Genomic DNA, 72,089 nt, shown 5'->3' on the forward strand with positions numbered 1-72,089 from the left:
AAGTGAGAAAACAATAATAATAAATATATAACCAATCAATATCAACAGCATGAGATGAGGAGTCTTTAAATGTGTCCATAGGCTGTGGGAGTTCAGTGATGGGGCGAGTGAAGTTATTCTCACTGGTTCAAGAGCCTGATGGTTGATGGGATCCTGACCCTGCTGGTGTAAGTCCTGAGGCACCTGTACCTTCTTCCTGAGGTGTCCATACCTTCTTGAAACTGTACAAGAACAAAATACAACAGCATTGTCATTGGCCGAATCAAAGGTGTTGATGAACATACGGGAGGGAGACTGAAAACTTGGCTGAGTGGTGCCACAACACCAACCTCTCACTCAATGTCAGGAAGACCAAGAGCTAATTATTGACTATGGGAGGAAGAAACCAGAGGTCCATGAGTCAGTCAGCATCGGGGGATCAGAGGTGAAGAGGGTCAGCAACTATAAATCCCAAAGTGTTATCAATTCAGAGGATCTGCCCAGGGCCCAGCACATGGGTACCATTATGAAGAAGACACAGCAATGCCAACATTTCTTGGGAGTTTGCATAGATTTAGTATGGCATCTAAAACTTTGACAAACTTCTATCGGTGTGTGGTGGAGAGTTAATTGACTGGTTGCATCACGGCCTGGTATGGAAACACAAATGCCCCTGTACAGAAAATCCTACATAATGTAGTGGATGCGGCCCCGTCCTTCATGGGTAAACCCTCCCCACCTTTGAGCTCATCTACATGGAGCGCTGTCACAGAAACACAACATCCTTCATCAAGGACTGCCATCATTCAGGCCATGCTCTCTTACCATTGCTGCTATCAGAAAGAAGGTACAGGAGCTTCAGGACCCACACCACCAGCTTCAGGAACGCTTCCATCCTACACGGCCTGCTTCTACCACCACTTCTGACAACATGTTCCACATGCCCACCACTCTCTGTATAAAAAACATACCCCTGCCATACCCCCCTCCCATACTTTCCTCGTGTCACCTTAAAATTATGCCCCCTCAGATTAGTTGTTTCCACCCTGGGATAAAAGTCTGTAGCTGTACGTTCGATCTATTCTTCTATCAGGTCACCTCTCATCCTCCTTCACTTCAGAGAGAAAAGGCCTAGCTCGCTAAAAGTTTTTCCAACAATGTGCCAGAAAGCCTGGCACCAGCTAAACAAATTATTCTGTCAACAGCATATCTTAGAGTAAGAATTCTCCTTTTCAAAAATGCTGAGATGAAAACTTTCAATAGACATGCAATCTCCCATGGACACATACAGACATGTATATCACATGATATAGCAAATTGTTTTGATTTGCTCCAGTATCTGGATTTATGTTGTCTGAACCATAAACTTTCATTGTACGGTATTTAAAACTGCAATGCTTATGTTATACTAAATAATTAATAATAGTAATGATAGGAAGTTATTTGCCTGATGTTCAGTAAGTCTTACTTTTTATGCTTCATAAAGCAAAATTCCTCATACTGAACTGTTTACCAAAAAAGCCTGGGAGTAAAGGGGTAAAGCTGTTTTATATTTAGACCAAATTCCTTTTCTGAATTTGTTTTCCTTTAAAACATACCTCCAATGTACCAATGCCTAGAGACATCACCAACACACTAAGTGAAAGTGTAGGAGTTGAGTCACTTTGCTCCCTTCCAGTCATAAGATAAACCTAAACAAAGATTGGGACACAGATATTATTTATTTTACTTAAGATACCATCATCATGGGGAAATTTGCATCATTTATGGCATGACTTGTTCTTTAGCTGCACCCTCTGCCTTTTGGTTTGAACTGCTGCAGGCTACGGTAAAGCAGAGGGGAAGCCTTCTGCTGATGACATCAGAGGCTCTGGGGTGAGTTCCACTGCACTTCCAAACCCTTTACAGTGGGTGCTCATGTGATGATCACACTGGTTATGCTGCATAAGTTGTACCAAGACAGGAAACAGAGCTGGTAAGAAGGCACAACAGCTCATTTGCAAAGATTTGGCCTATTATCTAAAACTGACAAATTTCTGTAGATGCACAGTAGAGAGTACATTGACTGGTTACATCACAGCTTGGTATGGAAACATTAATGCCCTTGAATGGAAAATCCTAAAATAAAAACTGTTGGATACAGCCCAGTCCATCACAGGTAAAGTCCTCCCACCACTGAGCACATCGGCAAGGAGTGCTGTCACAGGAAAGCACCATCCATCATCAAGGACCTCCACCATCCAGGCCATACAGTACTTACTTCTTGCTTCTCCCACAATGCCTAACAGCACATTCCAGGTAATTACCACACTCAGTATAAAAAATTTGCCTCTGACATCCCCCTATATTTTCCTCCAATCACCTCAAAATTAGCCCTTTCATATTAACCATTTCCTCGCCCCTCCCTCCCTCAGGAAAAACGGTGCTGGCTGTCCACTCAGTCTATGCTACTTATAATCTTTTACACTCCTATCAAATCACCTCTCATCCTCCTTCACTTCAAAAAGAAAGGCCCAAGTTTGCTCAACCTTTCCTCGTAAGATATGGTCTCTAATCCAGATAGCATCCTGGTTAATCTGCTCTGCACCCTCTCTAAAGCTTCTACAACTTTCGTATAATGAGGTGACCAAAACCGAATACAATATTCAAGAAGAAAATACTTAATTTCAAATCATTTCAATGGGGGTTGTTCATTGCTTACCATAGCATTATGGAGCTGGCTTATGCTCCAGAAGAAGAGAGAACATCAGATCAGGAGCCTGGTATCTGCACAAATTTGCCGACATTACATGATGCTATCCTTTTGGCATCATACGAATGAAAATCCAAATGCAACGATGACCTTTTCTGAGCTGTTTTCGCTGGAAAGCAATTCAAATCCTTCTGGGATCTTCAACGCAAGACACTCGGTCTTAAGGCATGTCAGAGGAAGAGATCATCGAGCAGCTAGAGAACAAGATTCAAAGATATTCTCAAAGTTGCTGTAAAAACATGTAACCTTCAGTTGGCAGTGTTAGTCTAGGGAAGACAGCCTCTAGCCCCGCCAAATGTGTGAAATCTGAGGTGTAAAACCTGTCGTTTGTGTGGATGCTGTGTGATCTGTTCCTCTGTTACAAATCAGTACCGCAAAATAACAGACAGTACACCATATGCAATTAAACAATTTAACTTTATAATTCTTAATTTGAATAAAGGGTTAGTAAAGTAAAACAAAAAGAAAAGGACCCATTTTAATGAAACAGTTTAATGTTTTAACTTTTAATGTGCAAGTTGGAGTTACGGTTTCCCTTCCGCTGGTCCTCCATCGATTTCCCTGGGCTTCATCGACTCCCGGCCCCACTCCAAGTCCACTCCTTTCTCATGTCTATGACCTCTCTTTTCTGACATCTTCTCTCCCCATCGTCCACCAAACAAAAGACCTCGGTCTCAGGCACACAAGGAAAAAAAGCATTCCATTGGACGGCGCATATTCCGAAGCTCCCGTTATCTCTACCCATAACCCAAACACTGCTGCTACAGTAAAACCATTTCATTAGCAGTGAAACCTTTCCCAGGGTGTTACAAATGTATATCATCCCTCCTGACCTGGAAATCCCTGGTCCATGATGTCTGAAAGTTGAGAAGGAGAATTCCAGATGGAATTGAAATCCTTGGGTCTATTCTTCAGCACAGAGAAGTTCTGTGGAAATGGTTGAAAGATCACATCCACCTCATAAGCTCTCCTCCCACCAGAACAACTGCTTCTTCTTGCTTCCTATGTGATAGATCTGCGGATCCCAAAGTGGCCTCATCAGTCACTTCTAAACCCACAAGATCAGAGTGGAAGTAAGTCATCCTTAACCACAAGGGAATGCCCAAGAAGAAGAAAGAAAGGGGGAAGAAGCAAGAATAAAAAGATGGGAGGAGGGGAACATCCACAGACTGTCGTCCTCACCTTTTTCAACTATTGCCTGCCAGTTTGCACTCCTTCAACCACACTCGCACTGTCTTAATCTAGCTTCTCCCCCCCCCCCCCTTTCTTTCCACCCCTGGTGAAGGATCAAACTTCGACTGTTTGTTCCTCTCCATCTGACCTGCTGAGTTCCTCCAGCATTTGGTATGTTTTGCCCTGGTTTTTGAGCATCAGCAGAATCTTTTTATTCATAATTAAATCAACTTTTCTTCCTCTTGTACTTTAATATCATGGAAAGAAAGTCACACTGTTATGCAATTAGTTTTCCTACTGATTTTGTCATACCTGCATGTTACTTTGGTGGCATGGGCAGAAAGTATTATCACATTGGCTCAGAAATGGTACAGGAATAATCGTATTAACATGAAAGTCCAAAGCATAATTACTCAAACATTTTGTTCATTTAACCCAGTTGCCTGATCTAAATTCCACTCCTCACAATGGATTCTCCAGCTTCAGAAATTGCTGAATGTACAGGATTGCAAGTAATAATTACAGGAGGTATACATCAACAATAGCAACAAGGAGGACATAAATAGCATATTTCTTCAGCATTTTTGATGCTTCTTTCTGTGATCTTCTGAAATTAAATGGGGCCTTGGGTCATGACAAGGCTTTCAGCTGGAACAGCAAAAGAAAGGCGAGCAAATTAATAGCAGAGAATTCTATTTTGCTCTATTTGCTTCCAGCTTTCCTTGTCATCTTAGCTAAAAGCAATGCATTATGGCAAGGCATTAATGACATTACTTGTCTGAAGACATCAGTGTGTGGTTTGTGTTCTTTTAGATTGACTAAATGAAAAGTCAACAGAATTTCCTTTCAATCCGCATGGCTTTACAATGGGAATCAGGCAGCATGCCACTGTTGTTGATTTTGTTGCTTTTTGGAATTTTTGTGAACAGGTGTTCTGCAGGAACTGTGGAGGTTCTGCTGTTTTAGTCAAATCTGAAAGGGTCTCAATAGGAAAACAACCTTGGCCATGGCTGAATTACCTCTCTAATTTATCCAGACAATTGGGAGGAAAACCATCTATTTCAGACTTTATTTTTTGCTATAAAATCAAGTGGGTCAAATACATACTGAACAAAGAGTGCATTCTCTTGTCTACTTGTCATTCACTGCCAATTTATGGAATTCTACACTCAATGGCCAGATTATTAGGTACCTCTTGCTCGTGGTCTTCTGCTGCTGTAGCCCATCCACTTCATGGTTCAATGTGTTGAGCAGTCAGAGACGCTCCTCTACACACCACTGTTGTGACGCATGATTATTTGAGTTCCTGTCGACTTGAACCACTCTGGCAACTCTCCTCTGACCTCTCTCATTAACAAGGTGCTTTCGCCTACAGAACTGCCACTCACTGGATGCTTCTTTGTTTGTTTCTCACTCCACTCTCTCAAAACATTAGTAACTGTTTTGTATGAAAATCCCAGGAGATCAGCAGTTTCAGAGATACTCAAACCACCCTGTCTCGCACCAACAATCCTTCCACGCTCACAGTCACTTAGATCACATTTCTTCCCCATTCTGATTTTTTGGTCTGAGCAACAACTGAACCTCTTGACCATGTCTCCATGCTCTTATGCATTGAGTTGCTTACACATGATTTGATGATTAGATATTTGCATTAATGAACAGGTGTACAGGTGTCCAATCACAAACAAGAGATAACATGCAGATCACCTTGTTTTTCTCTGCCCCTCCCCCCACCTTTTAAATCTACTCCTCAGCTTATTTTTCTCCAGTCCTGCCGAAGGGTTTCTGCCTGAAACATCAACTGTATGCTTTGGCAGACATCAATGCTGCCCTCAACCGCATCTCTTCCATTTTCTTCATGTCTGCCCTCACCCCATACTCCCATCACCCCAACAGGGATAGGGCTCCTCTTGTCCTCACCTACCACTCCACCATCCTCTGTGTCCAGCACAGAATTCTCTATAACTTCCGCCATCCTCACTGGGATCCCGCCACCAAGCACCTCTTTCTCTCCTCCCTCTCTCCCCCTCCCCCCCCACATTTTCTGCTTTCTGCAGGGATCACTCCCTATGTGACTTCCTTGTCCATTTGTCCCTCCCCACTGATGTCCCTCCCGGCACTTATCCTTGCCAGCAGAACAAGTGCCCCTACACCTCCTCTCTCACTACCATTCAGGGCCCCAACCAGTCCTTCCAGGTGAGGCAACACTTTACCTGTGGGTCTGTTGGGGTCATATACTGTATCTGGTGCTCCCGATGTAGCCTCCTGTATATCAGTGAGACCTGATATAGATTGCTTCGCAAAGTCCCTATGCTCCATCCACCAGATAAAGTGATATCTCCCAGGGGCCGCCTATTTTAATTCCACTTCCCATTCCCATTCTGACGTCAGTCCGTGGCCTCCATTACTGCTGCGATGAGTCCACACTCAGATTGGAGGAGCAGCAACTTACATTCCATCTGGGTAGTCTCCAACCTGATGGCATGAACATCGATTTCTCAAACTTCCGGTAATTCCCTCCCCCCCCACCTTCACTATTCCCATTCCCATTTTTCTTCTCCCACCTTATCTGTTTACCTGTCCATCACATCCTTCTGATCCTCTCCCCCTTTTCTTTCTTCCATGGCCTTCGGTCCTCTCCTATTAGGTTCTCACTTCTTGAGCCCTGTGTCTCTTTCACCTATCAACTTTCCAGCTCTTTACTTCACCCCTCCCCCCCCCCAAATAAAGGGTCTCGGCCTGAAACGTTGACTGTCTACTATTTTCCATAGGTGCGGCCTGGCCTGCTGAGCTCCTCCAGCATTTTGTGTGTGTTGCTCTCCTTCAAGTCCACTCACTTTCTCCAGCTGCTACAGTGGGGGTAGTTAATGAGAATGCAGGGTCAGAGATTGGCCTCACCAATGAGCAGGAGTTAGTGGTCTGATCGTCACCAAAGAACTTCAGGCATTTACTCACCTTTAACTGGAGACATAGATAAATGCCAGCAGTTAATCACAACTGATGTTTGGCAGGTCAGATTAAAGAATTGAAATAACATTAACAAAGTTAAAATTTTTGCACCAGAGTTGATGACTATACATGTAGACAAACAAGGACTTTATGAACAACTAAAATATTTAGCAAATATATTAAATAGAAAAGCTTCACACATAAAACGCTGGGGGAACTCAGCAGACCAGGAAGCATCTATGGACGAGATTAAACAGTTGATGTTTTGGGCTGAGACCTCTAATGCCGCCTGCCTTCATAGACCTCCAATGCTGTGCTCTGCCGAGCCGGAGGAATTCACTGACCTGTGGGACAGTCAGCCCTCATCCTCGCTGGTCTTTGTCCACAATGCTTGTTGGCCCAACATTTATCCATGGACGTCCTTCATTGCACATCCACTTCTCTGAGCTTCGAGCATGGGGTGGAGGCCGAGACTCTAGCCTGACCTTGAAACCTCACATCCCTTCCTCTATACTCCAACATGACCCCTAACTCCCCTCTCTGCCTCCAAAGCAATCCCTAGAGACCTAAAAAAACAACCAGGTCTGAACCATAACCTCGATGGAGACTGCATCTCGGTGTCATTTATCTGGTGACACTTGCAAGCTGACCCCAGCAAATCCTTAGGTTGTGTTATTGTTAATGCAAATGACACATTTCACTAAACGTTTCAATGTACATCTGATAAATAAATTAATTTGAATCTGATCGGCTTATCTGAAGATAACTGCAGAATGCCTGCCTGCTTTAATGCATGTTCCATCCGCTTTATTGACTGGGACAATTTGCTCTTGTTCTGAAGCTATTGATCACAAGTGAAGTGGACAGGTGAGAACTAATGGGTTTGTTTGCTATCAGTAATTAACTTTGGCTTACAATGAATGCCAAGTTCATGTATTCTCAACAAATTATCCTTTAAGCATTGTTGAGCCCTCAGTAATTTACATTTTAATAACTGCTTCTTAAACTATGCCAAATTATAAATCAACACCTGAAGCAGGTATTTTTCCTGTGCAAGGATCTTGCATGCTTTATTTTATGCTTTATAATAGCACAAATAAAGTAAGGCTGTTACTGTCATGAACCACTTTTTAGTATCTATTAACATGCCAATGATAATTTTTGGATCTGTTTTCAATGGGTATAGAAAGCAGAAAGTTGTTGCTGGCATTGGAACTTTCCCAATTTAAAATTTATGTATTGACTTTCAAATACTGGTAAGTTGTCAAACTTTTCGGCTACATTCTGTTGTTAAATATGCCTGACTCCCAAAGTTACCTAATAGTCTGTATAACTATATTGAATGGGAAAAGTTCACAGCAAGTTGTTGTGGTAACTAACAAGGTAAAAGATTCTCAAATGCAGTATATTTATATATACTTATGCTACGTTTGATATTCCTTTACCAGGTATGATGCATATACATATATTTTTTAATTTGTTAATTTATTTATTTCCATAATGCTAATATTAGAGGCAACATTCAAAGTTCAAAGTAAATTTATTATAAAAGTGTGCATATGAAACATTGCAGGCATTCACGGGAAATACATAACATAGAATTATTGAAAAACTACACACAAAGATGGACAAACAGCCAATGTAAAAAGATTACAAACTGAGAAAATTTGGTATTGACGGGACTAGGTAGACTAACAGTTTGACATAGGCTAGATGGGCCAAAGGGTCTGTTCCTGTGCTGTAGCATTCTCTGATTATGATTCTGTTGGAGACGTATCTGAAAATGGTAGGGTTAACAGGAAGGGACAGAACTACTTCAAACACCCACCTGTAACAAGATGCTTGAACCATCGCTGAATTTATAAATTAATCCAATGTTTTAAAATTAAAATAGCATATTTGGTTTTGACAAATTGAGACTTACTTAAAATTTTAACTTGGTAATTCATTGATTATTCCTTTGCAGAGATGTTTAGAAGACTGAGAGGGAACTCAAATGAAACACATAAAATTCTGATGGAGCTTAAATATCTTTATTTAGATTCCATTCAAACTAAGTCTTTAGAGCATGAAAGGTATCTATCATTCCAGTACGCTGGGTTTATCTGATAGCCAGCTGAGGGCTGTTTAATTACTCTTCTTAATTTGGCTAAAATTGCTCTATAAACAATGATGGTTTAGATCCTCAGAAAATGACATGACCCTTTAGTTCAACGTCACGTGTTGTCATTTCACAAACTACATAGTCATCAATCATTTCTGGCATGTGGCAGCTCTAATAACAAAGTGGGTTCCTCCAGTCTGAAGATAAATCTATGAAACAATATACTCTGCAGCTTTCGAAGTTTTAGAAGTCAGCTCTTTATTTATTAAGTCTGAATAAAAGATTCAGATCTAAGCTGTATTATCTGGATCCTAGTAAGTTTTCAGATTAGTAGTTCATTTATTTTTCTTAATGGACTTTCATAAACCCACAAACCTCAGTTGAAAAGATGTAATGAAACTCCAGTTGCAGTCTTTCCCTCACTGTTGTTCTATGACTCAAGCCTATTAGAATTATACAGAAAATAGATGAATTTTACACATGGTCTCTCTCAGTTTTACATGGCGAACTGACTTGAAAACATTGACAGATGGATATAGAATTGTGCATCTGTACTGGGTAGCTTTAAAGATATCTGAATGTAGAGTGATAGACCACTTCAGTCCAACTCACAAAAACACTTGTAAATTTCTACAGATGTACTGTGGAGAGCATTCCAACTGGCTGCAACACCATCTGGTATTAGGGGTGGGGGTGGAGGGATGGCATTGAACAGGATAAAAATAAGCTGCCAAGAGTTCTATGCTTAGTCAGCTCCACCATGGGCACTAGCCTCTGTGGTAACCAGGATATCTTCAAGGAGTGATGCCTCAAAAAGACAGTCCATCATTAAGGACCCCATCACTCAGGTCATTCCTTGTTTTCATTGTTACCATCAGGTAGGAGATACAGAAGCCTGAAGGCACACACTCAATGATTCAGGAACAGCTTCTTCCTCTCTGCCATCAGATTTCTGAATGGACATTGAACACATGAACACTACTTCACCACTTTTTTATTTCTATTTTTGCACTACTTATTTAGTTTAACTATTTAGTATACAGTATATATACTTACTGTAATTCACAGCTTTTTTATTATTATGTATTGCATTTTACTGCTGCTGCAAAGACAACAAATTTCACAACATATTAGATTTTGATTCTAGTCCATGATGAACTATTTTTCTCCCTAGTCTCATCAAATTGCTACCAAACCCAGCCCTGCATACCCCTCCCATCCATGTACTTACTCAAATTTCTCTTAAATATTGGAATCAAACCCACATGCACCACATCCGCTGGCAGCTCGCTCCGTACTCACACCTTCCTCTGAGTGAAGAAATTACCCCTCAGGTTCACTTAAATATCTCACCTTTCACCTTTATTCCTTGACCTCTAGTTCTCGTCTCACCCAGCCTCAGCGGAAATTGCTTGCTTTCATTTCTCCTATCTATGCCCCTCATAAAGGTCTAATTTACCACTTCATCCCAAATGCCAAGCGATTGAACCTTCTGGATGGGCATCCCATGCAGAACTTCTTCAAAAGCCTCACTGAAGTCCATGTAGACAATGACGACTGCCTTCCCTTCAATAGCTTTCCTGATAATCTCCTCAAAAAAAACTCAGTAAGATTGGCTAAACACATTCTACCATGCGCAAAGCCATATTGACTATCTCTAATCAGCTCCTGCTTATCCAACTACTTTTATATCCTGCCGTTAAGAATATCTTCCAGTTATTTACCCAGTACTGATGTCAGACTCACTGGTATAATTTCCAGGCTTATTTTTAGAGCCTATCTTGAACAAGAGAACACCATTACCTCTCCTGCAGTCCTCTGGCATCTTACTTGTGGCTAAGGCCATTTTAAATATAACCTCAATTTAGTAATAAAAATTATTATTAGGGAAATCAAGAATTCCTCTTCCTCCATAGATGCTGCCTAACCAATTGAATTCCTCCAGTAGTTTGTCTTTTGCCCCAGTATTATTTACATCTGGAGTCTCTTTGCCTTAGATCAATAATACTGTACTAACTTTAGCTAGAAAATTATACCATAAACATTCAAACTTAAAGGTGAATGCTGATGATTATCAGTTGTCAAAAATTATGATTCTAAAAGCAGTGTGGAGTCAAGTCAATGTCAATTTTGTAAGTTAATATATTCACCTATCTGGATATTAATTTTTCCTAAATGACCTACAGAGTGGGTTTACAATACCCGTACATGTTGACCTGCCTGAATTTGATCCCCAGATTTGAAAAAAACTATTTTTTATATTCATTTTTGAGATCCTGGTTTCTCGCCATTCCTTATTTTGCCTTGACAAAGTGGTGGTATTCCATCTTCTTAAACCACAACAGGCCTTCTGCTGTAGTTGCTCTCACAGCAGTGGCTTCGATCAGCAGTTCCAGGATATAGACCCGATGACAAAGAAGGAGTAATAATATATTTCCAAGTCAGGAAGGTATCCAATGTGGAGGGTAAGTTTCAGGCTGTTAATACTTGGTAGAGTAAAAGAAACAAGTCACAAAGGGGACTGACAAACATAGTACATCGAACATTACAGCACAGTGCAGGCCTTTCAGTCCACAATGTTGTGCCAATCTTTTAACTTTCTCTAAGATCAATCTAACCCTTCAATCCCACACAGTCCCTCGTTTTTGTATCATTCATGTTTCTATCTAAGAGTCCCTTTCTGCCTCCACCACCATCCCTGGCACACATTCCAGGCACCTACAACTCTAGGAGTTGAGAATGCACCTCTGACATCCCCTCATACTTTCTTCCAATCACATTAAAACTATGTATTATTCTTGTTACTAAAAAGAAGATGAATTACTAATACATTGAGCCAACAAATGTGCAAAAAGCCTAAAGTCCTGCTTCTATCGCATGAAGCGCTATTCTAGAGTACAGGCAGTCCCCGGGTTATGAATGAGTTCTGTTCCTAAGTCCATCTTTAAGTTGGATTTGTACGTAAGTCGGAACAAGTACGTTCGGTATTATTTAGCGTCAGTTAGTCAAGCGTTTATCTTAGTATATAGTATATATTTAACCTTTCTATCCACATAAAACACTTAAGAAACGTATCTATTCCAATAATTAAATCACTGTGTTGCTTAGTAATAGTTGTAGCTTTCATCGGGGCAGGGCTTTTCACATGCTCCATTATTCTCACTTTATCCTTTATCCTTTAAAATTGTTCTGATCATTGGCCGACTGTAGCCTAACGCTTTTCCAATGACTGAAGACATTTCACCTCTTTCCAAATGCTTTATTATTTCCACTTTAGTTTTATTTTCAATCGTGATCGCATCCCGTCAACAGAACAGAAACACTGCATGCAGCAGGTCCCGAGCTCCACCGGGTCCTAAGGACCACCGCACTGAATTCCCCAGGTCCTAAAGTCCACTGCACTAAGACAGGTTAAATGGGACAAGTGGGGGCTGTGCTGGGATTGGGTATTTGATTCTCCTCAATATTCCGCTGGGAATTTAAACTGGAGGTGGCAGTGTTGTTTTTTACGGGGTTGAGTTGCGAGCTCGACATCAACCCGGTCTGTCACTGGATCGAACTCGGGAACCTCTGTTCTTGAGCCTGGCGCTGATCCCACTGCGCCACCAGCCGACCGGAAAAGTGTGGGGTGGTCAGGGTGAATCTTGCTAAGAAAAATTTAAGCCAAATACAAAGTTACACACTCAACACAGTGTCAATGGCAATGACTTAAAATGGTGTAAGACGTCGCGATCTGGCTTAAAATGGCGGACAGTGTTCCCCTTCCTCAGTTTGTAAGTACGAGTTGTTCGTAACTCGGGGACTACCTATACACTCAGATGACCACCCTGGTGGGGTTCTGCATCTTTCTGAAGGGCCTTGCTGGGAAAGCCTGTCAAAAAATTCTAGTTTCAATTTGTCATGGTTTGGAAGTTATCAAACTTCAAAGTAAACTTATCATCTAAGTATGTACTGTAAATGTCATTGCATACTACCTTGAGATTCATTTTCTTGCAGGGAAATGAAGAAATACAATAGAATTTATGAAAGACTATAAATAACTGAACCCTGACAACCAATGTTCAGAACAAGGCAAACTGACACTGTAGGTTGTGGATCACACTCAGGTTGGAGGAACAACACCTTATATTCCGTCTGGGTAGCCTCCAACCTGATGGCATGAACATCGATTTCCTGAATTTCCAGTAATCCCCCTCCCCCCACCCTCTCCTTCACCATTCCCCATTCCTGTTTCCCTCTCTCACCTTATCTCCTTACCAGCCCATCACCTCCTTCTAGTGCTTCTCCTCTTTCCCTGTCGAGCATGGTCTTTTGTCCGCTCCTATCATATTCCCCTTTCACCAGCCCTTTAGCTCTCTCACCAACCAACTTCCTAGCTCTTTAGTTCATGCCCTCCCCCCTCTCCCGATTTCACCTATCCCCTGCCACTTTGTACTTCTTCCCCCCTCCCCCCACCATCTTGGTCTGACTCCTTCCCCCTTCCTTTCCAGTCCTGATGAATGGTCTCGACTGGAAATGTCGACTGTTTATTCATTTTCATAGATGCTGCCTGGCCTGCTGAGTTCCTCCACCATTTTGTGTGTGTTGCTGTAGGTTGTCGAATTGGTTCAGAGATGTAGATGATTCAAATTATCCGCACTGTTTCAAGAGCGTGATACTTGTAGGGTCTTAACTGATGGACTAGGAGCTGAGGTTCTTGCACCTCCTGCACAATGGTAGTAGTGAGTAGAGGGAAGAGAGCTACAGTGTATGGTGAGCAAATAGTGAACATGTGGCTGTCTAAAATGGGAGGAGGGAAAATTAATAAGAGAAATAAATCCATATCACATATAATTTCCTGAGGTCAAACCTATTGACATCTAGGAAGAGATTCTATTTGCTTTCAAATTGACAGAGCTGATTAAGTCTTCAATATTCAAAGTTCAAAGTAAATTTATTATCAAAGTACATATATGTCACCTTTTACTACCTTGAAATTCATTTTCTTGCAACAATTCACAGAAGAACAAAGAAATACTATGGAATTAATGAAAAAGTACACACAAAGACTGACAAACAACCAAAAGAAGACAATCTGTGCAAATGAAAATGAATAGACAGATAATTAATCGTGAGAACGTATGTTATTGAGTCCTTGAAGTGAGCCCATAGGTTATGCAATCAGTTCAAAGTTGAGCTGAGTGAATTCATCCATACTGGTTGATTAGCCTGATGGTCAAAGGGAAATGTCTTAAAAATATAAATGATTGAACATTTACATTTATATATGTGCTTAGAAAGGACCAAATTTCTTCTTTATGATTAGCAATACAATATGAACTGATTACTGAAGGCAGCAATTACACAGAATTGATCTTTGCATTTCCCTCGCAACATTTCACACTTTGTACCGCGTTCCCAGCATAAAATAGACACAGTCTCTCTTGAGCTTATGCTCTCAGCGTGCTGGTAGCCACTCTTTATTAGCCGTGTTTACCGAACAGATCATCCATTCTTTGCACTGCCTATTGAGATGTTCTTCTGGAAATCTGGATCCCAGCTGCCACTTTTACAAGTCCCGGCTATTTGCTCAAAGTCTGGCACCACGTGACCCTGAGTGTATTTCCATAAAAGAAAATGCAAATTCATTCTTCGTGGATAATAGCAGATGTTGAATTCCAGGAGAAGGCAGACTGCTCGGATGCCATCAAGTCTGAAACCAAAGAATGATTTCCTATTTGAAGGGAAGGCTTAAACTTGACCTAGGGATTACAGAGTCTCACTGCACTATAGATGATGTAAGTAAATTTTCAGAGAATTGGAAACTATGTTAAAACAATAACTTTATGGCTTCTCCGGGTATTTTTGTAACCCAGCAAAATGTAATATTTGAGTCCCACAACTGAATGGAAAATTCCACATTTTCAGTCAAGTAAGCTATAGGGAAAATGGACAATTACTTCTAACTTTACATACAGTAATTAATGTACTCCAGCATGTCCCATCACCTTGTTTGATTCCACATCCCATGATTATTAATGCTCTTGGTATCACTGATCTACCCCTGTTAATTCTAATTCTCCAACTTCACAAGAGGAATAGTTTACACATAACGTACAGTATATGGCATTATGTTTACTTTTCAGTTACAAGTCACACAATTCAAAGCAGCGGGCTTTATAGACACAGACGAGGTCCCCAGCCTCCCCGGAGCATTCCATCAGCCTCACACAGGCATGGAGCAAGCATTTTAATGGAATGTCATCTTTAACCCTGCACATTTACACCAGAAAAATCTATTAATGGCAAAAATGGTGTGAGTAAACGACTACGTCGTTATTTAATAAACAATTATACCATTTAGCTGCCATGCAGTGTATGGCCATATTGCAGCAAATTAGATATTTGATTTATGTTCCACCACTGTACTTTTTGTAGAAGATTTCACAATCGGTTTATGCACAGTACGATCCCACAAAGCAAGTTATATCAATGGCCAGAATATCCTCTCTGCTTTTTTCCAATGTTGACCTGCCTGCAGATCTGCTTAGTTCCAGCTCATCTAAAAAAAGCATGTGCACGTACACTAACTACAGGATGAGGCAGTTTTCCCATTACACCCACATTTCTTCACGTCCTTGACTCAGAAGGTGCCATGGCATTGTAATTCTAAGGTTTCTTTTGGATTATGTTGCATGAGATAGGTTTAAGCGGAATGGGTAGATGAATCAGTCCAGTGACAGCTGCCAAACACGGGTGACATTTGAACCTCACTCTCAAAATACTGTTTCAATGGAAACGCCATCCAACAATGCTGGAGAATTACACCCGACTCAAGTGACAGTCGATGCAGGTTCATGCGATATGTTTTCAATATTTAAGAGAAATTCGGATCAGTACATGGATGAGAGGGGTACAGATGGTGGGTGCAGGTCAATGAAACAAGGCAGAATAATAGTTCGACATACACTAGATGGGCCTGTTTCTATATGTAGTGTTCTATGACTATGATTCTATGTCTACAGCCCACAGTTAAAAATCTGTAGAAAAATCCAGAAACAGTTCGAGGCATAATGGTGAGATCCTTTCAGTCAGATGCTTTCATTGCAATGCCTCAGTTGATGTTATTTTATATTGTTTTATTTATTTTAATTTTTATTTAGAGATACAGCACCATTACAGGCCCTTTATTAGAGTAATTTCCCAGACCAAATACCCAAACTTACATTGTCTATGTATTTACATTATTAAGGAAAGGCAAATGCATTGCGAAGAAACATTTAGTCAAATCTTGCTGGCTTTTTATTATTGAGCAATATACACACAAAATGCTGGAGGAACTCAGCCAGTCAGGCAGAATCTATGGAATGGAATAAAGAGTGGATGTTTCAAGCCAAGAACCTAATGCAGTCCTGGTGAAAGGTCTCAGCCTGAAGCTTCTCCTCCATAGGTGCTACCTGACTCACTGAGCATTTTGTCTGTGCTGTCAAGATTTTCAGCATCTGCAGAATCTCTTGTGTTTATGATAATCTTTTTCATTATTTACTCTTTTGGGACTGGAAAGTCCATTGCCTCATTTACTCTGTGAATTCTCCCATTTAATTTTTATCCCCATGGTCACCCTTGTTTTACCTTATCACAGATAACTATCCTCTCTTCATCTATATGATCTTCCTTTTCTCTCCTATCCCATTTTGATGAAGGGTATTTGACCTGAAAAGTTAATTAGTTCTCTTCTCACAGTGCAGCTTGACCTATTGAGTTTTTCCAGCTTTTTCTGTTTTTATTCATTGCCAAAATCAAATTATCCTTGAGAAGGTGGTAGCTTACTCCCATGTGAATTATAACCGTTACTTTCATGAAAGTATTATTGTACTGCTATTGGTTTGGGAACTCAAGGGTTTAAACCCAGTGACATGGAAGAAACAGCATTATATTTCCACAATTGGATAGTGTATTACCAGGAGATAAACGTTCAGAAAGTGTGGATCCCAGATGTCTGAAACCACTGTACCTTCTAAGCTACATGGGTGCACAGCCTCACAGTAACTGAAAAGTTCCCACGCACATAGCCTTTATTGCCGTGCAGCTGGAGTTTTCTTTTGTATATTGTTAATATAATTTTCGTTATGCTAAAATAATTTTGAAATCTATATTAATATAATTGTGAAATATTCTGTAATTATTTGTGTTAATAAATATAATACATTAATTTTCTAAAATATAAACATGCCAAAACCGTTATCTTGAAATATTTTAAACCATCAATGTATTTACATTGTTAGTGTTTCAAATTACAACACTGTTACAAATTGTAACACTAAACACAGAATGGAAGTCAGCTCATCTTTAATAAATTACCAGCCCACTGAATGCCAATTGAGATTCAGATTCAGATTCAGATTCAGTTTATTGTCATTTAGAAACCACAAATGCAATGCAGTTAAAAAATGAGACAACGTTCCTCCAGAATGATATCACAAAAGCATATGACAAAACAGACTACACCAGAAAATCCACGCAATGTTTGGCAATCCCCAATCCAGAGTCCGGAGAGGCTGCTGCTAATTATTATCACGCTACCATCTAGCGCATTCCCTAGAAAGGAACTCCAAATCCACCAGACAAAAACAAGACCAAAAACTAAAGCTACAAGACCTGCACAAAACCACATAATTACAACATAGTTACAACAGTGCAAACAATACCATAATTGATTAAAAAAAAACAGACTATGGGCACAGTAAAAATAGTCCAAGATGTTAAAGGACTGTAAGTTCAAAAGAAATCACCACAGTTTCCACAAGTCCCCAGGGTCCCGACAGATTCGCCATCCCATGCCAGCGGCAGAAGGGAGTACTCCAGCTATGGACTTCCAAGGCGCCGCCTGACTCAGCCTCGCAGACGCAGCACACAGTGGAAGCTCCATCGAAACCAGCCTCGCAGACACAGCACACACCGAAAGTGACCTGATCGCAGCAGACTCTTGAGTCCGTCGAACCTCTGAGCCATCGACCATCCCCTTCTCTGAGCACCATCTTCTGCCGAGAGTATTAAGACGGCCCCGTCAACGGCCATCGGCAACGCGACCCCGAGGACTGAGGGCCTGTTCTTCCCAGCAGAGTCCCGGTCCTCACAACAGCAGCAGCAAAGAAGAAGGTCTTCCTGGAATTTCCCAATGTTTCTCCATGCTTCCACGTCCGTTTTCAATCGATTATGATTGCGCACGGCTCTACCACTTCACAAATGACGGATAATCAGTTCTGGAGTGATGCCATTTAAAATGCAGTTTTCGGGCCTTGTAAAAATTTCCTGCTCAGTGCAATGGTTTGTCCATGCAGCTGTAAAAAAAATGAGAGGGAGTGGTGTTTAAATTTTCTTAATGATGAAGTTGCTGGTTAAGGAGGTGAGTTGATACAGCCCAGATGAGATTAACTGCAGTGGGTTTTGTACACAAAGACCATTGTTCAACACCTTCTACATAATTGCATGTTAATAAAATCTGATGATGATGATGATGATTGATTGAAGGCTGATTAGATTATAATAGGATAGGATATCCACTGTTTTTTGTTAAGAGAGCATATTGTTGAGTAGATACCATCATCATAACATTACTTGAGCAGCTCGACTAGAAACATGCCTACTCCTGAAGTGTAGCTCTTCAATACTACAGCCACAATGATTTTAATTTTTTTTTAATTTAAGGATACAGCAAGGAAATAGGCCCTTGCAGCCCAACAAGACCAATTCACCTACCAATCCATACGTCATTTGGAATGTGGGAGGAAACCAAAGCACACAAAAGAAATGACAGACAGACAGACATACTTTATTGATCCCGAGGGAAATTGGGTTTCGTTACAGCCGCACATAGTCATGGGGAGAAGATACAAACTCTTTGCAGACATCAAAATTTAACCCTGGTCACCGGTGCTGTAATGGTGCTAACTACCGGTGCTAACTGCTACACTATCGTGCCACCCAAAAATGTTCTCCGAATGTTTCTGGCTGGTTTCAAACCGGGGACCTATTGCGTGTTAAATGAATGTGATAACCTCTACGCTACAGAAACACTAAAATTGCCTGGTCCCAAAGCCTATGTTGTAACTAGTGCTCTCAAAGGGTATCATATTCAACATGGAATGAATCAAACTGTCTGAGGACTATGTTAGGAGGAAGCCAAAATGGTTCATTAATCTGACACTTCCAGCCGAACATGATCATGCATATTTCATCCTTGGTTTTAGAACTCCTTCACTGCAGTCATCAAGGATGAAGTTATGCTCCTCCCTTTTAATTGTTCGCCAGTATTCTCTACTATATGTGGCAGGACTGCAAAGCTGAACCCTTTTTATTGGGTGTGATCTTACTATTCAGCATTCATGTAGTTCTGTGTTGAATCTCCATCAGATTTGCACCTTGATTTTTGGTGTATCTGGTGCTGCTCTGGATATTATCTTCTCGTTGAACCAGGGCTGACTGCCTGGTTTATAGTAATGGTAGATTGTGGGACATGCCATACCATGAGACTACAGACTGTGGTAATGCACATTCCTACTGTTGGTAACGAATTGAGTGCCTTATGAATGCCCAGATTTGAGCTACCATATCTGTTCTGAGTTACACATGTAGGACAATTTTAATGTCACGCAGCAGGATGAGGGTATCCTCGGGCAGCACGATAGCTTGGTGGTTAGTGCAATCAGTTCACAGCATCATTGATCATTGATTAGGGTCCAATTCCCACCATTGTCTGTAAGGGAAGTGTATGTCCTTTCCATCACCATATGGGCTGCTTCTGGGTGCTCCAGTTTCCAAAGACACACAGGTTAGGGTTAGTGAGTTGTGGGTATGCTATGTTGATGCCTGAAGGGTGGTGACACTAGTGGGCTTGACCCCAGCACAATCCTCATTCTGAGTTGGTCATTACACAAAATGATGCAATACACTGTATGATTTGATGTACATGTGACAAATAAAGCTAATCTTTAATCTACTGTGAAGACAGACATTCGTCACTGCAACAACTGTTTGCCACTTCTACTGATACTACTCATGGGCTAGGAGCCTTCCAGTGAGGACAGTGTCAAGTAGATTTGTCTCCTTTGTTAGTTCATTCGCAACTTTGGTAGACCCAATCGAGAAGCCATGTCCTTAAGGACTTGTAGGGTCCAGTCAGTGGTGTTACTACCATGTCAATGTTGGTGATGGACTTCAAAGACTTACACCCAGAATCAGGTTTACTATCTCTGGCATATGTTGTGAAATCTGTTGTTTTGCAGTATAAGACAAAAATAATTACTAAATGTTACAATAAGAAGTATAAAAAATAAGTTGTACAAATAATGAGGTAGTGTTCATGGGTTCATGGACCATTCAGAAATCTGACAGCAGAGGCTATACTCCGGATGCAATCTGCGCCTTTACCACTTATAATGTTGTTGAACATAAGGGACCACTGATTCGTCAAATAAGGCAAATTGGTGGAGAAGTTGATAGCAATGAAGGTTAAAGGGTACAGGAAGCTTGAGATCAGTTGGAAATCTCGATGTAAGACTGGCAGATGGAGTTTAATCTGACAGGTGTGAAATGTTCCATTTTAGCAGATCAAATGCAAGAAAAAAGTATACAATAAATATCAGGACCCTTATGTATGAAGGGACCTTGGGGTACAAGCCCCGGAAAGTGCCAATACAAGTAGATAAGGTGGGAAAGGTTTGTCATTATCAGTCAGGATGCTAAGTATAAAAGTCAAGAATTCATGCTGCAACTGTATAAACTTTGACCGGGGTACATATGGATCACTTTCTGCCACACTATAGGAAAGATACAGAAGCTTTGGAATGGGTGCAGAAGAGGTTTGTCAGTATGTTGCTGGACTGGAATATATCAGCTAAAAGGAGAGGCTGTATAAACTTAAATTATTTTCTCTAGAGCAACGGGAAGCTGAGGGGCAGCACGATAGAAGTCTATTATATAATGAGAGGCATAGACAGAGTAGATAGTAAGAGCATTTTTCCCCAAGCAGGTAATGTAAATTACTAGAAGCTATAGGTTTAAAGTGAGAGAGGGGAAGTTTAAAGGAGATTTGCAAGGCAAGTTCTTACAAAGTGAACGATCAGAACCTGGAACTTGCTAACAGGAGAGATGGTACAAACAGATAGCAAAGTTTGAACCACTTAAGCAGGCACATGAACGAACAGAAATAGATGGACCATATGCAGGCTTATGGGTTTAGACATAAGACATAGGAGCAGAATTAGGCCATTTGGTCCATCGAGTCTGCTCTGCCACTTGATCATGGCTTATTTATTATTCTTCTTAACTCCATCCTCCTGCCTTTCACCATGACCTTTGATGCCTTTACTAATCAAGAACCTATTAACTGCTTTAAATATAGCCAATGACTGGGCCTCCACAGCCGACCATGACTCCCCCGCTACAGAAAACATTCTCTCCATATCCATTCTCTCTCTGGGTTTATCAATATTCAATAGGTTTCAATGAGATCCCACTCCCCCACCCCCCCATTCTTCTAAACTGCAGCAGGTACAGGCTCAAGCCATAAAACATAACTCATGTGTTAACCCTTTCATTCATAGAAACATAGAAAACCTACAGCGCTGTACAGGCCCTTCGGCCCAAAAAGCTGTGCCGAACATGTCCTAACCTTAGAACTACCTAGGCTTTCCCATAGTCCTCTATTTTTCTATGCTCTGTGTATCTATGCAGGAGTCTCTTAAAAGACCCTATCGTTTCTGCCTCCACCGCCGCTGCTGGGAGCCCATTCCACACACTCATCACTCTCAGTGTAAAAAAACTTACCCCTGACATCACCTCTGTACCTACTTCCAAGCACCTTGAAACTGTGCCCTCTCATGCTAGCCATTTCAGTCCTGGGAAAAAGCCTCTGACTATCCACACTATCAATGCCTCTCATCATCTAAATACACCTCTATCAGGTCACCTTCATCCTCTGTCACTCCAAGGAGAAAAGGCTGAGTTCACTCAACTTATTCTCATAAGGCATGCTCCCCAATCCAGGCAACATCCTTGTAAATCTCCTCTACACCCTTTCTATGGCTTCCACATCCTTCCTGTAGTGAGGTGACCAGAATTGAGCACAGTACTCCAAGTGGGGTCTGACCAGGGTCCTATATAGCTGCAACATTACCTCTCGGCCAACACCGACCCCTGCGGATCACCACTAATAAACAGCAGCCAATCAGAAAAGGCCCCCTTTATCCCACACTTTGCTTCCTATCAGTGAGCCAATCTTCTATCTATGCATGTATCTTTCTTGTAATACCATGACCTCTTATCTTGATAAGTAGCCTCATGTGCGGCACCTTGTCAAAGGCCTTCTGAACATCCAAGTAAACAACATCCAGTGACTCTCCTTTGTCTATCCTGCTTGTTGTTTCCTCAAAGAATTCCAACGGATTTGTCAGGCAAGATTCCCCCTTAAGGAAACAAAGCTGACTTTAGCCTATTTTATCATGTGCTTCCAAGTAGCCCAAAACCTCATCCTTAATGATGGACTCGAGAATCTTTCCAACCACTGAAGTCAAGCTAACTGGCCTATAAATACTTTCTTCTGCCTCCCATCCTTCATAAAGAGTGGAGTGACATTTGCAATGTTCCAGTCCTCCAGGACCATTCCAATATCTACTGATTCTTGAATGACCATTACTAATGCCTTCACAATCTCTTCAACTATGTCCTTCCAAACGCTGGAATGTAGTCTATTTGATCCAGGTGACTTACCTACCTTCAGACCTTATGGCTTCCCAAGCACCTTCTGCTTAACAGCTACACTCACTTCTGCCTCCTGACACGCTAGAATTTCTGGCATACTGCTAGAGTCTTCTAGCAGTGAAGACAGTGAAGATTGACATGAAACAGTGTTCCTTCTGATCCTCTGGGAGGCAAGTGCAAAAATTGCAGGTGCCCTAGCAGAGATATTTAAATCATCCTTAGCGGCAGGTGAGGTACCAGAGGATTGGAGGATAGCTAATGTTTTTCTACTGTTTAAGAAAGGCACTAGAAATAAACCATGAAATTTAGACTGGTGAGCTGACATCAATAGTGAAAAGTTATTGCGAGGTATTCTAAGGGACAGATATATGAGTATTTGGAGAAACATGAACTGATTAGGGACAGTCAGCATGGCTCTGTGCATGGTAGGTTTTATCTAACTAATCTTATCGAGTTCTTTGAGGAAGTTACCAGGAAAGTGGATGAAGACAAGGCAGTGGATGTTATCTACATGGATTTTAGCAAGTCATTTGACAAGGTCCCGCAAGGGAGGTTGGTCAAGAAGGTTCAATGCTAGGATTTCAAGATGAATTATTGAATTGGATTACATATCGGCTTTGTGAGAGAAATCAGAGAGTGGTAGTAGATGGTTGCCTCTCTGACTGGAGGCCTGTGACTAGTGGTGTGCTGCAAGGATTGGTGTTGGGTCCGTTGTTGTTGGTCATCTATATCAATGATCTGGATGACAATGTGGTTAACTGGATCAGCAAACTTACAGATAACACCAAGATAGGGGGTGTAAAGGACAGTGAGGAGACTATCAGAGCTTGCAGCAGGATCTGGACCAGCTGGAAAAATCAGCTTAAAAATGGCAGATGGAATTTAATGCAGACAAGTGCAAGGTGTTGCTCTTCAATAGCACCAGCCAGGGTGGCTCTTGTACAGTGAACGGTAGGGTCTTAAGGAGTGAAGTAGAACAAAGCGAGCTGGGAATACAGGTCCGTAATTCATGGAAAGTGGTGGCACTGGTAGATAGGTGGTAAAGAAAGCTTTCTGCCCTCTCTTTTCCTTTTGTGCTGTCTTTCACATCCCTTGTCATCCTCCTTTACAATATTTCATCTTTGGGATTTATCTATGCTGTACCTTTTGAACTGCCCCCTGAAACCAGCATTATTGCTCTGATGTCATCACTGCTAGTGTCTCCTTCCAGTCGACTTTGACCAGCTCCGCTCTCTTGCTTCTGGAATTGCCTCTACTCCACTTTGATACTGATCAAGATCAAGTTTAATGGCCATTCAACTGTACACATGAATACAGCCAAATGAAAGAGGGTCCCTCCGGGGCCAAGATGCAAAACACAGTGACACAGTACCAACAGCACATGTCACATAACACATATAGCACTCATAGTTATGTGTATATACATATACATACATACATACATACATACATACATCTGACTTTAGTTTCTTCCTCTCAAATGGAAAAAATGGGTAGATGGATTCTATCATATTATGATCACTACCTCTTAAGGGTTCCTTTAACTGAAGATCCCTCATCAAATCTGGTTCATTACACAACATCAAATCCCCTGGTGGGCTCAGCTGCAAGCCGCTCTAGAAATTCTATAAATTCCTTCTGTTGGGAAGCAGCACCAACCTGATTTTCTCATCTACCTGCGTATTGAAATCCCCTTGACTGCCGTAACATTGCCATTATTATATGTCTTTTCTATCTCCCATTGTAGTTTGTATCTCACACCTTGGCTATTGTTTGGAGGTCTGTATATACCTCCCATCAGGGTCTTCTTACTCTTGTAGTTTCTTAACTCTTCCTACAAAGATTCTACACCTTCTGATCCCATGTCACCTCTTTCTAAGGATTTGATTTAATTTTTTTTACCACCAGAGCCACCCCACCCCTCTGCCTACCTGCCTGTCCTTTCGATACAATGTGCATTGTTAGATATTAAGCTCCCAACTACAATCTTCTTTCAGCCACGACTCAGTGATGCCCATGATGCCATACCTGCCAATCTCTGCTACAAGATCATGTACCTTATCCCGAATACTGCATGCCTTCAAATATAACACTTTTTTCTACCTATGTCGTTGGTATCAATATGTACCATGACTTCCCAGCTGCTCACTCTTCCCTTTTCGAATGCTCTGGATCTGATCTGAAACATCGCTGACCCTAGCATCTGGGAGGCAATATACCATTTGAGTGTCTCTTTCATATTCACAGAATCTGCTTCTCTAACTATGAAATTCCCTCTCACTTCTTCAGTCCTTTTCTCTCCCCTACTTTCCTTCTGATCACAGAGCAGGACTCAGTGCCAGAGAGACCTGGTCATTGCTGTTTCCCCAAGTATATTGCACCCCCTCCCTCAAACCCACAACAGTGTCCAAGCAGTATACTTATTATTAAGGGGAGCAGCCACACAGGGGTGTTCTGCATTGCCTGCATGTTCCCTTTCCCTCACCTGATAGTCAGTCAGGTACCTGCTTCCTGCAACTTAACGGAGACTAGCTCTCTGTAGCTCCTGTCTATCACCTCCTCTTTCTCCATATGAGCCAAAGGTCATCAAATTGCAGTTCCAGTTCCATAACATGGTCGGTAAGAAGCTTGCAGCTCGATGCAATTTGTGCAGATCTCGTTTATCAGGGTGACTGGAGGTCTTCCAGACGTCCAGATCTCAGAAAACATACCCACCAATCCTCTATCCATAATTACAATACTAGCTTTGTATCAATAAACAGAGAGGGAAAAAATACTAGAAACTTACTTAGAGCATCTACCCGTTCTTGCCCAAAGCCTGCCCAGTCTACTACTGTCCACTCCAACAATGGCCCGCTCCTACAATGACTGATCCAGTACACCCCACTTCCTTTATTTGCTTTTATCTTAAGTGATCTCCCACTCTCTCTCTCTCTCTTTCTCTACACCCCTCTCCCTCTTCACACTCTTCTTTCTTTCTCTCTCTCTCCTCTCTCTCTTCCTTTCTCTCTCTCTCTTTTCCTCTCCCTCTCACTCTTTCCCTCTCTTCCCTCTCTCTCTCTCCATCTCCCTCTCCCTCTCTCCCTCCCTCCCTCCCTCTCCTTTCTCTCTCTCTCCCCTCTCTCTTCCCCTTCTCTCTCCCTCCCTCTCTCTCTCTCTCTCTCTCTCTCTCTCTCTCTCTCTCTCTCTCCCCCTCTCTCTTTCCCCTTCCTCCCACCTCTCTCTCTCCTCTCTTCTCTCTCTCCTCTCTCTCTCTCTCTCTCTCTCTCTCTCCTATCTCACTCTCTCCCTCTCTCTCTCTCTCTCTCTCTCTCTCTCTCCCTCTCTTCCTCTCTCTCTCTCTATTGCTCCCTTCTCAACAAAGTGTTATTTGACTGCTGGAAAGCAACATTGGAAAGTCAATTTCTGTGGTGTGAATGGACTTCCCTTGTCACTACCTGTTTCTAAAAAAATGTGTATTGATGAGCTGAGCTGAAATGTTAATTCATCTTTAATCTTGCTGTACATTTGTAAAGTTTGCTGTTCTATTTCATAGTTGGAGCTTTCTCTTAATTGAGAATGACTTGTGTTTCTGCCACGCTGAAATTGGCAGGCTATGTCACCCATCGTATCACAAGTCCAACTATTCCAGCACGATTTGATATGAAAGAATCCCATCTCTACTCATTATTTTTAGCCGTGAAACCAGTCAGAATAGCACTCCTTAGCATAGTCTCAATGAGAACATCACAATAATGCTGCATTGCCAATACTAACAGTTTGAGATTTCATGGTTAACACAAAACATGGTCCCAAACACTGAAACATTTCTTATTACATTTGGTAGTTTCCTTGGTTCCCTTTTCCCACACATTTTTTAAGATGAATACTGGAATGACCTATGTCGATTTCCTAAGTTGATATGACATTTTCAGTTTATGTCATCACAACAGAAATTATATAACATAGTGTTCTTCCAAGTTCCAGCCCAATTCCTGGCCCAGCACTCACATTCATTTTCTCTAGGCTTAGATATCTGTTGAAAGACAGCAACTTAGTATGAAAAACAACATTCAATACTGGGAAAAATGTTGAAGGATGTTTGGCATAAAACCAATCATTCTCACCCCTTCAGTTATTTACACTTCCAATTCACTTAATATCAAGGACTTGCATTCATCCACTGAAGGCATCTTACAATTTGAATTAAAAGTAGATCCACGCCTGAAAATGTCACTTCAGAGGAACATTTCAATTGGGTTGCAAAAAAAAATTCTGACTGTGAGCCAGTTTCTGAAGCTGTTTGTCATTCAGGCTGATTTGCCTCCTGTAGGTGGTTCACAGCCAGGCTTGTTAAATCCTTCACTGTAATCTGTCCAGTTCTGAAATCAGCCTGATAGCAACTGGGAAGCGTTTCATAGTCATAACACCAGGGATTCCCTGTCTGGCAGAGAAAGAATGGACTCCGTTGAAGCCTGTACTGAAGAATTGGCACCGTTCATCTCCGAATCCTGAGCTGAACTTGAACTCTAATGCAATCTGGCCTTAATTCTTACCTCTATGGGTTAGGATCTATGTGGTCCAAAGACAGTGTCAGCAACTTTGAAAGGACATCTAGTCAGTATTAGAACCACTTGGAAATGAAATGTGAAAAGATGGTGTGCTATGAAGGAGACGACGTGGAAATAGGTGGTCACCTTCTGGACATGAAGGATATCCTGCAATTAAATGCAATGTCAGCAGAGCCTGAGTAGAGCAGACAGAGAAAATGAAGCCTAGAAAAGAAATCTCTTCTAAACAGTATCACAAAGGCTTTGCTGAGCATCTAGCTAGAATCTACTTACTCAGAATAATGAGCAGAAAAGTACTTGAAATACATGGGAGGGCAGATAGCATCTGTGGAGAAGGAAGCACAGACTGAGACTCAGATTCAGATTTTGTCACATGGAAGCAGGTTCATGGTATTAGTAAGTGGAACAAAAGAAACCGATTACCTGTAAGCATATTAATCATTTATTTACAAAGAGTAAAACGCTCCAGCTAGCGCATAAGTCATACAAGTACTCATCTAAGCCACTGTAAGTTGCAAAAACCATGACACTAAGCATTCAGTAACACTTCAAACTCAACAGGTGCTTTGTTAACTCTCCCCAAGTTACACAACTGCAAAACTAAACATTCACCAGGTTCTCAGCTAAGTGTGCATGTGGCCACTCCTATCCCTGCAGCACAGTTTCCCAGTGGTTGTCCAGCACTGGTCACAACATCACTGTGAAGATGAGCTCCTGGAGACAAAGGAAAGAGAGCAAGTCTTTTGCACCTGCTATTCTTATACCTCTGAGGTGCCCGGAACCAGAAACTGGTGTCATCATGCATAGAACAACATAGAATATAGTACAGCACAGTACAGGCCCTTCAGCCCACAATGTTGTGCTGACCCTTAAACCCTGCCTCCCATATATCCCTCCACCTTAAATTCCTCCATATACCTGTCTAGTAGTCTCTTAAATTTCCCTAGTGTATCTGCCTCCACCACTGACTCAGGCAGTGCACTCCACACACCAACCACTCTCTGAGTAAAAAACCTTCCTCTAATATCCCCCTCGAACTTCCCACCCCTTACCTTAAAGCCATGTCCTCTTGTACTGAGCAGTGGTGCCCCGGGGAAGAGGTGCTGGCTGTCCACTCTATAAAGTGGACGGTTTCCTGCACAAGACAACCAGGAAAGAGCTGCAGCTTCCCTCGAATGGCCCAATGGATGATCAGCAAAGCAGAAGCAGCTTTCAACCGGCAAGTAAACTAACACTTCACGTTACATCCACCCCTTGAGAGACACTACTCTGTGATTATCTGGCCCTCAGACTGTTATGACACCCACAAACACCCCATTAAACTATATATAAAACACAGAAGTACAATACCCAGTACTATAAGCCCAAAAGTCACCCCCAGTGGTCTATAGTGGTCCACCAGCTTCCTCGCACCCCAAATGGCCACCAGCCTCCCTCCAGAGTACATTAGCTATGGAACTGGTCCCCCATTTAATCTTATCTACTGACTGTCAGATGTAATCAGCCAGGTGAGTGATGTTCCCCAATTCGTCAGGAATGTTGATACAGCATTCTTGACCGATAACAGCACAAGTGTCACCTTTCTTTGTGACAGGTAATTTAAGGACATCCGTATCAGTTCCCGGGACAGTCTGGCCGTATCATTCTGGGAAAGGCTATCATCCAAAATCTTTCTGCCTCGCTGATGCTGATCAACATGAGCAGGGTTTACATCCAGGGCACTGAGGTGGTGTAGGTACGGCACCACATACCCCAGACAGCAGCAGCCATACCATCCCGTGAGGGGCCATGGGTAAGACCAGGAGCCCCCTATCCAAAAGGTGCCATCCAGCATCCAGAGAGTGCCCACCTTCACAGCAGCATTCGGCGTAGACACAGCCAACCCAGGGTACCGTTCCCGCTCACACTCGCTGTGTCCCACTGACTGGTTGGACCTGGGCCTATCACACTCCCTACACTATTATTTTCCTTCCCTTTTGGCTGGGGAGGCACTTGCAGAGTTCGGCCCTTCCAGTTAAACAGATCATATGTAGGGAAATACCAGCCCTTAAAGCACTTACTTCATTTATGGGGCACCTGACTGGCAATCCCATTAAGAAGAACCCCTCTCCTTTTGAGCGGGGAGCCACTGCAGTAACTAAATACCCTATCATGGCAGAAGCTAGATCTGCCTCCCCTGGCCAGTTATCACTATTGCCATATATGCCCAGTGGCGAAGGGCTCTTCCTTTACTGAGCTCCACCACACTCAGGGCTTTAAGCCCCACTCAGATAGGGAAGGGTTCCTGCTGCCAAACTATCCCATAGTGATGCATTTCTCCTTATGCAAAGCAAACAGTGCCCTTAGGCAATTATTGACTTCATGTTGGGACAACCACCCTCCCTAAAACACCCACCTGATCCATTCAGACATCCCCATCCCCCATCCATGTGTTGGTACCGTTGCCCTGCTGTGTCGAGGTTTGGACCTTAACAGGATCGGGTTGCTAATTAGCTTGGCAGGTCGCCTCTAATTGCTGTACCTTCATTAGCTGACAGGCTATCTCCATACTCTTGTCTTCTAGCTCCGTGGTCTGGGTCTGTGCTGACTGGACAACCCCTATGGTAGCACTGCACTGAGGCCACATTTCCACCTTGATCTTGAGGCCTACTATGCCCTGCTATCCCCGTGTGATCATCTCATGCTGATACCTTACAATGGCTGCCCACAGCCAGAAAGCATCCCTTCAACTTGCCTTCCTTTTGGGGAATCCCACCTCATTAAGTACAGAAATGATGTGGTGTCTGATTTTCAACACGTGAGAGTCCAGCTTATCTGACCAGTCTATGGGCGTCCCATCGTCAGGTTAGTGAGACTCCCAAATCCCACACTGTTGTCAGTCCACACCAGGACTTGACACGGTTCATATGTTACATGGAAGGAGAATCAAGGGTTTGGTAAGTGGGACAAAAGATAACAATTATGAGTAAGTGCATTAACCATTTATTCACAAACAGTAAGAAGGCGCCAGTGAAGAACACAACCAAGGGCAACATCCTACAGACGGTTCACGAAATGACTTCATTTACATCTTCTTTTTCTTTCAAATATGGTTCTGCTACTGTTGGAGCTTCTGATCTACATTTTGGTGGTGGGCTTTCAGGCCGATAGGGCAATCAGGCACTTTGCTGCCTCCATGACAGTTACAGGAGGCTTGGAGCAAAGAGTGCAGCCTCAAGGCCAAGAAGCCTGGAGATGGGGTGCTAGTCGCATCCAATAAAGTCTCAAGAAAGGTCGAAATCATCAAGGTGAGTATGGAAGCCAAGTGGATGTTCAGCGCCATCTACTAGCCTCTTCGCTGCTGCTGCCGGAGGAAGGTCTCTGTGCTCAGCTGGTTCCTCTCTCCCTTTTGCTCGATGCTGCCAGATGATTGTGCTGGAGTCTTGGGCAAGGTTTAATCGATGCAATTTGTGGATCAGAGTCTGTCGTTCACATTATGATGTGATTCTGGTTTCTGATCGCTCCTGGTTTGTTGCTAATTTGGACAATTTTGAATCGGGGGGGGGGGGGGGGGGTTGCTGCAGACACCAAGCTGAACAGCACTGAATATGCCCGGAGTCTTTCGATTTTGTGTTTGATATTGTGTTTTTCAGCTGTCTTTTTTTTGTTGCTGTTTGTGCAATTTGGGTTTTTTTATGCATGGGAGGGGGTTTGAATGTTTTTTAATGGGTCCTATGGTTTTCTTTGTTTTGGGTTTGACTGTGGGAAGACAAATCTTAAGCTTGTATACTGCAGACATACTTTGATAATAAATGTACTATAAATCCCTGAAAAATCACGACCAAACATCTAAATCAAACAAGTACTTACCTAAGCCACCTTAAGGAACAAAAACTATGACACCAAACATTCAGTAACACTTCAAACTCCACAGGTACCAGTACTTCATTATGTCTCTCCTAGCTACAAAATTAAACATCCAACAACAGGTACTTAGCTAATTAACAAGGCACTTTCACCCATAGAAATACCTCTCAATGGATGCTTTTGGTTTCCTCTGTAAACTTTAGAGACTGTGTGTGAAAATCCCAGGAGGCCCGCAGTTTCTGAGAAACTCAAACCACCCTATCTGCCACCAACAACTACTCCACGGTCAAAGTCACTTACATCACATTTCTTCCGCATTCAGATGTTTGATCCGAGCAGCAACTGAACCTCTTGACCCTGTCTGCATGCTTTTATGCATTGAGTTGCTGCCACATGATTGGCTGATTAGATATTTTCATTAACACCAGTTCAGGAACCAAATGATTGCATAGTATCAGTGAGTTTTGAACACCTTTACAAATATGGAAGACCCAAGCTTATGGCCAGGCTCTGCTGGGTATTTTCTAGCAGCACTTGGATGTTTGAATCTGCAGCAATGATTTCACAGCGTGCAGCTCCATGTTGTCTGTCTGCCAAACCTGGCGAGGAACAAGTTTATTTGTTTGAATGAATAGGGAAGGGCACAAGGGGGCAGAATGCCTATCTTTCTTTATTGCTTTTATTTAGTTGTTTTTGAAGCATGGAATCTGTCTTTATACGTTTTGGCAATTGGTAATGATAAAAATGATTTAACTAACTTTCAAGACATATTGAATGTATTTAAATATCATAGATAAGGCAAGTCCATACACTTTCTACATGCCTTCAGCAAGCATTATCTGGTCCAATATGTGAAGTAATCCATGGAGTTGTACATCACATGGTGTCGGGTGTCTTTCATCCCTGAAGATCACTACACACTTTGCTATCCCCCCACTCTGGTGAGCCAGATGATTAGTGAAGAGAAGGCGTGCAGTGTGTACCTTTGCCAAGTGAAATGATCTGTGTAAGATACCATAAATATAGCTGAAGGTCATGTGGTAAAGATAAAGCGGGTGCAATGGTAGCGTAGCGGTTAGCGTAACGCTATTACAGCACCGACACTCTGAGCTCAATTTTGTCATCATCTGTAAGAAGTTTGTACATTCTGCCCATGACTCTGTGTGTTTCCTCCAGGTGCTCCAGTTTCCTCCCACAATCCAAAAACGTACAAGTTAATAGATTAATTGGTCACATGGATGTAATTGGGTGACGTGGGCTCATTGAGCCTGAAGGGCCTGGTACTATGCAGTATCTCTATAGAAATAAACAGATACATAAATAATGATGAATAAATTGATTGATCGATTAATTTATTATATTTAGCCATGATCTAATACCAGAAGTCCTCGACAGGGCAGGGTTCACAATGTTGCGGTGGACAGGGCATGTCATACACATGAAGGATTCCTGACACCACAAGCAGCTACTATGTGCTGAGCATCCGTGGGTAAGAGAAATTGAGGCAGACCCCACAGGAGGGTCAACAACTGCTTGAAAAATAACATTGCACATGCTGGAACAGAGTGCGCAAGACCAGAGTGGCTGGCGAGCCTCGGTTAGAACCGCTCTCCAGAGCCTGGAGGAGAGACGCTGAGCAGTACTAATCGCTGCCCAACAAAGAAGGAAACAGTAGCAGTGTCTCCGTTTCCAGACCTAGCACAGTTTTCATGTCCTTGTTGTGGACATCACTCACAACTTGGACTCAGCAGCCTCCTATGAACGCACAACAGGACTGGACAAACCTACAGTAACTGTCATCGTCCGATACCATGGACATCCAATCTCATGGATGTGGTCTTGCTCTGGCTATAGGGAAAGGGTCATCGGCCCCACAAGACTGTACTACCATTCTAGATTAATTTATCCAATTCATTTAAATAGCACTTTTATAGTTATAGCTCCTGATTCCTTCTGTGAAGTGCCTTTTAATAAGAAACAACTAAATAAATAATCAGGTATATGAGCATGCTGTAATCATAGCACGGCTTTGCACCCAATCCAGAAACTGATACATTTAAACAGTCCTGGGATTTAGTTTTACCATTTCACTAAGCTCTGTTAATCATGTTGATAGATATTGCAATTAAGCTCCAGCATCCTTCTTCTTAGGCAGTCTCTCAAGGATGACTAATTTCCACTCCAGTTTTGTGGGATCTTTTTGCTGATTGCTGTGACCATTCGGGAGATAACAAATTTGTCCACAGATGGGCGAGATATGCCTGATGGAGCAGAGCAGCGGGCAGTCTCTGAGACAGCTCACTTTTTCAGCCAGTTGTATAGGGATTCTGAAAGCTAGGCCTTGAATACCATTCTGTATGCTCCACATATCTCAATAGAATCAAACCATGGCTGAATGCTATAGAACGTTGAACATTACAGCACAGTACGGGCCCTTTCACCCACAATGTTGTGTGGACCTTTCAACTTTCTCTAAGATCAATCTAGCACTTCCTTCCTACAACATTCATTCGTTATGTGCCATGTCATACAACATGGGCGACCATGGTCTATGACTGTGATTGTTCTGGGCAAATTTTTCAGCAGAAGTGGTTTGCCATTGCCTTCTTCTGGGCACTGTCTTTACAAGATGGGTGACCCCAGTCATTGTCAATATTCTTCAGAGATTGTCTGCCCGGTGTCAGTGGTTGCATAACCAGGACTTGTGATATGCACCGGCTGCTCATACGACCATCCACCACCTGCTCCCATGGCTTCATATAGCTCTGATTGGCAGGCTAAGTAGGAGCTACACCTTGCTCAAGGGTGACCTGCAGGCTAGCAGAGGGAAGGAGCCCCTTACACCTCCTGTGGTAGAGATGTGTCTTCACCTGTCTCGATAGCCCACCATTTTTCAATCATCCATGAACCTATCTAGAGTTTCTTAAATGCCCTTAATGTGTCTGCCTCTACCACCACCCCTGGCAACGTGTTCCATGCACTCACAGCTCTCCGTATAAAAAAAACTACCAATCACTTAATCCTCCAATCACTTAAAATTATGCCTCCTCCTGGTAGCCATTACTACCCTGGGATAAAGATGCTGACTGCCCAGTCTGTCTATATGTGGCTTTAGGATGAGAGGGGAAAGACTTTAAAAATACCTATGGCACTTATCCTCTTGTACGCTTCTATTGAGTCACCTCTCATCCTCCAAAGAGAAAAGCCCTTGTTCTCTTAGCATTTCCTCATGAGACTTGATCTCTAATCTGACCAACATCCTGGTAAATCTCGTGTACCCGCTCTAAAGCTTCCACATCCTTCATATAACGGGGCAAGCAGAACCTGAACACAATTTTCCAAGTGTGGTATAAACAGGATTTTATAAAGCTGCAGCACTACCTTACAGCTTTTGAACTAATTTCCCACAACTCTGAGCACAACACACCATTCGCTTTTTTAACAACCCTACCAACTTGAGGGAACTATGGACATAGATTATCCATACTATCTCAGTGGTTCCCACACTTCTTAGTGTTACCATCCCTTGACTCCCAGACCGCATCTCCAGTGACACCCCTCCCTTTCCAGCCATTACATAAAAACTATAAAGAATTTTGACTTATGATGCACAGTCAAAGAAAATAGGAACTGCAAATTCAAAGCAATGACAATTGCAAAAAAAATTCAAATCCATATAAAGCTACAGAGAAAGTTATTTCTCTATTTAATTACAGTAAAAGCAATTTTCATCAACAATTACTAGTCCAACTATTCGCTACTTCATTGCTTTTTCTCCTTTCAGTGAGATGGATGGGTTTGGTGCAGTGATATCAGCTTCTCAACATTAGGCAGAACATCTTTCAGAAGAAGTTTCAGTAGTTTGGAATCTGTTTCATTGCTTTGAAAGAAGTCAGGTGACTGCACTGAAACCTCACTCCTCTAAATGTGATGTTGGAAAGGTAATAAAGGACTTCTTGGCCTTTTTTCACAGTGCAGGATACCATACAGAGATTACTTTCTGCAAAAGTCTTGATATGATTTTTTTGAATCTTGGCTTCACCTCAAAGTCATTTTGTAGCAAGATCAGTTTTTCCTCCACTCTCCCTGTGAATTCCTCATAACAAATGCATTTAGTGCCCAATCTAGAATTTAGATTGAGGGAAGATCCTGAAATCTTTCTGACATGTCTTTATGCAGTTCAGCCAGGTGGACACAAAATTCTTAAAGATCATCACCCGGTATTCTTTCTTTCTCTTCTAATTCAGAAAGGCTTATCTGGCTTTCATAAGATTCACACATCATTCCCTTGCAATTGAAGACTGTTTCCATTAAACTTTGCAAATAGTTCTGACAAATAAGCAATGTCATGCCTAATATTCTTGAGTTGATTACTCAGTGAAGCATTCGAGTCTTCAAATAATTTTATCATAGTTTCAAAAAGCACATAAAAGCGTCTCAGGCAATTTCCTTTTGGGAGCCATCAGACTTCTGTGTGCGACAGCAAGTGTTCAAGTTGTTCATCATTCTCAATACAAAGCTCACAAAATGGTCAAAAAATTGAAAGCATGGGACTTAGGGCAACCACCAAGGTTTTCTGCAACAAGATGTTGTCTGTGAATCACAATGATCGGTAAATATGTTAGGTACAGCTATTTTCAAGAGTGTAATAACCCCACAGTGCTATCCTGTCATAGACGGTGCCAAATCTGTTACACAGGGAAGAATGTTGGCGAGTGAAATATCCTTCTCTTTGAAAAATTGCTCAACAACCTGAAATATTGACACTCCCTTTATATCTGTTTCTACTCCCTTTGCAAATAACAACTCTTGAAAAGTGTTTTCATTTTTACGAAACAAACATAACCAAGAAGCAAAGATTTGTTGCCTAGCAACGTTGACTCATCCAACTGAGGAGCAAATCTGTTGTCCTAAGTATGTTGCACAATATGTCTTCCACATACTCAGACATTTCATCTATTCTCTTTGAACAGAGTTGTCACTGAGCAGAATAACTTTAGTTATTTGTTCTGGTGACTTAAGCAAAACCATTCTCAGAATCTCTGTTTATGCTGGCAGAATCAGTTGTTCTCCAATTGTTCCAGATTTAGCAATGAACAATGAAATGTTTTGTTGAACATGGCCCACTGGGAACTGTAGTTTGGCCTGGGATGAGCAAGAATTGGGCTTGGACTGAATTTTGCAGGCACCACCTTTTCCCTGTCCAGGCATTTCCACAATCTCAGCAAATGTTTCACCGAGAATGAGGAAATCCGTCTGCCTTCACTCTTCTTCTTTCTGGGGGAATGCAGAGGGGTGCTTATGATTGCTGCAACAGTGCTTAATCTCATTGGTGAGAAGAAATGACCCAACCAGAGAGTTGACTTATTCACTAATCAGCAGACCACAATGGCAGGAGCACAGAAAATAACTCTGCTCTCCCCTAAATTCACTAAAATTTGAAAAAGCCCACCAAAAAAATCTTTTGTAGAAATCTGATCTACAATCAAATCATTGTAGGTCTGTTTGACAACTCGGTCTCCTTATTTGCTCCCTGACACATTTAATACAACCATAGTTAATATTGGAGAGTTCCAACTCGTAACCCAGTGGAACAAAACCAACTCACAGCTTCTGCTCATGGTTAGTCATTGTTAAAGTTTATTTTGGTGCTGGTATTCAGCAAGTTCATATTTCAGATATTCCACTCAAGACTGTCTACACTCCTTTATCGCTCAGTCTGTTCTTGCCATTTTCAGTGTGGATTGACAACCACGACCAATCACTCAAGTTTAAGTCCATCCTCAAGTGCTGCGATCAGTAAAGGGGAAAGTTGTGACATCATCATAGCTCAGGCAAAACTTGACTCTCTCTCTGAACGTACTTAAAGTGAGGCAGTGATATCTTGATTCGGCCGTAAGCTAGAGAAATGCAGTCTAGGCCATTTGAAAGGGCAGATTCTGAACTTTTTCCTTATTGAATTCCATACCCTAATTCATGGGAATTGCAACACTGCACAATCTGAGTTCAGGAATCATCTAACACTGTACTACAGTAGTGATTGGCAATAATGCTCAGGCAAGGCCCTGAAATAACACAATTTCTTCAGTCCAGATTCTTCACGATATGTCAAATACAGAAGTGTCACATTACTTTTCAACAACTATAATGTACTTTGACTGTAGGACGACGACAGTGAGTTAGCAAGAGATGAGGTGATTATGAGGCACCGAGGATCACAGGCCTCGAATAAGTAATTCACTTGTTAAATTAACTCTGTAATACCTCAGCAGTACCCCTTGCTACCAAGCACCCTTGATTGCTCCCTTTATCTTTATTGCCCCCTCAGATGTTGTCCACCTAGGGAACCACTGAACTACAACTAAAGTCAATGTTAAAGTTTTTACCTATCAAAATGCGTACTTCAATAATGATGAATATTGTGAGCAATCTGAGCAACACACACAAAATGCTGCTGGAACTCAGCAGGCCAGTCAGCAGCTACGGAAAAAAGTATAGTCGGCGTACAGTCCTTTGGTAGTACTGGAGTAAAAAAGATGAGGAGTAGATTTAAAAGGTGGGTGGGGTGGGGTAGGGGAGAGAGAAAAACACAAGGTGATAGCTGAAACCTGGAGAGGGGGGATGAAGTAAAGAGCTGGAAAGTTGATTGGTGAAAGAGACAGAAGACCATGGAAGAAAGAAAAAAGGGAAAGGAGTAACAGAGGGAGGTGATGGACAAGCAAGGAGATGAGGTGAGAGAGGGAAAAGGGGATGGGAAATGGTTAAGGGTGGGGGCATTACTGGAAGTTCGAGAAATCAATGTTCATGCCATCAGGTTGGAGGCTACCCAAATGGAATATAAAGTGCTGTTCCTCTAACCTAAGTGTGGTCTGATCATGACATTGGAGGAGGCCATGGATAGACATATCAGAATGGGAATGGGAAGTGCAATTAAAATGGGAGGCCACTGGGAAATCCCACTTGTTCTGGCGGATGGAGCGTAGATGCTTGGCGAAGCAGTCTCTGAATCTACATTGGGTCTCACCGATACACAAGAGGCCGCACAAGGAGCACTGAGTACAGTAAATGACAACAGACTCACAGGTGAAGGGTTGTCTCACCTGGAAGGACTGCTTGGGGCCCCGAATGGTTGAGAGGGAGGAGGTTTAGGGGCAGATGTAGCACTTGTTCTGCTTGCAAGGGTAAGTACCAGGAGGGAGATCAATGGGAAGGGACGAATAGACCGGGGAGTCACATAGGGAGTGATCCCTGTGGAAAGCAGAATGCAGAGGGGAGAGAAAGATGTGTTTGGTGGTGGGATCCCGTTGGAGATGGCAGAGGTTTCAGAGAATTATGTGCTAGATGCAGAGGCTGATGAAGTGGTAGTTGAGGACAAGGGGAACCCTATCCCTGGTAGGGTGGCGGGAAGATGGGGTAAGAGCAGATGTGCATGAAATGGAAGACATTCGGTGAGGGCAGTGTTGATGGTGGAGGAAGGGAAGCCCCTTTCTTTGACAAAGAAGGACATCTCCTTCATTCTAGAATGAAAAGCCTCATCCTGAGAGGAGATGTGGTGGAGATGGCGGAATTGAGAGAAGGGCATGGCGTTTTTACAAGTAGCAGGGTGGGATGAGTCCAAGTAGCTGTGAGAGTCAGTGGGTTTGTAATAGACATCAGTAGATAAGCTGTCTCCATAGATAGAGACCATAAAATCAAGAAAGGGAAGGGAGGTTTCCCTATGCAACTCCCTCATCCATTCGTCCCTCCCCACTGATCTCCCTCTTGGCACTGATCCTTGCCAGTGGAACAAGTGCCTCACCTGCCCCTACACCTCCACCCTCACTACCATTCAATGCCCCAAACAGTCCTTCCAGGTGAGGTGACACTTCACCTGTGGGTCTGTTGGGGTCATTTACTATGTTCAGTACTCCCGGTGTGGCCTCCGGTACATTGGTGAGACACGACGTAGATTGGGAGACCACACTCCACCTGGCAGAACAAGCGGGGTTTCGCAGTGGCCACCCATTTTAATTCCACTTCCCAATCCCATTCCGATATGTCCATCCATGGCCTCCTCCGCTGTTGGGATGAGGCCACATTTAGGTTGGAGGAGCAACACCTTAAATTCTGTTTGGGTAATCTCAAAACCTGATGGCATGAACATTGATTTCTCAAAATTTCAGTTATGCCCCTCATCGTTCACCATTTCCCATCCCTTTTCCCTCTCTCACCTTATCTCCTTGCCTGCCCATCGCCTCCCTCGGGTGCTCCTCCCCCCTTTTTCTCTCTTCCATGGCCTTCTGTCTCTTTCACTAGATAGATAGATAGATAGATACTTTATTCATCCCCATGGGGAAATTCAACATTTTTTCCAATGTCCCATACACTTGTTGTAGCAAAACTAATTACATACAATACTTAACTCAGTAAAAATATGATATGCATCTAAATCACTCTCTCAAAAAGCATTAAGAATAGCTTTTAAAAAGTTCTTAAGTAGTTTACTTAAATACATTAAATACAATTAAACCTGGCACTTTAACATATCTTACTCCTGGCGGTTGAATTGTAAAGCCTAATGGCATTGGGGAGTATTGACCTCTTCATCCTGTCTGAGGAGCATTGCATCGATAGCAACCTGTCGCTGAAACTGCTTCTCTGTCTCTGGATGGTGCTATGTAGAGGATGTTCAGGGTTTTCCATGATTGACCGTAGCCTACTCAGCGCCCTTCGCTCAGCTACCGATGTTATACTCTCCAGTACTTTGCCCACTACAGAGCCCGCCTTCCTTACCAGCTTATTAAGACGTGAGGCGTCCCTCTTCTTAATGCTGCCTCCCCAACACGCCACCACAAAGAAGAGGGCGCTCTCCACAACTGACCTATAGAACATCTTCAGCATCTCACTACAGACATTGAATCAGCTTCCCAGATTTTTACACCTTCCCCTCCCCCTACAGGTTTCACCTATCACCTTGTGTTTCTCTCACCCCCCGCCCCCCCCCCCCCCCCCACTGCTTTTAAATCTATTCCGCAGCTTTATTCTCCAGTCCTGCCAAAGAGTTTCGGCCCGAAATGTTGACCGTACTTTTTTTCCTTAGATGCTGCCTGACCTGCTGAGTTCCTGCAGCATTTTGTGTGTGTTGCTCGGATTTCCAGCATTCACAGATTTTCTCTTGTTTGTGATGATGAATATTGTAATAGTTCCAGAGAAATAATTAACCAGTATTGGGGTCTGATTGTCAAATGAAGAAGATTGATACAGCAAGTGCATTGTGTACATGTGGAGATGATTGCATGTGTACAGAAGGTTACGAGGACTTCAATAAGTTAAATATTTGGTCTACCATAGTATGCCTTCGGATTCTGACTGAGTGAGATGTTAATTGAACCCTGACTCAACATTTGGTTCATCTCGTGTCAATTGCTAGTCCATTACTCATTGATTTTAAATTCAGAACAGTTTTAATGTTTCATTTAGGGTGTTCTGAAAGCTTTAGGCTGAAACTAACTGTGTAAGTTTTGATATCAAAATACATTAATCTGTTTTAAGATAACTTTATTATTTGTTCCAAGTGTTGCAAAGCCAACCAGAAAAAGTCTTTTGAATACTTTTGTACAAAATAGGACCACCTAAAAATTCAAAGTAATTTTATCACATGCTCTGCAGAAACATTGACAAGAAGGCAGATCGTTTAATGCCAAAAGTTAAATCTATTTGAATAATTTCTTCTTCCATTTTAATAAAGGGATTGCACAATGTTTACTGAGAAGTTACCATTCACTAATCTTAGAAAAATTCACAATAACAACTAATGCATATTTCTTTCATGCAAGTAGATTTCAATTCATGTATGTAGCAAAGCTTTTTTTCAGAAGAAAATTCTAACAAAAGGCATCAGCTTTGCACTAGCTGCATAACTTTGTAAATCCCAGCCACTTGGCTCCTTCTGTATGCCGCTTGTCGTCAGTGTAGAGTTGACTGGACAAGCATGGCTGCTCAGTCTATACTAAAGTGGGAAATCTTTCATCATTCCTATTTAAAGTCAGTCACAATTAGGCAATGACAAATGTTGTCACCATTATGATAAAGGTGTCTTCTGCCAAAGAATGCTGCCGACAAAACGTGGGCCAAGATTTCATATAGTGCTTCCTGTTAAAACCGTACAAAGGAAATAGATGAACTAGGTGGTTCATTCCAGGCTACTGGGCAAGTGCCTTTGTACAGTAAGATTAGTTTTAAGGCTGTATGAATCAGAACTAAATAAACAACAGGAACTTATTACACAGTTCAAGAGAAGCGCAGACAATCAGGTTAATGTTATGACACGTTCTTGATCCAGATTTGAAAGCAATTTCTTTTCTCAACTTCAGTACAAGCATGTACAGAAAATCAGCCAGACTCTTAATGGGAACCTGAAACTGATGCTTAGAGAATATAACAATCTCCAGTAAGATTTCACCTTATTGCTGCTCAGATTTGATGAATAAAATGCTGTAAAGTTCCGAATACATTGTTCAATTATTTCAAATCTTCCCATTTTCTGCAGGAAGCATCATTTTAAATATACAGGTGTTAACATTTTGCCCCCCTGCCCAGAAAAAAAGTGTCTAATTTCCCTTGACAAGTATTATTGTCTAATTTCCTCACTGTTTTTTTGTCTGACTCTTTTATCTTCTCCATAGATTGTCACCTTGTCGTGGTGGAGAAGCTTGTGTGGTCCTGAGATCCCGAGAGCGATGCCGTCTGGAGCTATGCTCCTGGTAGGGTCACCCATGGCGGTAAGGTCGAGGGTGAGGTCCCTGACAAAGAACAATCCAACTAAGACCTCAACGGTGGAACAGGCAGACGAAGTTACTTCGAACTCAATGGCTGTGAAGGCGAATGAAGGCTGCAACAAATCCATCAGCTCCAGTCGTCGTGGTTTCCATGCCATTGGAATCAGTTGGTGATTTGTGAAGTATCGTGTGCTTTTTAGAGTGCAACATCAAGTACATGTTAAACAAATACACGCACAGGCATCTTCACCTTGTGATAGATCAACAGAACGAAGACCATCATCCTCGACCTCGAGGGATAGCCACGACAACGACTCTTTTATACATAGCAAAGTGTTAAATATTTGCCTTTGATCTCCAAAGCACCTCCAAATCCCTCATTAAATTATATTTAAAAAACCAAAACATCATTAGAGATATGTATCCACGTGGCAGTGAAACAGTTGAAGATATAAAACAACCTTTTTTTTTCTCTCTTAATGTTTAAAACTAGAAGTGACATCACTGACGTGTTATTTATTACAGTGTTTCGGAATACATTCATATATTTATTTTTCTCGGAAGGGAGAATTTGAAAGTTAGTACATTTATTAGTAAACCAACCATTTTTGAAATGATATACCAGAAATGAACTGAACAGCAGCTAGTGATCAGTGACATGAAATCAAGCCAAGAGGCTAGAAACACTATTGGATAGTTCAGGTTCAAGTTTATTGTCATTCAGCCATACTCATGTATACAGCTAAATGAAACATCGTTGTTCTGGGGCAAGGTACAAAACACGGTACATATAGTCACACACAGAACAAATAATTCCAATCTAACACATACAGTCACAAAATAATATCAGCACAGCTCCCTGAGATATATGCCCTGAGCACCGACAGGTTGACATAAAGTGCGAGGTGCATGTTTACATAGGACAGTACTATGTTACTGCCAATATTATAATAAAACATGCAGTAGTGTTAATATGGGAAACAGTAACAATAAAAGATGAAAAGTGACCAGTACAGGATGAGATTGTGTCTGTGAGTTGGGAAGAGGGGGAGGGTGGGGCAGGGCATTCAGATAGGGTGTACACTTGTGCTGGGTGGCAGCAGGGTAGAGAAAGAAGCTGTTTCCCCGCTCTGCTGGTTCTGGCTCTTAAGCTGTGGAACCTTCTGCCTGACGGCAGGAAGTCAAAGAGATCGCAGGAAGGATGGCAGATCATTTTCAGGCAGTAGGCGATGTAATTTCCCTTGCAAACAAGTGGCTCAGTGCAATCAGTGATTGCATGCATGGAGAATTCATTTTGAGAAATTACATCGTGGTCTTCCATGCACATGAAGCATTTAGGCAGTGTGATTGCTGGGAGTGCATTTCTGACAATTTGGCACGCAAAGCTCATTTAACATTACTGTAGCAAAGCTATACTACATATTTGCACTTAATTACTGTACTATGGTATAACGATGTCATATTCAAACTACATGTTCCTTGCTATTTTTATCCTCTCACAAAAAATACTGCTGGTTATCAATTTCAAAGACATCTGTACCCTTGAAGTGACATAGAAATGACAGAGAATGTGGGGGAATCCATTCAGTTCATTCTTCATGTATGCTCCACTCTGGCCTCCTCCCATGTTCCATCAGAATAATCATTTTACGTTCCTCATTAACCTTTCCATTAAATGCATTTGTTTGATTTACTTCAACCATTCCCTGTGCTAGCAATTTCCATCTTCTTATTATTCTTTGAGTAAAGTTGTTTCTGCCCATATGATTTCTATGACCTCCTTTATACTGCTGGCCTTTTGCTTTCTCATCCTCAAACATGGAAATATTTTCTTTGTTTTTATTCTACCAAAAATCTTATTATTTTTAAAGACTTCTGTTGAGTCACCTCTCTGTCCTATTTCATAAAAAGGACCCAGCCTGTTTGACCCATCCTAGTAAATGTAGCCTAACCAAAGTTCAAAACAACTTTAGCATAGCTTTTCAACTTTTATGTCTATCATCTAGGAATAAACTCCAGTATCTTGTTTACTTTTACTAGGGCCTTATTAACCGGCATCATTGCTCTTACTGACTTGTATATTATATTCAAATTAGGAGACCATCTCCTTTCCCTTTTCAAACTGCAACACCTCACAGTTACTAGTGTTAATTATCACAACATTATTAAGCCACAACTCCAACAAAATACTTCTGAATTTAGCGTCAGTTGGAAAAGTCTTGATTCTAATGTTGGTATGAACTGTGAACAATAATTCCCAGGGCCAGATGGACTATAGCCCAGGCTGCTATGAGGGTGAGAGAAGAATTTACTGCAACTCTGTCTCCTCACTGGCCACAGGAGTAGTACCATAATGAAGGGTGGCACAAGGGACTCTGCAGATTGTGTTCAGATTTGGTCACCTGCCTAAGGAAAGATGTAAATAAGGATGAAATACTGTAATACACAGAAAATTTACAAGGATGATGCTGGAACTTGAGGGCCTGCGTTATAAGGAAAGATTGAATAGGTTGGGATTATTCCTTGGAACATAGAAGATTGAGAGGAGATTTGAAAGAGGTATACAAAATTATGAGGGGTATAGATAGGACTACAACTAGTGGTCATGGGTTAAGAGTGAAAGGTGAAAAGTTTAAGGGAAACATGAGGGGAAACTACTTCACTCAGAGGGTCATGAGAGTGTGGAATGATCATCTAGTGGAAGTGGTGGATATGGGTTTGATTTCAGCATTTAAGAGAAATTTGGATAGGTACTGTACATGAATGGTAGGGTATGGAGGGCTACGGTCCAGGGGCAATTCTATGGGACTAGGCAGAAAAATAGTCCAACATGGACTAGATGGGCCAAAGGGCCTGTTTCTGTGCTGTAGTGCTCTATGACTCCATAACTCTATATTTTGCCAGGTCATGGAAGTCCTTCTTGGGTGGATCATGGAGATGGCAATTGCAGTCACTCCATTTACGCTGGATGCCTCTCAACACATACGTAACAGAGGATATGCTCTCTCTGCTCCACCTTCTCCACCAGACGGCAAGGTCATGGTCTGTGAATGGAAGAGCACACTCTCTCACTGTTAAAAGGAAATTAATCTGAACAAAACCCTTAAATGACAAATCAGGATTTCTGAATGTATATCAGTTTTCTGTTCTTATGACACGTTACAGAAAAGCTAGCAGAAGCATTTAGCTGCAGTACATGCTGATGTCACTCTCTTTCTGAGATACAGGTAAAGAAATTTGGGCAAGTATCCTGCACAGATAAAACAGTGACTGACATAATCAGTACAGATGGTTTAAATTGTTCAAGTTAATTTCACCTGTGCACAGGATATTCTCACGAGAAGTTGCAGCTTGCAAGTATGCTGGACCTCGACTACAGAAGCAAGCTCTAACCGAAGAATGAAGACCATAAGACATAGGAGCAGAATCAGACAATCTGTTCTGCCATTCAATCATGGCTGACTTACTTATGGCTAAAGGGGGTTCTCCTGGAACTTCAAGGCAGGATAGTGCCAGGGAACCAGAATGAAGATTGTACTTCATTCCCCCAGCATGGTTCTCAGGTTATCCTTCTTGAAGATAACTATGTTTTATTTTACTGGGGATTCTCACCACCTCGATCAGCACCTCCAGGTTCTCGCTATCAAACATCTGTGCAAGGCAATATTTCCAGCAGTGCCGTGGCCTGAGGAAGAACGCCCTTCAACACCTGGACCGCTGAAGCGAATTAGTACAGTCACACTCCAGACACACCAATGCAATTTTAACTTAATTGCGATTCAGTACTGAGCCCGAGCTGCAATACTATCAATGATACGTCACGTGCAACTTGCAGACCATAAAAAGGAAAAGCTTTATTGGCCTCAGTGAATAAATCAGGCAGTTTTACACAAGTTTTTGCAACAATGTAGGGTGCTATTGGTGACAAACTGAGAGAAATTCACTTCAGAGATCAAAGTAAATTTATTATCAAAGTACGCACATATCTGTTATAATATGGTACCTTGAGGTTCATTTTCTTACAGGCAATTATAGGACAAAAAGAAATAAAATAGAATTTTATGAAAGACTATACGTAAACAGACAAAGACTGACTATCAACCAATGTGCAAAAGAAGGCAAAGAGTGAAATTAAAAAACATATTACAGAGGGCATGAGTTGTAAAGAATCCTTTAAGGTGAGTCGGTAGGTCATAGAATTAGTTCAGCGTAGTGATGGATGAAGTTATCTAGTCTGGTTCAGAAGCCTCATGGCTGTAAGGTAGTTACTGTCCTGAACCTGGTGGTGTGGGGTCTAAGGATCCTGCCCAACGATAGTGGTGAGAAGAGGGCATGGTCTGGATAGTGAGGCTTTTTGATGATAGATGCTACTTTCTTGTGGCTGCACTCCATATAAATTTACCCAATGGCCACTTAATTGTTGTTGAAGTGTTGTAATTTGGGTTGAGATCAGCTTTTGAACATTGTTGGCAGTTTGGGAAGCAGCACATTATTGTTTCTGTGGTAAATACCACTCCAAATGTTGTACTTGTATCTTCAATAGTGATATCTATTTAATAAAAACACAAAATGCTGGTGGAACTCAGCAGGCCAGACAGCATCTATGGGAGGAGGTAGTGATGATGTTTCAGGCCGAAACCCTTTATCAGGATGAAGCATTTCGGCCCGAAACATCGTCACTACCTCCGCCCATAGATACTGTCTGGCCTGCTGAGTTCTGCCAGCATTTTGTGTTTTTATTTATTTCCAGCATCTGCAAATTCACTCATGATATCTATTTAATCATCTGTTTTATTTCAGTTTAAAACATCAATTGATCTTTGTCAATTACCTAAATCTATGAAAACTGAAATGGAAATGATTCTATTATTTGAACTTAAGTAGTTGCATGTTAGACAAGGGAATTCTTGCTATAAAACCAATGAATAGACAATGAGCAGATCATTTTCAACCTGGAATAGAGACTTCTGTCACGCCAGAAGGAATGTATTCCCCCAGAAACACCAGGCCGTTCCCTCGCTGGATCTCCTCTAAGTTTTCCCAACAACTCTCTCTGCTTGGGTACCTGGGGGCTGACTCTACTGGTGAGGCCTGAATTGCAGAAGCCCCTGGATGTACAGGTGAGCAGGATGGCAGTGATTGTCTGGAACACTACGAAGAGGGAAGTCACCTTCAAGTGGGAGATGCTCCTAGCACATCTGTTCCCGGTGATGGTAATGTCTAGTGTCCCTAAGAGACAAGCTGGGAAGAAATTATTGGAAAAAGGGGGAAAGTTGACCACTGAGTCATTCAATTTCAAGGACTCCCCGGGTTCCTGCAGGTTGGAAGTGGAGGTTGGCAGAGAAGATGTTGAATCTGGAAGGTATCCTTCTGGCGTGACACCTGCTACCAGCAGCCTGCCCAGTCAAACTTTCAACCAATCTCTGTCACTTTACGTCATCAGAGCACTGCCACTCATCTAACCACTGAGAGGTCTGCTCTGCTCAAGTCTCATACTCCTCTTCCCCTTTAGGGGTGGGTGTTATTCCAGAGAATAGGTGGAGCCTACCATAGCTGGGACTTTGAACCTGAGCATTTTTCCATTTATTTGCCAGAGAGGTAAAGGTGGATACTAACTCAGAATTCTCACTCTTCACCGGGGGACGTGGACTAATTAGACAATCCAAATCTGACCACTCCTTCCCCTCACTCCTCAGAAATGATAGAACCCTGTCTTTGAAATCTTCTGCCCCAGCTGTGGGAAACTCGACTTGTGATTCAGCCCGGCCTACTGCCACCATGTCAGCGCCAGTCTGCAATTAAATGAGAGCTGCGCCAGCCATTTTATCAAAACTCCACCCTACAATTGCAATTTTAACAGTATCTAACTGGTGAATTAACAATTCATTCAGAGTATGAATATCTACCCCACTGGTTCAATGCTCAGGGTAATCACACAACATCCAACGAAATCAATCCTGGACAAGCCCCCACAATTGTTCGGCTAGAGGCTTAATCTAAGGGAAGACAGCCCTCGGCCTGGCCAAACTAAAAAATCTTGTTGGGGTGGATGCTGTGCGATGTGTGTCCCCTGTTACAAATCAGTACCATGAAATAACAAAGAGTACACAATATGCAATTAAACAATTGAGCTTTATAATTCTTAATTTGACTATATGGTTAGTAAAGAAACAAAAAAAAGAAAAGGGCCCATTATCACGAAAGAGTCTAATGCACAACGTTGGAGCTGACGGTTCAGTCCACTGGTTTCCTGACCACCTCCTCCGAGTGTAGCCAACTCTTGGACCGTCGCTCCAAGTCTACTCCATCCGGCGGCCTACTAACTCCCTCCATTCACATCTTCTCTCCTCATCTCTCCCCGGCAAAAGACCACGAAATCCCTGCTCCCAGACCCACAAGAAAGAACCACATCCCTCCCATTGAATAGCCCCACATTCCAAAGCCCTGCTATCTCCAGTCATAACCCAAACATTGCTGCTACAGAGAAACCATTACATTAGCAGCGCATTTCCATTGCATTCACCATGACATTAGCTGAAACCTTACAGCGCGTTACATTATATCTAGTATATATAGTATAAATATTAACTAGTTACATTAAATAAATAGTGCAAAATGGAAATAAAAAAGTAGTGAGGTCGCATACATGGGTTCAAAGTCCATTCATAAATCAGATGGCAGAGGGGAAGAAGCTGTTCCTGAATTGTTAAGTGCGTGTCTTCAGGCTCCTGTATCTCCTTCCTGATGGTAGCAATGAGAACAAAGCACGACCTGGGTGACGGGGTCCTTAATGATAGACGTTGCTTTTTTGAGGCATCACTGTTTGAAGATTTTCTGGATACTACAGAGGCTAGTGCCCATGACGGAGCTGACTAAATTTACAACTTTCTGCAGCTTACTTCAATCCTGTGCAGTAACCATCCCACCCACCTCCCCACCCCCACACCAGACGGCAATGCAGTCAGTTATAATGCTCTCCATGGTACATCTGTAGAAATTTAAGAGAGTTTTAGGTGACATACCAAATCTTCTCAAACTCCTAATGAAAAGTAGTGATTGTCGTGCCTTCTTTGTAGTTCCATCGGTAAGCTGGGTACAGGCTAGTTTTTTCAGAGATATTGACACCCAGGAACTTGAAATTGCTCACTCTTTCAACATCTGATCCTTCAATGAGGACTGGTATGTGTTCTCTCGTCTTACCCTTTCTGAAGTCCACAATGGTCTTACTGATGTTTAAAGCCAGGTTGTTGCTGTGAAGCCATTCATCCAGCTGGTATATCTTACCCCTGTAGGCCCTTTCATCAGTATTGTCGTATTAGTGATATAGGCAGTTCAAATGAGTGGACAAAATGAGAAGCTGTGGCGTTTCCTCTGGGGAAAGGAGGGGTTATCCACTTCTCCGGGAATAATATAAAGAACAATATTATTCAAATGGTATAAGATTATAATCTATTGGTATCCAAAGACATCTAGGAGTCCTCATACAGGGAAAGCCCTCCCAGCCATTGAATATATTTTCAAGGAACTCTGCCACAATAAAGTTTCACCCATCTTCAAGGAGCACCACTGTCTAGGCCATGCTTTCTTCTTGCTGCTGCCATCATGAAGGAGATACAGGAGCCTTTGGTCCCATAACACCACTTCTAAGGAGCTATCACCCTTGAACTATCAGGCTCCTAAACCCGTGCGGATAACTTCACTCAGCTCAGCACCGAACTAATTCCGCAACCTAATGAACTCACTTTCAAGGACCCTACAACCTATGTTCATAGTATTATTTATTTGCTTAGTTAATAATATTGTTAGTATTGTATTTGCACAACTTTTCTTCTTTTTCTCAGGCTTTGTTTGTAGTTTTTCAGTGATTCGATTGTATTTATTTGTTCTACAGTGAATGCCTGTATGAAAATGAATATCAGGGTGATGACATATATGTACTATGATAATAAATTTACTCTGAAGTTTGAACTTTGAACTTTGAGCAGGAAGCACTGCATGTCAGCGTGCAGGTACAGCAATTAATAAAGAAGACAGATGGGATGTTGATCTGTGTAGTGAGGGGAATGAAGAACGAGCCTTGCTGCTACTGTGCAGTGTTCTGCTGTGACTGCAACTGAAGTACTAGGTGCAGTTTTGTTCTTATTTCTCACAACGCAGTAGTCTATTTGGTCCATCAATTCAATGCTGGCTGTCAGAGCAATCCCATCAATCCTAATTCCCCACTTATTTCCTTGCAACCTATTCTCTTTCAATGCACATCAGCTCCATCATGATTCTTTTACCATTCAACCACACCAGATTAATTTACCAGAGTAGTAACTAACCTACCAACCGCCATGTGAAATTATAGCATTCAGGAGCAGCAATGGAGGTTAGAGCAGACACCGAGTTACAGAGGTATGAATCAGCAGCACAATCTGCTGTGCCCCTAGTTGCCCCTAAGACAAGTTTGTTGTGAGACTGGATATATTGCAAATAATTTGGTCAGGGACACCTTCAAGAAATGATGCCTCAGAAAGGAGGCATCCATCATTAAGGATCCACATCACCCAACACATGTCCTATTCTCATTGCTACCATCAAGGAGAAGGTACGAGAGCCTGAAGTCACACACTCAGTAAGTCAGGAACAGCTTTTCCCTTCTGCCATCAGTTTTCCAATTGGACCTCACTACTTTTCTTCTCTCTTTTAGCATTACTTATTTAATTTAACTTTATATATATATTTATATATCCAGGCCATGCTCTCTTCTTGCTGCAAAAGCCTTGGGTCCCACATTTAGGAAGTTATCATCCTTGAACTATCAGGCTCCTGAACCAGTGTAGATAATTTCACTCAGCTCAGTGCTGAACTAATTCCACAACCTAATAAACTCACTTTCAAGGATCCTACAACCTATGTTTTCAGTATTATTTATTTACTTATTTATTATTATTATTATTATTAGTAGTAGTAGTAGTAGTAGCAGTAGTAGTATTGTGTATATATATTTGTATTATATATTAGTGTATATATGTATGTGTAATGGCTTCTTTGTGATGTTCACTGCTGAGGTAATAGTTTCTCAGTAGCAGCCATGTTTGAATTATAACTGGAGACAACAGGACTGTTAGCCAATCGGGGATTGTTGTTTTGTCTTGTGTATCTGGAAAGATGTTGTTTTCGCGATCTTTTGTCCAGCAGAGATGAAGAGGGATGACGTGAGTGGAGAAAGCTGGTAGAACGCCGGACGGAGTGGACTGGGATCTGAGGGTCCAAAAGGTCGGCAACGTTTGGAGGAGATCGACTGTGAAAGGATGACTACTGAGTGAGCTCAAACTGGAACTTTGACCTTGACTTGGGCCCTTTTTTGTTTTGTTTATTTTCATTACTAACCCTATCCTCAGATTAAGATTCACAAAGTCTATCATTTAATTGCATATGGTGTACAGTCTGATATTTTGTGTTGTGGGTTTGTATCTGGGGGTACATTACACAGCATCCACCCAGTTTGGTAGGGCCAAAGGCTGATCCCCCTCGATGAACGCGAGCTGGGTGAGCCTTATGGTATGTGTGTATGTATTTCAGATCAGAACGTCACAGAGGGTAAGTTCTGCGAAGATCGTCTCTCTGTAGGGAGATAAGAATGTGGAGCAAACACCGGAAGAGGACCATTTATTTCCCCCCATAGTTGCTGCCTGATCCGCTGAGTTCCTTCAGCATTTTGTGTGTGTTACCCGAGAAGCTGAAGGAAATAAGCAGGTCAGGCATAGCAGATGAAACTTCAGTAAAGCTATGGAATAAAGTTCAAAGCGAATGACTGCCCACAGAAATAATGATAAATTAGTAACAAAATTAGAGACAAAAGAGATTAAGACTGAGAGAACAGAGAGGCCAAGGGTAAGTGAAGGACTACATATCAGATGTTAAATTTTTGATTATGTCCTTTTCAGAGCCCTGACAATTTTTACTGTTTTCTTCCAACCATAAGGATTATTTCAACAATAAATATTGATTATGCAGAAATGTCATTTTCTTTTATTATTCTTCAAGCATGTCACACTTGGCTTTCAAAATGCTTAACCTATACCATCTGTGAGAAGCACCAGTCATATAGACATAGAATACATGGAAAAGGGTTTTAAGGAAAAGAAAAACAATAAACACTAAGCCAAACAGAGCCATTAACTAAAACTCTCAAACAGCAAACTAAATACTAACACGGCGGCTGGAAGGGATAACTAAATATAAAATGAATACTACTAGTCTTCAGTGTCGGTCAACTCGACAGTCCACTTTCTCGGTCAAGGCTGAATGCAAGCAGGCAGCGTAATGTTACTGTGCTTTGCTCAAATCTCGACCAGCACTACAACAAAAAGACCACCATAACGGAATAATAATTAGCTAACCCATACCTATTCACAAACACAATTGCTGAATCTGCTGCACTGCTAAGTCTGTGGTTGTGACATAGGGGCCATCTTCCTGACATACTCTTGGATGTTTTGCACTTCTTCCAGGACTGTGGCCTTGACACTTCCAAGTCCCTGTCCTCCTTTATTTCAGCAGGTGTACAATCACTCAAGATTGGACTTTAGATGTATTGTTAGTAGTTTCCGGGTCTTGAAGTCAGCGGCTTCCAATTTGTTCCTTGGCCAGCACACCATCGTGGCTGGATATTCGTTGACTGGTAGAGGTAACATATTGATGGCTCTGATCTTGTACTTCCCTTTCAATTGGCTTTTTAGGTTCTGTCTCACTCTTTGGAGGTACTTGGATGTTACAGCCTTCCTTGTGTCCTCATCCTGGTTTCCATGTCCCTGCAGGATCCCCAGGTATTTGTAGCTGTCCTGTACATCTGGTATGTGGCCTTCAGATAACTTGGCTCCTTCAATCTCAATGAATTTGCCCCTTTTTACTACCATCTGGCTGCACTTTCCCAGTCCAAATGATATCCCGATGACTCTGCTGTACACCCTTGTCAGGTGGATTAGTGGTTCAATGTTACTTTTATTTCTGGCATACAACTTGATGTCATCCATGCGCAGGAGGTGGCTGATGGTCACTCCACTCTTGAATTTGTACCCATATCCACTCTTTGAGGTGATCTGGCTCAGGAGGTTCGAGCCTATGCAGACCAGCAGTGGGGATAGTGCATCGCCCTGGTATATTCCACATCTGATGGTCACTTGTGCCATTGGCTTTGAGTTCACTTCTAGCATTGTGTTCCAATGGCCAATGGAGTTCTTTACGAAGGTCCTTGTTGACCTTGTACAGGCACAGGCATTCCAGGATCCATGTGTGAGGCATTGAGCCATATGCTTTCTGGTAATCAATCCAAGCTGTGCTTAGGTTAGTTTGCCTGGTCTTGGAGTCTCACATGAACGCTTTGTCTACCAGTAGTTGGTGCTTGGAGCCTCTGGTTCCATTACCAATCCCCCCTGAACAGGGCTCAGGAACTTAGATAGATAGATAGATAGATAGATAGATAGATAGATAGATAGATAGATAGATAGATAGATAGATAGATAGATACTTTATTCATCCCCATGGGGAAATTCAACTTTTTTTCCAATGTCCCATACACTTGTTGTAGCAAAACTAATTACATACAATACTTAACTCAGTAAAAAATATGATATGCATCTAAATCACTATCTCAAAAAGCATTAATAATAGCTTTTAAAAGGTTCTTAAGTCCTGGCGGTTGAATTGTAAAGCCTAATGGCATTGGGGAGTATTGACCTCTTCATCCTGTCTGAGGAGCATTGCATCGATAGTAACCTGTCGCTGAAACTGCTTCTCTGTCTCTGGATGGTGCTATGTAGAGGATGTTCAGAGTTTTCCATAATTGACCGTAGCCTACTCAGCGCCCTTCGCTCAGCTACCAATGTTATACTCTCCAGTACTTTGCCCACGACAGAGCCCGCCTTCCTTACCAGCTTATTAAGATGTGAGGCGTCCCTCTTCTTAATGCTTCCTCCCCAACACGCCACCACAAAGAAGAGGGCGCTCTCCACAACTGACCTATAGAACATCTTCAGCATCTCACTACAGACATTGAATGACGCCAACCTTCTAAGGAAGTACAGTCGACTCTGTGCCTTCCTGCACAAGGCATCTGTGTTGGCAGTCCAGTCTAGCTTCTCGTCTAACTGTACTCCCAGATATTTGTAGGTCTTAACCTGCTCCACACATTCTCCATTAATGATCACTGGCTCCATATGAGGCCTAGATCTCCTAAAGTCCACCACCATCTCCATCTCCTTGGAACGCATGTTCCTTCAGCTCGATGGTTATAGGAGCTTCCATGTTGTTGACAGGCAGGTTATGGGCCGGTAGTTTGATGGTGTTGCTCCTTTGTGAGGATCCTTCATCATGAGTACTGTCCTCCTTTGAGTTTGCCAGTCAGGGTGGGAGCCTGCTTCAAGCAGCTGGTTCATTGGAGCTGCCAGCCATGTATGTAATGCTGTTAGTTTCTTCAGCCAGTAGGCATGGATCATGTCAAGTGTTGAAAAAAAATACTTATTACTTACAACGATGATTAGTGAGGCACAGAGAGATCTGTATTTTTTGACAAGTACCTCTATTGTTTAAACTAATAAGTATGTGAATTCATATACTAAATACCTTGTGCACACACTCGCTATGTATCCCTGACTCTCCTGAATAGTTAAAGAATACCAAAGGTATTACCCGGGCAAGGGAGTTTATGCTGGCCAGGTGTTCCTCGTTGTCCTGATTCAGTCGCCACATGTTTCACACAGGGTTGCTCACGTTTGTATCTGCGATGGTTATTCTTCGAAGTTACTGCTACCAGCACCCACAAAGCATCAACTTTTATATCCATTCCTTATCAATTCAAATATCGCACTCCAGTGTCATTGGCCACAGGTCACGTGTCTGTCCTTTAACACCTTGCTATTGGCTCTTCTCCAAGACAGCATCAATTTATTGCCCTCTTCCCGTCAAGTGACAGTCGATAATTTATGGTTCTTTGTTGTCAATCAGCAGTGAGCTCGAACCACTTCAGGCAGGCATCAACCCCAACGTTCACAAACTTGCATGTTATAGCCAACCAAAGAACATCTCACAAATAATTTCTTATTTGGAAATGATCTTGAGTCCAGCAGGTTACCTGAAGAATTATTCTGTCTTCTTTAAACCATTGATCAAGCCCAGCCGGTCAAGCTCACAAAATGGGGAATAAAGTGTCTTCACAAAATGGCAGCCTCTATCGACTAGCATGTGGCAAGAACAAAGACAATTAGCCTGTCTGTTTCCACTGTCCTGATTCATTTGAATTCACTAATTGTAGATTGTCATTCTTTCTGGCCTTGGTGACATTCAGTTCTTTATACTTGCTATCTGTTGATGGACACCGACTGCTGTGATGGTGATTGGTTCTTCCTGGGAGATTGCAGAGGCTTGCTTGTAGGTCTCTCAGCCATTGGGCACTGGTGTTATGTGATGCTCCTTTCTCTCTTAGACTCTTCCAGCGCTCAAGTGCTGTTTTGGCTGGTTCAGGTACTGTCATGTTATCACTCTGGAACTGTGCCAATACTTTTCCTGGTTCTTTGGAGAAGATGCATTTATTCACTTGGCCTTTGTGTCCTTAGTGTACCTCTACACTCTGGTAGCCAGAGCTGTTAACCGTTGATTGGCAGTTTCCAGGGCTTCGGCTGTGGACATACGTCTGAACTTCCTTTGTAGCCCAGATGAATCTTTGGCCTTCCCATCTTTCTGCAGCTCAGTTAGTCTGCTGACCTCCACCCTTGTGGTTTTCATCTTGGCTTCCAATTGTCATCTCCTGGGAGGGTTATAACAGTACTCTTCACTGTATTTCATTTTGTAGCCCAGCGTTTCTAGAACTGCTGCTGCCGATGCATGTATCAGATTATAGGTCTCAGTTATGCTGAAGGTTGCAAATGTGAGTGGTGCTTCACTGGGTCCTTCTTGCACGCTGTCTGATGGAATTTTATCACTAAGCCTGGGGAACAGTTCTGAGAGCTGATCTTTCCGGCTGAGACTGTCCCGGTGCTGAGTGGCAGCACACTGCGCTCTGCCAAAGCCTCGCCTAACATAACTGCAACACACGGGTGGGCCAGATTGAATGCTACCTATTGAAGTCCACTGAGATGCTCTAACCTGTGCATTTAACTACGTCATGTCAAATATGTCAAGGTGTTTTAATGCTTCAGAATGTCTTACCTTTCAGAATGCTATTTGTCTTCATATGTTTCACTGCTACCTGGAAAATTTCCTCTTACCAAGAGTAACTTTGTCACTCAATTTATCAATTCTTATCAGTCACCTTATGTTCAGATACTCCTGCACCTAGCATCATTTTATGTACATACATTTGGCCTAATCTTATGTATATAGATCCACATTCAAACAATACTTGTACTTACATATTTATTGTGTTCTCTATACTCACTGTGTTTTCCTATGCTGTATCAGATCTGGAGTAACAATCATTTCATTGTCTTTTACACTTGTGTACTGAAGAATGATAATCAATCTTGAATTACTGATTTAAAGATTAGCATTATTTGTCACAAGTACATGAAAATATTGAAAGGTAGAGTGAAATCTGTTGTTTGCCTCAACAACCAACACAGTCTAAAGATGTGCTGGGGGCTGCCCGCGAGAGTTGCCATGCTTCTGCCTCCAACACAGCTTATTGACACTAACCCTGATGACTGGGGCCTTAGATCTGTGAATCTCTGAGAGTCCACTAGGGGAGTTGAAGGCCCAAAGTCTATGACTCCAAGTCCACTGAAGGCTGGAGGCCAAAGATAGCCTGTCCTGGGGTTTGAAGATCGTGTATGTGCAAGGGTGGGTGGGTACTTGGGAGGAACAGGGCTTGTTTGCTGTTGTTTTCTGTTTTGTTTTGTTGTGTTCTGTGTTATTCTGCCGAGTATTGGGGGAATGCTATGTTGGCACTAGAATGCACGGTGACACTTAGATGCGTTCTGGACTTCCTGTCAGATCGCCACCAGGTGATAAGAGTGGGCTCCCTTACCTCTGCCCCTCTGACCCTCAACACAGGTACCCCTGTCCCAAGCCCTGTCCTTCACTCCCTGTATACCCATGACTGTGTCACCACCCACAGCTCTAATCAGCTAGTTAAATTTGCTGACAATACTACATTGATTGGCCTTATCTCAAATAATAACAAGGGAGCCTATAAGAGAAGAAGTCATCACCCTGACACAGTGGTGTCAAAAAAACAATCTCTCCCTCACTGTCGCAAAAACAAAGGAGCTGGTTGTGGATTACAGGAGGAATGGAGACAGGCTAATCCCTATTGATATCAATGGATCTGGGGCTGAGCGGGTGAACAGCTTTAAGTTCCTCGGCATACACAATACCAAGGATCTCACGTCGTCTGTACATACTGGCTGTGTGGTGAAAAAAGCACAACAGCACCTCTTTCACCTCAGACGGTTGAAGAAGTTTGATATGGGCCCCCAAATCCTAAGAACTGTCTACAGGGGCACAATTGAGAGCATCCTGACTGGCTGCATCACTGCCTGGTATGGGAACTGTACCTCCCTCAATCACAGGACTCTGCAGAGAGTGGGGTGGACAGCCCAGCGCATCTGTAGATGTGAACTTCTCACTATTCAGGACATTCACAAAGACAGGTGTGTAAAAAGGACTTGAAGGATCATTGGGAACCCGAGCCATCCAAACCACAAACTGCTCCAGCTGCTACCATCCGGGAAATGGTACCGCAGCATAAAAGACAGGACCAACAGGCTCCGGGACAGCTTCCTCCACCAGGCCATCAGACTGATTAACTCAATTGTATTTCTATGTTATATTGACTATCCTGTTGTACATACTATTTATTACAACTGACTATAAATTGCACATTGCACATTTAGATGGAGGCGTAACGTAAAGATTTTTACTCCTCATGTATATGAAGGATGTAAGTAATAAAGTCAATTCAATTCAACGTACACAGCCCCCAGAACATCATCAGGTGTGATGGTTGTTAACACAAATGACACGCTTCACTGTGTGTTTCAATGTACCTGTGATAAATAAATCTGAATCTGAATTCGGCCCCCCAATTACAAAGTTTATTGATTTGGAAAACGTTAATGGGGGATGGGTTGGCTAACTTGCTATCTCTAACTTCTCCTCGCTTGCTAAATGCACCAACTAATACTGGGATGCCATAGGTCCTATTACATTCTTTATGATGTGGAACTAAAAGAATGTAACCATTTATTTGCACTGGGAAACATAATTATTGGTACTTGGTCACCTTTCAGCATACGTCAACTGTGCTATCAGTCCTTGCTGGGGCCTCATTGCCTGTGTAATTTGCACGATTGTATGCTGGAAACTATGGTTGTTATAATCATGTGCCCAGGGTCATCGACCGCATCCTAGGACTACTGCAATATTATTACATGTCGTTTGATTAATTGGGGTCAGTGGCAGCCCAAGTAATTCATTACATCTCTGAATTCCCTGATTTTATGCATCTTTCTTTACACAGCTCTCCCAACAATTCCTGATAGGAGTGACCCTCCGTCGGACAAACCTGGTGTTTGCTTTCTCATGCTGTGTAACCATGGACTCGTGGTGATGAGTGCCCCAGGCCTCTATCATACGGAAAGATTCGGGAGTTTGAACCGGCATCCTGAGGGAATACTGTGCAGACGGACAGCATTTCCTACCAGCCTTGAAATAATAATGTGCGACTGAAATGTGGCACAAAATATTATGAAGATTTAAAGACAGCCTTGGCAGTCAAAGCATGCTGCATAATTCATTTTGGTATAGAAAGAAAAGAATATATTAGTTGCTCTATACTAAGAGAGTATATTGAATTATTTTTTAAAGTTAGTAACTCAGGCATATTGAACAGTAACAGAACCATTGACCTGTTTCCCAGATGTGAGCTGAGTGGTGGCTGACTTTGAAAACAATCGCCTGCTTCATTAGCCTTTATTGCGGATACTCTAAAGCAAAGACGGCATTTTGGAATTAGTGTCTTCTTTTATAGCCTTGAAACAAAGTCTCTTTCTGACTTGCATCCTGTTCTTGTGATTAGAAGCACCAAACAAAATGAAGATCTAATGCGGTAGCGTAGCCGTTAGCGTAACACTTCACAGCGCCAGTGACCCAAGTTCAATTCCTGCCACTGTCTATTTGGAGTTTTTACGTTCTCCCCACATGGGATCCGGTTTTCTCTCACATTCCAAAGCCGTATGGGTTAATAGGTTAATTGGTCGCACGGGTGTAATTGGGCAGCACGGACTCATTGGGCCGGAAAGGCCTGTTACCATGCTGTATCTCTAACTAAAATAAAGCAAGCAATATAGTCTCCTGGAACAGCTATACAAGATAGTTATTCACAAAAGAGATATTGACTCTCGACTAGTTATAGCCCAGAATCAGCAGAATGATATGAGGTCTTAAATTTTGAAGGTAGATGTAGAAACTTGGTTCACGTTCACCTTCATCTTCCCCTGTGTGTAGAAAGTTGCTGGGTGATCTGTTTGAGGTTGTTAAAATAATTCATGCCATCAGCATGGGATAGAGGCAGAGTTACTGTTTCCTCTGGTGGGACATTGAGATCCAAGCTAGAATTGAAATAAAGAAGCAATTTCTCACACAGAGTATAATGGAAGTCTGGAACTCATTCTCCCAAAGGTTCAAGTTTTTAGAATTGAGATCAATATAGTTTTCTTTTAATAAGGGAAGAGTATCATGTGCGGGCGGCCGGTGACGCAATGACATCAGCACCGAACACCGGAGCGAAGCCGGGTTGAGCGTTGAGCTAGCCACTTGGCCTCATAAAAAAAAAATACAAGGGTCGAGTCAGGAACGTTCATATCGTGACCTGGTCAATCTGAAAGGAGACCAATCCTGACACCACGCGTCAGACAAGAATGGCTGACTGTCTGGTGTGACAGGCTAAAAAAATGTATTATGTGATGCACTATGAGATATATGGAGGTGAGGCACAGATCAGATGTATTTTGACTTGGAGAGTTAGATATGAGGTATAACTTAGAAATGGATGACTGATCAACCTGGGTTTTAATGATATTGAGTCAATTCACTTTATATTAGTGTTTAAATTAATAAGTGTGGATACTGACACACATGGAGGAACAGAAGGATCTTAGAATAACAAACAAGAAGTTGTGGAAAATCAACGGGTCAGGCAGAATCTGTGGAGGGAAATGGGCAGTTATCTTTTTGGGTTGAGATGCTTCATCTGGACTGGGACCACACATGCTAAAAGGTCTTGACCTGAGATGTCATCAATGTTGGATCCTGAACACGACATTCTGCAGACGTTTGTGCCCCTCTTTCTTCCCTATCTCCCTTGGACCACTCTCCTCTCCTATCAGATTTCTTCTTCTCCAGCCCTTTATATTTCCCACCCATCTGACAAAAAAGAAATGGTTGTTTATGGTTGTTCTTAGCAAAGACAAAGAGTGTGGTTAAAAATGCTAGCACATATTTACTTACAGGGCACCCTGTTCATGGTTTCAGCTTGACCTGAGCACATACAACCAGCTCACCAATGTCACTTCCGGTTCTGGGTGAACTGCCCACATTGCACACTGGGAACTGCAGTTCTTTATTATGTACACACGTAATAACACATCTTTCCCCTTTAAAGAAAACAATAACACATCTTTCCACTTTAAAGAAAACAAACACAATACTATATTCTCAAAAGACCTGCAAGAAACAATAATGCTTTTCGACAGGGATATGTACATTAATTTTTAATTTTAATGAACAAATACAGTCCCTTATTCACTCAGGGACTCTCAATCCATCTCTGAGATGTTTCAGTGATCCTTTTTGGTCTGCTAATTGTCTCCACAGATGTATTTCTTTCATTTGCTATGTTAATATTAATGTGTTTCTGAAAACTCTGAGCAAAAGTTTATTTTTAATATCTGCTGGCCCCTTTGGTATACTGACAGGTGACATATTACAGCTATGGGTTGGAGTGTGTGGACATAGATCCACACAGTTCCTTCTCTGTGGTCGTCCTGAATCTGGTAGGAATGTGGAGCAACTTTCCCTTGCACACATCCTTGTATGGACCATGTGCCAGAATCGCAATCTTAAATTTGCACTTGATCCCCAGGTTTCTGGACTGGTAGGCTTTTCTCGGTCTTGTCGTGATACTGTTTCTGTTTTTCTTTCCCTTTCTCTTTTGCCAATTTGACCTTGTGTGTTCCTTTAGGTATTTTCCTGCACTGGGAGGTTAATTCCAGTTAAGATGGTGTGACCGAACATGTGCAACAGATTTCTGGTGGTCAGAAAGCTGAAATATCAAAAAAAAAATCACTCAAAATACCTTTTCTGGGGTGGTTTGTGTTAAATTATTGCCGCAAATAGTGAAGGGCAAACGAAGGCAAGGTGAGTTCAGGGGAGGAGCCGAGATGCTGGGTTGCAGAACCATTGCAGATGGAGTTCCAATGCCTGTACAGCTGACTTGGTGCAAGGTTGAATCGCTCTGGATGCTGAACTAATTTGAAGAGCTTGAGAGCAGCTTCAGACTGGGCAAAGAAATCTGGGTCCAGAGCGAGTCACTGGGCAGTGCGTTCCTAGAGCCAAAGCCTTCCACAGCAGTGCTGCCCACGTCCTGGTGCGAGGTACAATTCGCGTGTAGACAGTTTAAACACTGGCCCAGAGCAGAGGCAAGAGCCGGTTTCACTCACTGACCACAATTTTCACTCCTCTCTCCAGGGCACCAGAGCCTTTTATCATTCTGTTGTTTGGTCAATTTAAACGCTGGCCCAGATAGACTGAAAAAACAGGGTGTCAGGATCTGAAATGAAAGCCAATTTTGCTCATTCTCTATGATGGTCACTCCTCTCTCCATGGCGCTGAAGCTATGAAGACTACCCAGTCTGCCGTGCTCCATGCCCGCTAATATGACAAACTGTTAAGCGTGGTTCTGGGGTTACTCCAGCATGCTCCAGGGTTCAGATCTGAGGACTCCGTTTTGGTTCAGAATGCTGTTGTTTGCTTCAATTGCTTGCATGAATTTGTCTGACACACAGATCTGAAGCCACACAACCGGTGGTCTGCCAGTCAGGTAGTCCATTATACCGGACACAATGGAAGTGCCAACCTGCATTGAACAGAGCATATATATATAGCTAGGGTGCCTAAGAATTTTACATAGTACTATAGTAATTTTATGTATTGCACTGTACTGCTGCCACAAAATAAAAATAAATTTCATGACATATATATTGTGATGATAAACCTGAGGAACACACTCAAAATGCTGGAGGAACTTAGCAGGCCAGACAGCATCTATGGAAAAGTGTAAACAGTCAACGTTTCGGACCAAAACCCAGTTCTGATGAAGGGTCTCAGCCTGAAACGTCAACTGTTTGCTCTCTTCCATAGATGCTGCCAGGCCTGCTGAGTTCCTCCAGAATTTTGTGCTTGTTGCTTTGGATTACCAGCATCTGCAGATTTTCCCTTGTTGATGATAAACCTGATTCTGATATGGGTCTCTATTGTGGACTGAGAGCGGAAAGGGGGCAGGGAGATGGGAATCATGGTTGGGAAAATCAGAAGGAAGAGGACAGGAAGTGGGAAGCACCAGACAGATATTCCGTAATGAGCAATAAACCAATTGTTTTGAATCAAATGATCTTGCCTGGTGTCTCAGGGCTGGTTGTGTCTGCACTCACGCCACCCACCAGCCCTGGCACTCCTCTGCCACCTGTCCGACACTCCTCCTGTGATGCTCCACCCTCACATTCCCAACATCTTTTGCTCTCGCCAGATTTACGAAGTCGCTCTCTGCTCCATATTGACAAATACAGTACAGTGCAGAAGTATTAGGCACCCTAGCTATATATATATGCACGTAAGACTTTTGCACAATACTGTATATAAATGAAAATATAACAATACAAGCAAGCATAAGAAAGCTAAACTACAAGAAAATAGCAATTCTGCCCCCCCCCCATCCAACAACGATCTATTTCTCTCCACCGATGCTGCCTGATCTGATGGATTCCTCCAGTTGCTCTAGATTCCAGTATCTGCAGTCTCTTGTGTCTTAGGGTCTTCCAATATTTCCCCACAGATCTTTAAATGTGACAAGAGAGAGAGGCAAGTTGGTTAAATAAGAATATGGAATGCTTTCATACTCTAAGCCAAGAAATAGGACATAAGAGAATGGGTAATTATTCTAGCATTACGTATAACATCTGGCAGGTCACAGCTTGAGTACTGTGTACAATATAGGAAAAATAAGATTATACTGGAGAGGATGCAGAGATTTACAAGGACTGGAACATTTTAGTTATGAGGACTGATTGGATAAAGCACTATTATTCTGCTTTATAGAATGCCTTGTAGCTCATTTGCCCGCACTCATCACATGCCCCTGTCCCAACTCTCCAAAACCTGTTTAAAATTTTTCTATAGCTGATCACGTCCATTTATGCACCACTGAAGCAGATTTCAAGACACCATTCCCCAATCAGAAAAAAACTCCTCCTTTATCCCACCCCCCCCCCTTTCCTCTCACCCCTCATTTCCTGTCCTAATGAAAGTTCTTCACCTGAAACATTGGCTCTTCACTTCTTTCTATAGATGTTGCCTGGCCTACTGAGTTTCTTCAGCATTTTGTGTGTGTTGCTCTGGATTTCCAACATCTGCAGAATCTGGTGTTAAGAAAATGAATTGATCTCATTTTAAAAAATAATTTCAATTGATTAAAATTTCACAGTCTTGGGGGAAAGAGTTCAAGACCTCCCCACACTTTGTGTGTTTCCTGATTCCAGCCCTAAATAGCTAGCTCGGATTTTAAGGATCCACTAGAGAGAAGTTTTTATTTTTGGAACAGAGGAGCTGAAGGAAAATTTAATTAAGGTGCATAAAATTATGTGCAGCTAGACAGAGTGAATAGGCAGGAATCACTTCCCTAAGCTGAATGGTTAAAAATCAGGAGGCAAGGATTAAAGTAATTGACAGGAGGATTAGAAAGGAGATGAGGAAAGTTTTTTTTCATCTAGACGGTGATAGGAGTCAGAAACTCACATTTGGAGAGGGTAGAAGAGGCAAACATCCTTACTACAATTAAATCTTTACAGGATGTGCATATAAAGAGGAGTAACATGCAGAGCCATGGATCATTTGCTGATAGGAAAGATTAGGTTAGGTAGCTTGTTCTCAACAGGCATCAAGACAATGCGCTGATTACCATCCTCTTGCACCTTGTCTTTGCTGATTTAGAACATAGAATAAAGGCCATTCAGCCCACGATGTTATGCTGACCTTTAATCTACTCTAAGATTAAACTAACCTTTCCCTCTAACGTAGCCCTCCATTTTTCTATCATCTGCGTCCCTATCTTAGAGCTTCTTCAGTGTCCGTAATGTATCTGGCAGCACATTCTATTTATCCACTACTCACTGTGTAAAAAAACTTACCTCTGACATCACTTTAAAATTATGTCCTCTCATATTAACTATTTCTACCCTGGGTAAAAGTCGCTGGCTATCCATTTGATTTAAGCCTCTTATCATCTTGTGCACTTTCTATCAAGTCAGCTCTCATCCTCCTTTGCTCCAAAGAGAAAACTTCTAGCTCAACTTATCCTCGTGAGACTCTAGGCAAAGCGGCTTCCTGGTAAAGCTCCTTTGCCCCCTCTCTAAAGCTCTACATCCTTCCTATAATGAGGTGACCAGATCAGAACACAACACTGTTATGTATTGTAACTCCAAAACATTAAACATTCAAAGAAAGACTCAGGAGCCTGGGAGAACGTGTGTTAGTTTTGTACGAGACGCACACTTATGACGTGGTGGTGTAATGTCACACACATATGATCCGGTGGCATAATGACATATGCCTTCACGATCTTTTACATATAACCCACAATGAATTATGTAAACAACAAAGAATGCATTATCAAACAATATATCCTCAATATCCTCAATATATCAGCACTCCTGATGAAGGGTTTCGGACCGAAACGTCGTCACTACCTCCTCCCATAGATGCTGTCTGGCCTGCTAAGTTCTGCCAGCATTTTGTGTTTTTATTTATTTCCAGCACCTGCAGATTCACTCGTGTATTCTCAATATTAACCACACATTACTGAAGTATTAAGTACACAACACTCTTCCCTGCTTAGCTAAAAACTCCAACTAAACAAAGAATACATCTCAACTACATACACAGTATTCAATGTTATACAACTGTACAGACATCCACAGCAGAACAAATTTTAAATTGGCCCATTAAAGCCCAACAATTTAATTACTGTGGAAGATTTCTTACTCTTGTGACATAATGTCTTTCTCAACAAGGAGGATCACTTGACTTGACAGGTAAGACTCATGGCTGTGAAACAATCTCAGCTACTGAGGTCTTTTCTGTGATGGTGGTAGGAGTTGACTCTGGAACTGCAGGAAGTGTTTCTGACAGCTCGAGCCACATTTCTTCTCTAAAAATTGACTCTGCTTTCCTCAGCTGATGGATATATCATCTCCAGATCATATCCAGATCATATCAGACACATTCTCCATTGTGTAGGGGAGTGGTCCAGTATTGTCGTTAATCTCTCTAAAACCCAGTTTTCACCAGGACTACTTGTCCAGGAGTGAAACGCCAAATTTCCTTGTTGACTCAGCTGTTTGTCCTGCTTACTACCTCTGAGACCGAGTTTGAGCAGATCCAAGCATGAGTGCAAGGGACGACCCAGGGACAGCATAGCTGGTGAGCTGCTGGTTGTGGAATGCGCTGTACTGTGAAAAGCAAGGAGGAAATTGCTGAGCTTCTGTTTCAGTGTCAATGCAGTGGGCTCTGCTGACATTTCCCACAGTCTTTGCAGTCTTTGGGCAAACCTTTCTGCCAAGCCATCTGTAGCTGGTGGTACAGTGCAGATGTAATATGTCATATTCCATTCATTTTCAGGAACGACTGAAACAGTTCTGCAACAACTTATGGTCCATTGTCACTGAGTGTTCTGGAGCACTGATCCTTGAGAAGAGGCTTTTCAACACACCAGCGGTGTGTGTGGCTCTGCTGGAGGCTATTGGGAACACTTCTGACCACTTTGTAGCTGCATCCACTTTTACCAAGAGATTTCTGTCCATGACTGGTTTGGCAAAATCCACATGAATCCTCTGCCAGTGGAATGCAGGCCATTCCCAGGGATGGAGAGGCACTGTCCTTGGCACCTTCTGGATGTGTTGGCAGCCCAAATAGTGCATGGCAAGCTGCTCAGTCTGCTGATCGATCCCAGACAAAGCTAATGCTTTCTTTTTGACCAAGCCTGGATGACCAGCATGCAGCTCCTCCAACACTTTAGCTCTCAGATTTGATGGAACAACTCTTAATCCCCACATAAGGCATCCACCATCAATAGCAAGTTCATCCTGGCACTAGTAAAAATGGGGGAATTGGAATTCCTGTTTCACATTCCATCCATTTTTGGCTGCCACGTAAACCTGAGACAGTTTGGGGTCTTTTCTGGTTTCCCTTTGGATTATCTCCGCTATAATAGGGGGTCTTTCGATTTGCATTGGGGAGAAAACATCAAGTGGAATGTCCTCCTTCGTCAATTTTTCAGGTACTTCCTTTTCCAAGGATAAACGGGACAATCCATCACCCTTTCCATGGTTAGTTGTCCTCTTGAATTTGATCTTGTAGCTGTGTCTTCCAAGAAAGAGAGCCCATCTCTGCGTTCATGCTGCTGCTGTTAGTGGTACACCCTTCTGTGGAGTGAAAATGGACACCAGTGGTTGATGATCAGTAATTATGGTAAACTCTCTCCTGTGCAAATTCTGGTTGACGCACTTTACACCCCAAACCAGTCTCAAGGCTTCTTTGTCATTCTGTGCATAATTGTTCTCTGCAGCAGTAAGGAGAAAGCATTCAATGGCTGTAATATTATTACATCTTTATTTAATGTTTATTTGGAGAAGAAACACTCTGATTTTAAATCCCGCTGCCTTGCGGTCATACCCACCCATGGGAAAGGCTTCGGGAGTAAACCCCGAGGAAGAAGTCCGCAGCCAGGGTCCCTCAGGCAGTTTGATGTTGTTTACAACTTCACTCTGGCATCCTCTGCAACGACACTGGTGCCAGGCTGTATTGGCGCTTGCCCTTCCCTTGGACGACATCAGTGATGTGGAGAGGGGGAACCCACTGCACGGTTCTTCAAACCTTCCCGTCCAGGCTCGCGCCCTGGAGAGGACACAGTCCACCAGAGGCACAAACCTATGATCCCCTGGGATCGATGACTGCCTACCACTATTTAATCGCCGTCCACTCTTTGACTGTTCCTTTTGCCACAATGCCGCAGTGCACATCTGGAACTTCACAATTTACTTGGACCCTAAACAGATCTTGATTGCAACCACTTTCCATTCATTTACTCCGTAAGACCATAAGACTGGAAGCAGAATTAAGCCACTTGACCCATCAGTCAGCTCCGCCATGATTGATTTTTTACCCTTCTCTACCCCTTTCTCCCTCTTTCTCCCTGCAATCTTTAAAGCCCTTACTATTCAAGAACCTATCAACTACTGCTTTGAATAGACCTGATGACTTGGCCTCCGTGGCCGCTCATGCAAGTGATTCCAAAGATTCACGACACCCTGGCTACAGAAATTTCTCCTAATCTCTGTTCTAAAGGGTTGTCCTTCTATTCTGAAGCTGTGCCGTCTGTGCCTAGAACACCCCCCTCCCACCCCACTATAGGAAACATACTCGCCATGTCTACTCTATCCAGGCCTTTCAACATTCGATCGGTTTCAGTGAGATTCCCTTCTCATTGTCCTAAACCCCAGTGAGTACAGGCTCAGTGCATTCAAATATTTAGTGATTTGGTGTTGCCTGGAGAGTTCGTTGATTGGTTACATGCACAACATGCTGGAATAATTCAGCAAGTCAGGCAGCATCTATGAAGAGGAATAAACTGTCAATCTCTTGGACTGAGACCAGAATGGTTGATTAGTTAGTTGTGTTTCTAGTTAAGCAGCCTGATTGGTCAGATGACTGGATAAAGAAAATGTTGATTGATTACACTGAGATGTCAATGGATGATTTCCAAGTTGGGCAGCCTCCAAATTTGAAAGTGGTAGCTCAGGATTTACAGAATAATTGAAAACAAAAACATGTTCAGAAATAAATATGGTTAAACAAGTTGAGAAATATCTTTTGGATGCAATTAAATATATCCAACCAATATAGAGCAGGAACCAACAAACAAAAAGAAGTCCATAATAAGACTATAAAATATAGGAGCAGAATTAGGCCATTTGACTCATCAGGTCTGCTCCACCATTTCAGCACAGCTGATCCATCTTCCCTCTCGGCCCCAATCTTCTGCCTTCTCCCCATATCCCTTCATGCCCTGACTAATCAAGAATCTATCAAGCTCAGCCTTAAGTATACATAAAAACTTGGCCTCCACAGCCACTATGGCAACAAATTCCACAGGTTCACCACCCTCTGGCTAAAGAAATTTCTCCTCATCTCCATTCTAAAAGGATGCCCCGTTATTCTAAGGCTATGTGCTCTGGTCTTTGACTCTCCCACTGTAAGAAATTTCTTCTCTACATCCACTCTATCAAGGCCTTTCAACATTCAAAAGGTTTCAATGAGGTCACCCTTCATTCTTCTGAATTCCAGTGAGTACAGGCTCAGAACCATCAAATGCTCTTCATATGATAAACCATTCAATCCTAGAATCATTTTTGTGAACCTCCTTTGAACCCTCTCCAATCTTAGCACATTATTTCTTATATAAGAAGCCCAGAATTGCTGACAATACTCCAAGTGAGGCTTCACCAGTGCTTTATAAATCCTCAACATTACATCCTTGCTTTTATAGATAGATAGATACTTTATTGATCCCAAAGGAAATTACAATCTCACAGTAGCATTACAAGTGCACAAATAGAAATATTAGAAGCACGAACAGTCTAACAGGAGGGGGTCATCACTTACCTGGCTATAGTTTGACTCATTATAAAGCCTAATGCCCGAGAGTAAGCATGACCTCATATAGCACTCTTTGGAGCAGCATAGTTGTCCGATATTCCAGTCCTCCAAATGCTAACATTGCATTTGCCTTCTTCACCACCAATCTAACCTGCAAATTAACCTTCAGGGAATCCTGCACAAGGACTTCCAAGTACCTTTGTACCACAGATCTTTTAATTTTCTCTCTACTTAGAAAATAGTCTATCCTTTTATTTCTTCTACCAAAGTGCATGACCATACACTTCCCGACCCTACATTCTGTCTGCCAGAACACAGATGACTGGAGTGAGTGTAGAAGAATTAGGTCATAGGAAACTGTGATTAATTGGTATGTGCACAATCTACATTGATTTTTCTAACTTCCAGTAATATATCCCCCACTTTCTCTCCTTTTCCATTCCCCATTATGGTCTCACTCTCACCCTTTCTCTTCTCCCTATCTGGTCATCCCTTTCCTTTGGTGCCCCTTCTCCTTCCCTTTCTTCTAAGGTCCACTTTCCTCTCCTATTAGATTCCTTCTTCTTCCGCCCTTTACCTCTTCTACCTGTCACTCACCTTCTTACTTTATCCAATCACCTGCCACCTTGTACCCCTTTCCTTTCCCCTTCCCCATCTTTTTATTGTGGCTTCTGCCCCCTTCCTTTTCATTTCTGATGAAGGATCTCTACCCAAAAAGTTGGCTGTTCATTCTACTCCATAGATGTTGCCTGACTTGCTGGTTTCCCTCAGCATTTTGTGTGTTGCTCTTATCACCCACCTCAGTCTGTGTATCGTGCTAGATTCTGGAAACCAGGAAGCAGGAAAGGCTTTCAAATGTTGGAAGCCAGTGTAAGGAATTGCATAAGCCTAGTGCCTTGTAACAAAATTGTGATCAATAAATCATGAGGGAGGATCTGTAAACTTTGCAGACAGCTTAAAGGAGCATGGGATGTACAAGGCCGTCAAGGATGAAGAAGTAATTTTGAAATAGTTGTGAATTTAGGAGGAGAACAAGTCAAAATAATTTTAGGTAACGTTATGGGTAATGTTGGAAAGATTTTCTTCACACAGAGAGATGAAAGGCAGGAATGCAGTCACACCCTGAAGTCTCACTCTTCTCCCCCCCAGGCCATCACAGATAAACACCAGAGGTTCTGCGCATGCAGGAAATCTTGAGCAATACACACAAAATACTGGAGGAACTCAGCAAGTAGGACAGCATCTATGGAGGGAAACAAACAGTTGATACTTTGGGCTGAGACCCTTCATCCATCCAATGATGTCAGCAATATTGTAATACTATTAAAATTACAGTCAAAATTAAAATGATAAACTGTTTTAACATTTAAATTAATTTGACATTTAAGAACAAGAATATTTTAAAATATTAAGCTAACATAAAATAAAAATTATAAAGCTTTACCTTCCCCTTAACTCACTAAAATAAATGAGGTTTCTAATCTGGCACTGGATCGCAGAAGTAATGGTGAGTTAAAGTAAGTGCGGGCTGTTCCATTGAGCTCCCAGTAAGTCCACTGGAAGAACATATGTGCAGATTTACCTCCCTGGAATCTGTCAGCAAGTCCCTGATTAATAACTTGTGTGTGCAAGCCCTAAGCCTGAGAAGAATGGCGGAATGCCAGTGGTTAAGTTTGGAACCACCGGCCATAACCAGCACCATTCAGCAAACTGTTCCTTTATTTACCTTCCAGTTTTAATTTTCTTGCTTTGTATATAAACATTCTGTCAAAGTTGGGCTCGCAATAGTTTAGGCGCTCTATTTCACCTTACAAAAACCCCTCAGTGATGTGATTTAACATGAACGTTTAGTGTCTACCTTAGTAACAAGCAATAGAACATAGAACATTTCACAGTACCTTCAGCCCCAAGCTTTAGCCCTGGCCTCAGTTCATTGTTCGAGTCGGAGACTCTCAGCACACCCCCCCCCCCCCCCCCGGTATGTCACCATGGAGAGCATTCTAACTGGCTGCACCACTGTCTGGTACGGGTGGTGGGGGCTACTGCACAGGATCGAAGTAAGCTGCAGAGAGTTGTAAATTTATCTCTATCGTGTGCACTAGCCTCTGTAGTATCCCGCACATCTTCAAAGAGTGATGCCTCAAAAAAGGAGGTGTCCATCAATAAGGGCCCCCATCAGCCAGGTCCTGCCCTGTTCTCATTGTTACCATCAGGGAGGAGGTACAGAAGTATGAAGGCACACATTCAGTGATTCAGGAACAGCTTCTTCCTCTCTGCCATCAGATTTCTGAATGGACATTAAACCCTGAACACTACCTCACCACTTGTTTTATTTTATTTCTGCACTACTTTTTAACTATTTAATATATATAGTCACTGTCATTCATATTTTTCTTTATTATTATGTATTGCATTGTAGTGCAGCTGCAAAGACACAGATTTCGTGACATATGCCGGTGATACTAAACTTGATTCTGATCTGATTCGGATTCTCTCATTCTGTCTTTCATCCATCGTCAGTGATGCTTAGGGCATGAAGTTTCTCAGAAAGCTAAGGAGTTGAACGCTCATAATTTGACATGGAGCTTAGTGGAATTACCATGCAGAGGCCGTATCACCTTTGTCAAATGAGTAAGAAAAATGTGATGCTAAAATAACACTGCAGTGTTACTGAATGGCTGGTGACAAGAGGCGTCATATATGGTTGCACAGTACAGAATTGTTGGTGCCACAGGGGAACCCTGGAGGAAATTTCTGTGCTTGACTTTAAAGGAATTATCCTGAACTTCTGGCAGTAAGATGTATAAGCAATGAAAACCCAAGTCTTGCTAAAGACAGAACCAGTACATAGTGTACAAGCTTTGTAACTAATCTGTTTTGAGCAAGGCAGTAGAATAAGGTGCTTCAGAAGTTAACTCTGGGCCATTCTTAGGACTAATTCTGCAGGGAGCAAGCTGAAGACATGGCTCCATTAGAAAACAATTAAAAAAAGAACAACAAACATCTTGGGAAAATGTTAAAGATATTCTCAAACGTTCAATAAGATAGGTCCAAATACAAAGTACTGGAAATGTTGGAAAACTGAAACAGAAGTAAGCAGTAATGGAAATATTCAACAGTCAGCCGGCATCTGTAGTGAATTATGAAGAGGTAACATTTCAGGTTGGAGACCTTTCATCCGAACAGCACCGACGTCACATCAGAATGGTCTGGTTAAAGTCATCAACCTGTATCTCACTCCACAGATATTGTCCGATCTGCTGAGTATT

At 42.2% G+C, this 72,089-nt stretch overlaps 1 long non-coding RNA gene across 1 annotated transcript; it reads left to right on the forward strand.

Moving 5' to 3' along the window:
• The first annotated feature begins 14,599 nt into the window (after positions 1–14,599).
• Positions 14,600–42,256, forward strand: LOC140727272 (uncharacterized). Its single transcript, XR_012098812.1, has 2 exons — positions 14,600–14,737; positions 41,761–42,256. It is a non-coding gene; the product is annotated as an uncharacterized lncRNA (long non-coding RNA).
• The last annotated feature ends 29,833 nt before the right edge of the window (positions 42,257–72,089 follow it).

This window comes from Hemitrygon akajei, chromosome 5 (genome assembly GCF_048418815.1).
Source record: "Hemitrygon akajei chromosome 5, sHemAka1.3, whole genome shotgun sequence".
Taxonomy (NCBI): Eukaryota; Metazoa; Chordata; class Chondrichthyes; order Myliobatiformes; family Dasyatidae; genus Hemitrygon; species Hemitrygon akajei.